Source organism: Pleurodeles waltl, chromosome 9 (assembly GCF_031143425.1).
Source record: "Pleurodeles waltl isolate 20211129_DDA chromosome 9, aPleWal1.hap1.20221129, whole genome shotgun sequence".
Taxonomy (NCBI): Eukaryota; Metazoa; Chordata; class Amphibia; order Caudata; family Salamandridae; genus Pleurodeles; species Pleurodeles waltl.
In genome coordinates this window covers 970962169-971023133 of record NC_090448.1, presented here as the reverse complement: position 1 = coordinate 971023133, position 60965 = coordinate 970962169, and the positions used below count along the sequence as shown (strand labels likewise).

General features: G+C 44.6%; 1 long non-coding RNA gene across 1 annotated transcript; it reads left to right on the top strand.

Annotated features, from left to right (window-relative positions):
* Positions 1-1333: 1333 nt before the first annotated feature.
* Positions 1334-42452, top strand: LOC138258749 (uncharacterized). The gene is made up of 3 exons (XR_011198547.1): positions 1334-1501; positions 3728-3831; positions 41611-42452. It is a non-coding gene; the product is annotated as an uncharacterized lncRNA (long non-coding RNA).
* Positions 42453-60965: the final 18513 nt, after the last annotated feature.

The window sequence follows — 60965 nt, the reverse complement described above, 5'->3', positions numbered from 1 at the left end:
TCATTTAACGAACCACACCGGGGGAGCTACTTGTGTCAGGATTCTATATGTATTTGTGTGTGGGGTGGGGACTGGGGTGCATGTGCGATGTATCAAAACCCGTGGACTAACTTAGATGGAGAGGGTGTGAGATCCATGGAATTGGTCGAATTGGCATGCGGACCACAGTATATTAAATTGGGGCACGTCCCTAATATGATACCAGAGAACAATGCTGGGTCTTATCTGTTATAATACAGCATCTGGGGGTTTGTCTCGAGCTCTAAGTCCCTCCAACAAAGCATCTCGTTGCATAGATATAGGTTTTGTACGTAGGCCGCTATATTCTTCTTGCCATAAAGCCTTGCTTTCTGCTTGCCCCCAATGCAGGACTTCCTCCCACCATCTGCCCACTCTAGGAGGCAACAGGGATTTCCAGTGTCAAGTTATTAAGAGCACCAGCCACGTGAAGTATGCCACTACATGTGGGCCTGTGGTACAGTCCTAATATACAATGGTCAGTGGTAGTCCAGAGATCTAAACCTGTTACATCACCATAGTTATCCCATTCCATTATGCAGCCAATAAAGAACAGGACCATAACATATGTAAGAGATTAGCGTCCATAGCATGACATCATGGACATGTTGATGAGGTTGTTGGGAACATTTTACTGATTTTATATAGAGGCAGGTAGGCCCTATGTAGAATATTGAATTGAATGAACATAGAGGTAGAGTCCTGCAGCAATTTCCTGGGGTATTCTAAAAGTCTGGCCCACTCCTTATCTGTCAGCTCCTTGCCTAGATCGGTCTCCCACTGGACTCTGAGCTGATCAAGTGGTGTGTCAAGTTGTCCATGGAGTCTTTTTTAAAGCCATCTAACTAGATGACTACTGTGCCCCAATGTATGTAATGCCTCGAGCAGACCGTGTGTGTGCAGCTCACATCGGTCTGGCGCCACGTGTTGCCAGACATAGCGAAGTATGCTAACATGTGTGAGAAAAAGAACTTCAGGCAGTGCCTGAGTATGTGCAAAGTCAGCATGGGTCATTAGTGCGCCGAAAGTAAACAATGCTCCCACAGATGACACACCTGCCTGTTCCCATGGGTTCATCCTATGTGCTGTCAGTGTACTGGAGGGTGTTGGCAAACCACAGAGTGAGATGTTTGGTGCATACGGCCTACGTATCGATGTGTATCGTAGTGCCATGTAACAGGGTTGCCTGGTTTCCAGACACCACGCCCCGAGCGGGGCCGACAACAGAGTGCCCCTGGGGCACTCTAGAGAGAGGCAACCACGGAAGCACGTACGCGAACCGGATTTGAAGGGTTTGCAAGCGGCGCGCGGGGAATCAAGCTGGAAGGAGGACGCCGACGAGCAAGAGACGGACATGGAGAGATGTGAAACGGGAGAAGAAGGCAAGGAGGAGCGCGACACGGACGGGAACGACGCCGAGGAACAGCGCCCCGAGGGAAACGAAACAGCCACCCTCGTCCCAAGGGGGACATGGCTAATGCAGGTACGTGCTTGCCTACTGAATCCCTCTAAATATTTTGGAAGGGGGAGGGTGAAGCAGGGGAGGGAGGAGTGAAGTGGAAGGGGATAGGAAGGAGTACTGGTCAGAGACAGTAAAAACTAAACAGAGGCAGACTAATTGTGAGACGAATATCAAGACAGAAAAATCATTTTTACCAAAATTCAAAACGCACTACTATTTATCTTTTTTCACTGCTGGGTGGCACACCGTTGCTAGCACCCTCTGCCACTATATTGAGCCCTAATCAGGACAATAGGTATACCCAACTAGGCACTCTCCTTCTCTGATCCCGGGTATTTACTACTTTTCTTTTTCCCTACTCTCATTATTTTTTCTCCCCTCCCCTCCTACCAGGATTATAAAAGAAAGTACTCAAAACCAAAACAAAAACACTTGCCTCTTGTCCCTCTGTTCCTTCTTTCCACTCCGCACATTCTCTTCGGGGGAACGCTGATACCGAGTCCGGAGAGTCACCTAAGAAGAAAGAGAAAGCAAGATCATTAAGAAAGAGTCCAAAGAAGAAATGGGCTAGAGAGAGAGAGACAGATGGAGAACAGAAGAAAGAGAAAGAGAGTTAAATGTAATTGAAAACAAGAACCACATAAGAAGGAGAAGAAAATTTTAATAAAGGATACCACAATACCATCTATTTTAAACATTGTTGTTCCATTATTTCCTAGCACAAACACTAACAGGACGACCATTGACATACCCACGACATATTGGTTTCAGAAGTGGGATAATATTCCCTATATATAAAACGGGAAAATGGAGGTCAAACCCTCCTTAGAAGACATGATAAACCAACTTGCCGAAGGACAACAGCATTTACAAATGGTATGGGACGAACAACTACGAGAGGCCCGAAATGACAGAGAGACTTTACAGAATGCTTAAAGAGTCAAGCTACTATAATTGCAAATAACCAGTTGGTTCACGAAACAGCCCTTCAGAAATTAACTGACACTATAGCTACCATTAGGGTTCATCCTAATGTACCCAGTTCCGTTCTACAAAAGTTTCAAGGACAGGATCCTGATGGCTCTTTCACAAACTTTGAAAGGGTCACAACATCTGCAAACTGGCCCCAGGATAGATAGGGGCAATATGTAGCACCCATGTTGACAGTAATGTTACAGGCTGCCTACCAGGCAGTGATTACAGGTGGAACAACACCATATACAGATATAAAGAAGGCCATTTTAGAGACGGTGGGTTTTGATTTGGAGTATTACCAAATAAAATTTAGGAAGACGAAATGGATCCCTGTGAAAAAAAACAGAGCTCTATACTATAGGATACAAGACTTAGGATTAAAATGGTTGAGTCCAATTTGTACAGATAGAGATGAAGTAATACGTATCATGCTATTAGAGCAGTTTTTAGAAGCCCTACCCCTACAAACTCGCAAGTGGATTAAACAACACCCTAATGTTGATACGACCACCGCCATAGATCTGGCATGTGAGTTTCACAGGGCTCCTGAGTTTAGAATAGGAACCCCAAGGGGGCAGACTGTGGAAGGAAAACCGACTATTCCCTCATCCAGGCCCGACCAATGAGAAGTCCTGAGGATCCTCCAGTTTCTCGAGCACCAGACAGAGAACCGAATCAAACGCCCCAGTGTTATAATTGTGCAGAGTGGGGACATATTGCTCGTAACTGTCCCCACAGACTACCTAAACCAGAGCCAATGGAGATAGGGGTCACCAGAGGCAGGGTATTATGTACTGCCCAAGGAGGGTCACAATATACGAAGGGAATGTTGGTAAACTATAAATCCACTAGAGTATTGGTGGACTCCAGGTGCAGCCAATCAGTGATTAAAGCAGAACTAGTATCAAAGGAGCAAACAAAAACAGATGAATTGGTCTCCATTTTTTGTATCCATGGGGACATGAGACAATACCCAATAGCCGAGGTACAGATAGAATGGAGAGGACAGAAAGAGTCCCTCATAGTGGGGATGATATCACATCTGTTTGAAGATATCATTATAGAAACCGATTACATTGATTTTCCCGAGCTACTAGATAATGTACGCACAAGTCAGAAGACAGACTCAGGGTTAATGGAAGCCCCATTTGCCCAGACCCCCATGACGTCGGGTAAGGAAAAAGTAAAATTAAGTAGGAGTGAGAAAAGAGAAAAAAAAAAGATTTTTCCGCATGACCAATCCTTCTGATTCTTTTCATGTAACCCCGACAGAGAAACCTATCCTGGCGACCCTACCTCCTTTCCGGGTTAGTCAAAAAGAAGATTCAACATTACAACATGCTTGGGCATCTGCTGTTACGGAGAAATCAAGAGAGGTGGGTCCATATTTCCTTATGCAGAATGGTTTACTATATAGGGTTGTGCAACATAATAATCAGGAAAGGATCCAATTGCTGGTACCCAACAACTATAGCACCCAAGTATTACATTTAACACATGGTCAAGTAGGGGGAGGACACTATGGGAGAGAAAAGACGGAGGAATATTTACTCAGATGGTTTTATTGGCCGGGGGTATTTTCAGACATTTGTAGGTTTTGCGTGCAATGTCCAAAGTGTCAAGTCGTCAACCCTGCGGTAGTTAGAAGAGCCCCTTATATTCATTACCGGTTATAGATATCGCTTTTTCAAGGGTCGCTATGGATTTAGTAGGCCCTTTAACCCCTTCCTCTAGAGGTTATATGTACATTGTTGTCCTTGTGGATTATGCAACCCGATATCCGGAAGCTATCCCTCTTACTAATATGACCACCAAAAGCATAGCACATGCCATGATCGTTTTTTTCTCTCAGGGGGGTTTTCAGAGGAAATTGTTAACCGATCAAGGAACTCAGTTTATGTCCCGCCTAATGACTCAAATATGTTAGATATTAGGCGTAAAACACATTCGTACCTCTGTCTATCACCCCCAGACAGATGGATTGGTAGAGAGATGTAATCATACCATTAAAACTCTACAAAAAAAAAAAACAATATCTGACTCAGGCAGAGACTGGGACCAAAAGGTACCGTTGGTATTATACGCTATACCAACTCACGTTCAGGCCTCAATGGGTCATAGTCTATTTGAATTAGTGTTTGGAAGTCAGCCAAGAACTCTATTACAAATGGCCGCAGAGAGGTGGGAGGAGAAAGAGACAGATTATAAAAATATCCTTGAATATACTCAAGAGTTAAAAGATCAGATCCAAACTGTCTGGGATGATATCCGAGTACATTTAGAGGAAGCTCAAGGGAAACAAAAGAAATATTACAACCGAGGCACTGTATTAGGAAACTTACAGCTTACAGATAGGAGATAAAGTACTAGTACTATTGCCCAGTTCTGAAAATAAATTATTAACTAAATGGCAAGGACCATACAAAATTCTACAAAGAGTGAACCCGGTTACTTACCGGCTACAAATATCAGAAACACCAAAGAAAACTCAGATCTACCATATAAATTCCCACAAAAAATGGGAAGAGACTGATAACCAATCATCCAATGTAGACACCGTATTTTTTGTAAATAAGATCAAACCCCTGGAGCTCAATCTATGGCCCTCATTACAACCTTGGCGGGCGCCGCAGGCCCCCCGCCAAGGTTGGATCGCCGAGTGGCCACCTATGTGGCCGCAAACCCACCGGCCCCATTACAACATCCCCGCTGGGCTGGAGGGCGGAAACAGAGTTTCCGCCCGCTGGCCCAGCGGGGATGTTGGGCGCAACATTGCAGCCGGCTCCTAATGGAGCCGGCGGTGTTGCGGCCGTGCGACAGGTGCAGCTGCACCCGTCACGCTTTTCACTGTCTGCTGTGCAGACAGTGAAAAGCAGGGTGGGGCTGTGCCTAGGGGCCCCTGCACTGCCCATGCCATTTGCATGGGCAGTGCAGGGGCCCCCAGGGGCCCGCGACTCCTCTTCCTGCCAGCCTTTCCATGGCGGTCTCTACTGGCATGGACAGGCTGGCGGGAAGGGGAGTCATAATCCCCAGGGCAGCGCTGCAAGCAGCGCTGCCCTGGTGGATTATAACCGACGGGACAGCGATGGCGGGAAACCGCCGGTCCCGGCGGTGCGACCGCGGCGCTACCGCCACGGTCATAATATGGCGATTTGTACCGCCAGCCTGTTGGCGGTACAATTGCCAAAACAACCCTGGCAGTCTTTGATATAATGAGGGCCTATGTCCCCAACCAGATAATTTGATTGCCTGTCTTCCCCATGTCAATCCTGACATACCAAAAGAGCACGAGCAGAACTATTGGCGGTGTTATACCAAAACCAGAGACTTTTTTCTTTGACTCCTGGGAAGACCGCCTTGATACATCATAAGATAAATACTAAAGTCACCCGTCTTCGACCCTATCGTATCCCTGAAGCCAGTAGAAAAGTAGTTGAACAAGAGGTACAGAACATGTTAAAATGGGTATAATTGAACCTTCTATAAGTCCATGGGGCTCCCCAGTGGTCCTGGCCCCAAAACCAAATGGAACAGTTTGTTTTTGTATTGACTTTCAACAATTAAATAACTTGTCTGATTTTGATACACACCCAATACCGAGAGTGGACGAATTGCTTGAACAACTGGGTAAAGCCCGATATCTGTCCACCTTGGACCTCATGAAGGGGTACTGGCAGATACCCTTAAATCCCCAAGACAAGGAGAAAATGGCTTTTTCTACCCCCGCAGGGTTGTATCAATTTACCATACTACTGTTCGGTCTACATGGGGCCCCTGCCACTTTCCAACGACTAATGGATAGATTACTGCAAACCCATGTGGGATATGCTGCCGCCTATTTAGATGACATTGTTATTTATAGTGAAACATGGGAAGAAAATCTATTTCATCTCTCTAAGGTGTTTCACACCCCAATAGAAGCAGGTTTAATGGTGAATCCTGATAAATGTAATCTAGCAAGAAATTCCATTACCTGTCTCGGGTATCACATAGAAAAAGGACAAATGCAACCTCAACTTGACAAAGTCGAAGCAATCCTTAAGATACTTTCACCACAAACAAAGAAGGAGGTGCAATCGTTTTTAGGGATGGTGGGTTGTTACCGTCGATTCAGTCCTAATTATCCCAACATTGCAGCTCCCCAACCAACATTCTAAAAAAGGAACAACCCACAAAATTCAATGGACTCACTACAACTCAAATCAGTAGTTATGAGACACTAAAACATTATTTGACCACTAAGCCAGTCTTACGCTGTCCTGACTTTACAAAACCATTTTATTTTCAAACAGATGCATCTGAGGTGGGCATAGGAGCAGTCTTATCACAGAAAAACGACAATGAGATAAACCACCCCATTGTTTATATAAGTAGAAAGCTACTTCCAAGAGAAAAACATTATCCTGTGATTAAGAGGGAATGCTTGGCGATCAAGTGGGCTGTTGAAAGTTTACAATATTACTTGCTGGGACATCAGTTTGTATTAATCACTGATCATGCGCCTCTCACTTGGTTGGCCCGAAATAAGGATACTAACTCCAGAATATTGCGGTGGTTCATGGAACTACAACCTTTTATGTTTCAGATCCAAAATCTTCCAGGGAGTCAATTGGTCACTGCAGATTATTTATCTAGAAATCCTATAGAGATGGGACTCGACCAGCCCTTCACGGGGGGGAGCGGATGTAACAGGGTTGCGTGGTTGCCGGACACCACGTCACGAGCGAGCCGACAACAGAGTGCCCCGGGGGTACTCTAGAGAGACGCGACCGCAGAAGCACGTACGCAAACCTGGATATGAAGGGTTTGCAAGCAGCGCGCGGGGAGTCAAGCAGGAAGGAGGACGCCGCCGAGCAAGAGACGGACGCGGAGAGACACGAGACAGGAGAAGAAGGCAAGGAGGAGCGCGAGACGGACAGGAAGGACGCTAAGGAACAAAGCCCCGAGGGAAATGAAACAGCCAGCCACGTCCCAGGAAGGACGTGGCTAATGCAGGTACGTGCCTGCCTGCAGAATCCCTCTAACTATTTTGGAAGGGAACGGGTGAAGGAGGGAAGGGAGGAGTGAAGAGGAAGGGAAGGGGATAGGAAGGTGTACTGGTCAGAGACAGTAAAAACTAAACAGAGGCAGACTAATTGTGAGCCGAATATTGAGACAGAAAAATTATTTTTACCAAAACTCAAAACGCAATACTTTTTTTTTTTTTAACTGCTGGGTGGCACACCGTCGCTAGCACCTTATGCCACTATATTGAGCCCTAATCAGGACAATAGGTATACCCAACTAGGCACTCTCCATCACTGATCCCTTTTCTTTTTCCATTTTTTCCTACTCTCATTATTTTTTCTCCCCTCCTACCAGGATTATAAAAGAAAGTACTCAAAACCAAAACCAAAACCAAGACACTTACCTCATGTCCCTCTGTTCCATCTTTCCACTCCGCGCATTCTCTTGGTGGGAAGGCTGGTACCGAGTCCGGAGAGTCACCTGAGCAGAAAGAGAAAGCAAGATCATTAAGAAACAGCCCAAAGAAGAAATTGAGTAGAGAGAGCGACAGAGGGAGAACAGAAGAAAGAGAACGAGAGTTAAATTTAATTGAAAACAAGAACCACATAAGAAGGAGAAGAAAATGTAATAAAGGCTACCACAATACCCATCTATTTTAAACATTGTCGTTCCGTTTATTTCCTAGCACAAACACTTACAGGACGTACATTGACATACCCACGACATGCCATCTTCCAGTAATGTACGGCAAATCATAGAAGGGAACCCGTGTGTGAAAAGGCTGCAATTGGACAAATCAGTTTGTGTAGCAGTCCCCTCCAAAATTGCGTCATTGTGCAGCCTGTTTCTGCCAGGTGCTGGCCGGCCAGTCAGTACACCAGCCATTGTAGCTGACCAACTATGCAATAGGCCTTAAAGTCTGGGGCTCACATACTCCCTTTAGTGGCCAGTAACCATAGCATTTTTAGGCAAATCCAGTGTCGGCCGCTTCCCCAAGTGAGCTCAATCAGTGTGGTGTTTAATAAACAGAACACCCAAACCAGTATGACAATCGGCAGGTTTGCAAAGTGGTATAGTAGCCGAGGCAACATTCCCCCCTTTAGTGCAGTACCGAGACCTACAAATTACCAGACCTCTGTAAAGTCTGGAGTTGTATTTGCCAGTCTCCTATAGGCTGACATGGACCCTGTGGGTTGCCTGCTGCTGCCCTTTACTAATACTGCGTGAGGAAACATCTGAAAGAGTTCTTCAATTCAAGTCAGCAGAGAAAAGAGCAAGGCATCCAGATGTACCAGTAGCCCTCCAGCAAGCATCTCAGTGCAGCTAGTGGAGACCAGGTCACAATGATGAAGTGCAAGTGAGCAGAAACTGGGAGTGTTTTCTCTCCTTATCAGGCATGCTCCAATGCATGTTCATTGCACTGTGTTGGTCAGAACTGGGTCACACTTTATTTTACCTCCATCAAAACTTAGACTCTGTTAAATGTGGCCCTGACTACTGGCCATCGCCATCAGACTCTGGGCTGAGCTCTGTTGAGGTTCATTAAATGACCACCCGATACCTGATTTTCATCAACCTTGTAATTACTGGTTTGAATATATTAGAAAAGCATTATTCAGACAATCATGGTAGCACAAAGCGCAAAAGAAATTGTGCAAAGATAATGCAGTGTGCTCGCGCCACACAAATGTGCCCATCATGCTTGAGCACACTTCTCCGCACCAAGAAAACACACGTGTGGTAAATATGCACTATCATTCTGCCACGTTAAGAATACCATGCTTTAAATGCTCATTCATTGCATAACAAGGCTTGTTGTGGAAAAAAGAAGTAATTATGCAGAATGAAACATAGGTGTCTGTCATTTTTTGGACCTACTTTAATCGCACTTATTCAGGGTGACATGGATAATCCGAGGATGGCGGGCCTGTAGTCACTCCCTGCGGGGCTAATTAGTAAATGTCACAAATTGCCCTCAAAAATATAGCGTCTACTTAGCACCGTTGATTGCAAAACGTGCATGCACCATTGATTGAACAGACAGTTAAGAATCCGGATACAATATATAATGTACACACAGGTGCAGTCAGCAGCATGTGTGTGAACTGCACCTGCTGTGATGTAATGACAAGATGTTGCACCCTAAGTTGGTTGTGCGTCCATCCCTGCGTGGCCGTGATGTTGGGGCAGTGGGCGGTAGTAGTAGCGGACGAAAGCGCTACCAATTAACGGCCCTGCCAAAAATTATTGGCCTTCCCGCTGTGCTTTTTAAAAGCTGCGATGGTGTGTATGCAGGCCTTCTTGCTCGGGACGGCGTGGTGGTGGACGTGGACTTGTGGTGACCTGACTGAGAGTGGGGCCAGGGGTCGAGTTGTCGAACCTATTTTCAGCGCGGCACTGTCTGTGCTGAGGTGTGTGAGTAGTGAGTACCTCTCCTCACTCACAACTCACTCATCTCACTCACTACTAGCCAACTCCCCTTCCACTTGTGTGGGAGCTGCGGCCCCAGCCCAGACCCCAGGCCCCTGCGCCCCGCTAAAGGCAAAGTCCAATAACCTGCTACATTGTTTGTATTTAAATGGAGGGAATGATCGTCGTCCCTGGGCAGCCCTGTCAAGTGCCACACACATGACGTCGGTTAGATTAATGCATCTTTGCCCCGCCCCCCACATCACCGTTCACCCGAAGTATATTATTGCCACGCAAAGAGCTGAGCCCATAACTAAGTTGAATCTTTGCCTTGCCTGCGTCACTCATGGCTGTGCTCGCACTCACAGTTGTCGAAGTGGCCGGCATTGGAGGGGCACGATGTGCCCCAACGTTTTTAATTTATAAAAAACTATTCCCCTACTTCTTATTAAAAGACAACCGTCCTGGGACGGTAAACTCCAATCTTGCAAATACTTCAGCTGAAGTTTCATTCAGGGAGTCTCCTGTGCTGTGAGACCGAAGGAGGGGCGCCAGCTTACCAATAAATAGGCCTTCTTGCTAGGGTGCCTCCTCGTCTAAAAAAATGCAAATGCACACAACTGTTTAATCTGCAAATGTAAAGGGGGCTTGGCAGCAGGTACTGGTTTAATTGATCGAATCACATGAAGCTTTGTGATGACAAAGATTTATTCTTTTCGACTCGTAATGCAAGGGGGTTTCCAGCTGAGCTGTGCTGTGTGTGCTTTTCAGGGCAGTTAACTAAAAACAAATCATTACCTACAGTCTGGGTATTACTAAATATCAAAAATTAGTAATACACTGTTCCAACCATGTAAACCAGAAAATAGTGACCGGGGTCCTAACTTCTAGGAGCAAGCGGCCTCACACACCCATAGGGTGTCATGCTTCATCATAGGCACTGCTCCTCGTCAGACCGGCGCTGCAATGTCTGACGGGCACCACCCCTGATGGGGGGGCTCTTTGCCGGAGATCTTTTTATGTGGTGGTGCCGTGACCCCAAGGGTGATTAAAGTGTGGATGGAGATCAGAAAAAGATGTGGTTTTAAAATTGACTCTCACAACCGCCACTGAGACAGTAGAATTTATTGGACCAGATGGACAGTCAGGGCCAAGGTTAAAAAACAAAGTCAAAAGAGTGAATAAAGAAATTAAGAACAATCACTCTTATTGTGGAAAGAATTCGGGAACCACGGACCGGGGTAGGTTACATCCTGGCCCAAGCAGCTACATACACCGTCATTTAGCGCTGGACCATTGGTCTGTGTATTCCTAGGATGCTCGTCTTCCAGTTTAGGATGGGCACGAGGTAGGAACTAGTGGTTCCATATTCATGTAAGTGAATGTTACTTCCCCCAGCAAATTGCTGGCCTATAGTAACTTATATACCTTGTTTGGAAATATATGTGGCCCTTATCATTTAGGAGATACATATAGCTACTTAAGGTCCTGATGCAGCATCACTGGATCCGTTTGGACCACCAGGATGCGAAACATGTTGACCCATGAGAGGTTAGATTCTGGAGATTTTCCAGACTCCTCTCTTTGAGATATATAATAAAATTCTTTCCACAATAAGAGTGATTGATCTTAATTTCTTTATTCACTCTTTTGACTTTGTTTTTTAACCTTGGCCCTGACCGTCCATCTGGTCCAATAAATTCTACTGTCTCAGTGGCGGTTGTGAGAGTCAATTTTAAAACCACATCTTTTTCTGATCTCCATCTACACTTTAATCACCCTTGGGGTCACGGCACCACCACATAAAAAGATCTCCGGCAAAGAGCCCCCCCATCAGGGGTGGTGCCCGTCAGACATTGCAGCGCCGGTCTGACGAGGAGCAGTGCCTATGATGAAGCATGACACCCTATGGGTGTGTGAGGCCGCTTGCTCCTAGAAGTTAGGACTCCGGTCACTATTTTCTGGTTTACATGGTTGGAACACTGTATTACTAATTTTTGATAATTCCATTTGGAGGATATACACTGGACCACAATTCCTCCTGGTCCCTCCCTTATTTTGGGAATTACTAAAACCTATATTGGGGAAGCACCATTTTATCTGAAACCTTTTTGCACATTTAGTAGTAGTCTGTCTTATACTGCCTGTAATGCAAGTATAACCTAATGACTTATTGTAGGAGGCTGGCCTGGCTTATAGTGGGTACCTTGTGGTACTTACACCTTGTGCCAGGTCCAGTTATCCCTTATTAGTAGATTAGAAGTGTTCTAGCAGCTTAGGCTGATAGAGGTAGCTATAGCAGAGCAGCTTAGGCTGAACTAGGAGACATGCAGAGCTCCTACTATACCACTTATATCACTTAGCACTATATCATAAGAAAACACAATACTCAGAGTTACCAAAAATAAAGGTACTTTATTTTAGTGACAATATGCCAAAAGTATCTCAGAGGATATACTCCCTTAGGAGGTAAGTAATATACACAAAATATACACACACAAACCAAAATCGGGTAAGTAAACAGTTAGAAAAGTAGTGCAAATACTGTAGAACACAATAGAATGCAATAGGAGAAAATAGGTCTAGGGGCAACACATACCATATACTCCAAAAGTGGAATGCGAACCACGAATGGACCCCAGGCCTAGTGTAGTGTGTAGAGGGTCGCCGGGAGTGTAAGAAAGCACTAAGGGTGTCCAAGATACCCCACCCCAAGACCCTGAAAAGTAGGAGTAAAGTTACCCTACTACCCCAGAAAGACAGTAAAGTCGAGATAGGGGATTCTGCAAGGACAACAACTGACTGCAAAGCACTGAAGACGGATTCCTGGACCTGAGGACCTGTAAAGGAAGGGGACCAAGTCCAAGAGTCACGCTAGGGTCCAGGGGGGGCAGGAGCCCACTAAACCCCGGATGAAGGTGCAAAAGGGCTGCCTCTGGGTGGAAGAAGCCAAAGATTCTGCAATGACAGAAGGTGCCAGGAACTTCTCCTTTGGTCAGAAGATGTCCCACGGCGTGCTGGAGGACGCAGAATTGTTTCCACGCAGAAAGACCGCAAACAAGCCTTGCTTGCTGCAAGAGTCGTGGTTGAAGGTTTTGGGTGCTGCCAGTGCCCAGGAAGGACCAGGAGGACGTCCCTTGGAGGAGGAGACAGAGGGGGCGCTCAGCAACAAGGAGAGCCCACGCAGAATCAGGCAGCACCCGCAGAAGCACCTGAACAGGCGTTCAGAAGATCTGAGCACAACGGTCGATTCAGCACAACAAAAGGGAGTCCCACAAAGTTGGCGAGTTGGGCAATGCAGGACGGAGTGCTGAGGACCTGGGCTAGGCTGTGCACGAAGGAAGTCTTGCATAAGTGCACAGAAGCCCTAGCAGCTGCAGTTCACACAGTACACAGGATTACTGTCTGGCGTGGGGAGGAAAGGACTTACCTCCACCAAATTTGGACAGAAGGGCCACTGGACTGTCGGGGACACTTGGACCCAGCTCCTGTGTTCCAGGGACCACGCTTGTCAGGATGAGAGGGGACCCAGAGGACCGGTGATGCAGAAGTTTGGTGCCTGCATTGGCAGGGGGAAGGTTCGGTCGACCCACTGGAGATTTCTTCTTGGCTTCCAGTGCAGGGTGAAGGCAGACAGCCCTCAGAGCATGCACCACCAGGAAACAGTCGAGAAAGCCGGCAGGATTAGGCGCTACAATGTTGCTGGTAGTCTTCTTGCTACTTTGTTGCAGTTTTGCAGGCATCCTGGAGCAGTCAGCGGTCGATCCTTGGCAGAAGTCGAAGAGGGAAATGCAGAGGAACTCTGGTGAGCTCTTGCATTCGTTATCTGATGAGATACCCATAGGTGAGACCCTAAATAGCCCACAGAGGAAGGATTGGCTACAGAGAAAGGTAAGCACCTATCAGGAGGGGTCTCTGACTTCACCTGCTGGCACTGGCCACTCAGAGGTGTCCATTGTGCCCTCACACCTCTGCATCCAAGATGGCAGAGGTCTGGGACACACTGGAGGAGCTCTGGGCACCTCCCTTGGGAGGTGCTGGTCAGGGGAGTGGTCACTCCCCTTTCCTTTGTCCAGTTTCGCACCAGAGCGGGGCTGGGGGGATCCCTGAACCGGTGTAGTCTGGCTTATGCAAGGAGGGCACCATCTTTGCCCTTCATAGCATTTTCAGAGGCCAGGAGAGGCTACTCCTCCCAGGCCCTTCACACCTATTTCCAAAGGGAGAGGGTGTAACACCCTCTCTCAGAGGAAATCCTTTGTTCTGCCTTCCTGGGACTGGGCTGCCCAGGCCCCAGGGGGGCAGAAACCTGTCTGAAGGTTGGCAGCAGCGGTAGCTGCAGAGAAAACCCCGTAAAGTTAGATTGGCAGTACCCGGGCTCTATGCTGGAGACCCGGGGATGCATGGAATTGTCCCCCCAATACCAGAATGGTATTGGGGTGACAATTCCCTGATCCTAGACATGTTACATGGCCATTTTCGGAGTTACCATTGTGACACTACATATAGGTGTTGACCTATATGTAGTCTACGTGTGTAATGGTGTCCCCGCACTCACAAAGTCTGGGGAATTTGCCCTGAACAATGTGGGGGCACCTTGGGTAGTACCAGGGTGCCCACACACTAAGTAACTTTGCACCTAACCTTCACTATGTGAGAGTTAGACATTTAGGTGACTTATAAGTTACTTAAGTGCAGTGTAAAATGGCTGTGAAATAACATGGACGTTATTTCACTCAGGCTGCAGTGGCAGTCCTGTGTAAGAATTGTCTGAGCTCCCTATGGGTGGCAAAAGAAATGTTGCAGCCCATAGGAATCTCCTGGAACCCCACTACCCTGGGTACCTAGGTACCATATACTAGAGAATTATAAGGGTGTTCCAGTGTGCCAATCAGAATTGGTAAAATTAGTCACTAGCCTGCAGTGACAATTTTAAAAGCAGAGAGAGCATAAACACTGAGGTTCTGATTAGCAGAGCCTCAGTGATACAGTTAGGCACCACACAGGGAACACATACAGGGCATACTTTGTGAGCAATGGGGTCCTGGCTAGCAGGATCCCAGTGACACAGGCAAAAACAAACATACATACAGTAAGAATGGGGGTAACATGCCAGGCAAGATGGTACTTTCCTACACGTACATTTTCTCAGTGCTTCCTGTCACAAGCTGGGTCCTCCTAGCAGTAACAACTCACAAGCCACCATTCTCCATTGAACCAACTACGATTTCATTCTGTGACTTTCTGGTTACACACAGACCTCTCAGTGCATTAACTAATAGAGGTTTCATAATAAACAATAGTGCACTTACCAATGAAGAACTTTCACTTTTTTTTTATTTAAGCCATGAGTTATTAAGTATGTAACTACCTGAAGGAGAATATTTTGATTTTCTTAGCCACATGCTTAACCCAATCCACACACTCTTTGACCCCGCCCCATTGCATGCAGCATCACAGTTCCCATCGTTTTTTTAATGCACTTTGACTGCTGTGTGCTCTGTCTCCAAACAAAAGAAAATAAATAGCTGTTACAGGCTCTAACGTGAAATGTGTCACAAAAGGACTGCAGTGCACATGATCAAAGACTTACGTGTCTCACCAAGCCCAGATTCACTACTTGTTCTAATTTGCTGCTCATCATAAGAAGTGACTGGCCATTTTCCCATGTTTATTTCCATTTTTAGTGTGAAATGAAATGAATAATTCAGGCACTGTGAGTTCCACATATTTGCTTAAAATAAAATTTCGAATAATGCTTTAAAATGTTCGCTTCAGCCTACGATTGCATTATTTCAGTGTTAAAAGTTTGGGCTACTTTTTGAGCTAGGACCGGTTCATTTTGGGCATACTTTGGGCAGGTACTTCAACAGCTCTGGACTTTAGAATGCTTTTAAAATCTGGCAATACTGGTCGTAGGAGTGACCCATTCGCCCTGCATGTAATCTAGAGTGCCGGTAAGCATTTGACAACGTGCATATTGTTGACTTATATACACCTGCCTCACTAGTGTGTTGTGTAATTGAAGGGGGAGAAAAAGAGGCCCTATATTAGGGATCACACTCATATGAGCAAAACATTTCAGTGTCTTTTCTACTAAGCCTCCTGTTTTCTCCCCCACAATTACACTAGGAGAAAGTTGGCCTCTCTAGCTATGATTTAGGGACTGCATATTACCCATTATGAAGGGGCGGGAAACCAGACGGATCCTGGCACTCATGAGTGGTCAAATATTATCGTGAGTGGTCACTTGACGAGCAGACTAACGGAATTTTGGTTATAAAGTCCTTGTCTTGTTTAATAAGTTTGTGAATATCGCTGACCATTAGCTTTTATTCCTACTCATTTTAGCCAACATTCCACATCTACTGGGGGCCTGGAGTTGGGTTCATAGTGCTGCACCTTAACATGGTGCTGAATTTTATCTAGACACACTAGTGAGGCAGGCCTATATGAGTCAACAATATGTGCATTGTCAAATGCCTACCGGCACTCTAATTCTATACTCCGATGCTCGGTTACCAGCCTGGTAACTGAAGGGTTAGCCACAGACACATCCCAGAGGGGTGTAGATGACATGCAGGAGGAATGGGTCACTTCTACGAGCCTGTGCCCGGCGTGTGACGTGCAATCTATGTCTACGTGCAGACATGGAAACGCTGAGATCCGATACACTGGTAGGACTAGTTAGTTCACGCTGGTAAGGGTGCGCGTAACATCCGGATCTCCAGAGGATGGCAAAAGGTACAGCGATTCGGGGTTTGCCTTGACAAAGTAAGTTCGGGGAAGAGAGCTGCATTTTTTAAACTGTCTTGATTTTGCCAGAGATTAAAGCTTCGGGATTACGGCACTACGTAGACGCTATCTTTTTGTGGGCAATCTGTGACATTTACTAATTATCCCCACAGTGTGTGACTACAGGCTCTGACCCCCTCGGATAAGCCACGTTGCCTTGAATAAGTTTGATTAAAGTAGGTCAAAAAATTGACAGGTACCTATGTTTAATTCTGCACAATTGTGTTTATTTTCCACAACAAGCCTTGTTATGCAATGCATGAGTGTTTGAAAATGCACACCGTTTAATGGTATTCTTCGTGGGGTAGGATAATAGTGTGTATTTACCACAGATGTGTTTACTTGGTGCGGAGAAGTGTACTCAAGTATGATGGGCACATTGCATTGGCACGAGTGTGCTGCGCTGGCTTTGCACAATTTCTTACGTGCTATATGCTACCATTATTGTCTGAATAATGCTTTTCTGTTATATTCACTCTAGAAATTACAAGAAGGTTGGTGAAAATAGTAAGTTACGAACTTCTAAGCACTGCTTTTGTATGCCTTAGTGTGCATGCATTCACTGATTAGGGATTTCTTACCAACCAGGTCCTGAAGAAAGCCACTGTGACTCAGTAGGCATGCATATTTGGCGGAAGCATGTCGGCCTGATACTAGGATGCGAGAGACCATTATTATCTCACTTCATGTCCACCATCACAGTTTTTAATCCTAGAGAAACAATCCATGATTACCACATCCTTAAGGGACAGATCACCTTGAGGTAGTTTTAACTCACCCACAAACTCACAATTTCACAAAAAAACAGCTCCACTGTAATCAGGTGTCGCAGCACACCAGAGATGCACTAGGTGTCTTGGGTGGGAACCCAGTGATGAAGCATGCCACCAACTAGGTCGGTGGGTGTGAGTTCTTTTTGAAAAACCCAATGGTTTTTCTCTTGACACATGAGTGAAAGGCATTTGTGATGCTATATTTGAATGGTAGCTAGCTCGTTTTCATTTGATTGATATATTGATTATGGGAAGTATTTCAAACACTCAACAACATCACCAAAAAGGATAAGGGAACATGAGAGGCTTTGGTGGATACTGCATTGAAATTACTGAGTTGCTGGATTAAATATCTTTAAGTAGAAGTATATTATAGTCTACATATCTGTATGCTCCTAAACAGTGGTGTTGTTGAAGCTGACACACAGTACAACCTTAATTAAGACACCGGACATCTATGTCTGCATTAAGGTGCCGAACAAAACCCCAAACAAGCCAGCAAAAGGCTGTATGCGTAGCATGGTTGGTCTTCCGATCTACGCCTTTCTACCACATCACACCTGTATTAATCTCAATAAATTAGCTCCCAATTGAAGCCTGATGCCTCTTTTAACTTGCCTGTATTGTGCACAATGTCTTTCACTATGGAAAACCGAAATACCTGGGACAAAAATGAGTCCTATTCAGAGGTACCCATTCCCTCAGAAGCACATACACTCTCTGCCCTTAAACCTTTAAGATTTAAAAAGGACAGAACCTATCTTGAGAAATTCCCACAGTCTGGAGCTCGATCCCACTGGACAAATGCAAAAACCCTTCTTTTAAAATCATCAAGAAGACCATACAACATTTTCTTTTTTGTAGATGGTCTTTGGTATTCCCTGATGTGCTACTCAAACGTGTGACTCTAACTTTGTATGAACACTAATACTTGATAGGCCTATCCCCTGATCTCACGGTAAAGTGCCTCTCCATCCAACAGCTTCTCACTTAACACCTAAACCTTCTCTTGGCTAATATAAATCTCACTTACGTTTTTACTATGCTATATGCATGTTTCATTATAAAACAGTTCTAAAAACATTGAAGAGGCATCGCAGTACATGCTTGCTGGAACTATATGACACCAGTCTGAAAGTGTGGCCAATGAATGTCCTCTGGCCCAAGGAAGTACTTCTGCTCTGAGCCTGTGTGCTGACAATTGTAGCTCATGAAATACGGGACAAGAGTCTCAAGCAAAAATATTTTCCCAAAGTATCTACCTATTACGTGCCATTAACTGCTTTTCGTGATATGGAGGCGGGTCAGAACTTGGTAGAGGAAAATGAAGACCCTGAGGAGTATATTGAGGATTCATTGTTCTCATCTGAGGTGGATTCCAAAGATGAGACACAAGTACAACTTGGCAGTGAGCACCCGAGAGAGGACCAAAGTGGAGAGGAAAACTACAGAGTTTGGCCTTCATATAAACCGCATCCCAAGGAATTACTTGGTTTATCCTGAGGGGGTGTTGTAGTGCCTGGTCCCCAATTCCTACTCATGCTAAGTATAAAATTATAGAGCCCAGTGCGTGGGTATTGATGCACCTGTTCGTGAAGTAGGCTTGAAGGCAGAGTGAGTTTATCCTTAATATGTAGGCTTAGAATCAAGGTATAGTACTAATATTGCTTCGGTCGTAATATGATGATTTTGACTTGATTTCTGAGTTTCTAATAAATCAGGTTTCCTAAAGCAATGGTGCTGTTGCCCTAGCTGTAACACATGTGGTCACCTGCAAGCAGGATGAGGCGTTTCTGAAGATGAAACTGCAGTTACTGTGCCATAAAGAAGTCTCCCTTCGTCTTCTTTGGAGAAAGGTAGGGGTATCTGTTAGTCTTTGACATGCCAATATAATGGAGAAAGGGAGAGATGTCTGTTAGTCTTCGACATGCCAATATAATGCCTCCCTTTAAGTCAGGCCCACTGTCTTTTGTGTCACTTATTTACTGGTGTTTTATTTTCTTAGTTTTAAGTTTTCATGCACCAAGGTAGTTATTTTGCTGTGTTTTAAATGGTCGGTGACAGACAGATGCACATCCTCTGATATATGTCGCAAGTACTTGCCATGACCTCAAGCTCACCCATCCTTTCCATGGAAACCCTCTTCCGAAGATACCTCCGTAAGATCTGTATCTGCTTTGACAAGGTACTGCATTTCACTGTGAAGTCAAGGGTGAATGCTAATTACATAGGATCCACATATATTTCTTGTGTCAATGCCTACCTGCCGCCTGACACTGACGCTTTACTTTGCTGAGGCATCGACATGCACATGTAGCTTCTACAAAACATAGCAGCTGCTACTTGCTTTCTTTACCTGATCGACTGCACCCATCCCATCACAACTCTACATGTCTGCACTCTTAAAGGAGCCATCCGGTAATGATGTCACAATAGATTTCAAAACACCGGCTGACATCAAACAAACTAACATTCTAGAAGGCCTATTGTTGCTGATTGTTAAAGATGGAGAACTGCACAAAGACAGCAGTTTTTTTAAATCTGCACTAGATGGTCCCTTTATTGTGACCCTCTTTGCGAATGTGTACATCACTAATGCTGTTCGTAATCGCATACCAAATTAATGGCTTCTTGAGTTGTTCTCAGTTTAAAGGACACTTGTTTGCAGCTACCCACTGTCTTAGCATCTTGTTATCTCGTGGTTCAATTTTGTACTTTGATGGCCTCTTTTTTTCCACTCCGTTCTGCAATTCTATGGTCATCATCTTGCTTCTTTTCTGGTGCAGTATTGGTTTGTGTGCAGGCAGCGTTGGAGCATGTTTTAAATGTGGGCATTATTCAATGTGGGTTGTGGAAAGTGATCTGTGACACCATGGGTAATGTAGTTAATAGTTTTCCACTCTCCTTGACAGCTCAGATTCCTTTTCCAGGGCATTACCATGGGTAGGGTTTCCCAATGCATTAGTATTTAGCAAGGAGCTCAGGTGTCATGTCTGATATGCGTATTCATGGGGAGAAGTTGTAGCCCTGCGGTTAGAGATATTGACTTTGGATCTGGAGAACCAGGCTTGTATCCCAACCTAAGCTCAACATCCTGTGATTCTGGGCAAATCACTCAATCTCCCCGTGCCTAAAAAATATTTAGAATAGTCTGGTTCTCTTGTAAAGTGCTCTAATGCCATCACGGCCAAGTACATGCTATGTAAAACTGCAAAAAACAAAGCTCATCTCCCAGCACATTGATGGCGCCCTGATCTGTCCCTGATAACAATGACCAGAAACACGAGGTAGGGAGGCATATGTCTTGCGCAGTTAAAACACAAATTATAAGCTATCTATCAAGGAAGCTCTGTTCTGATGGATAGACTATAACGTGCAATTATGACCAGACAATTCTCCGAACCCTGCTCACTGTAGGTCTTAATCAACCTCTCACCTCAAACAGTGTGGGAGCTGAATCTCAGAGTGCAGTTCTGCATGGAATGTGGCCTATGCGCTCCCTCTGCAGAAAGTTTCCACGGGGACCCACATAAACTATTACCTCAGGACACCTGTGTCTGATACACTTCTGCTGAATCCTGAACATGTACTGAATGATCAGGCAAAATCACTTCATGACCAGATTTGAATGTCCAAGCATTAGCCTTGGCTGTCCCAAAGCTGAATAAAGACACCCAATTTTGTTTGCTTTTTCCAGATTCAGTCATGAATTCCAAATGCTGTTTGAAGCATAGAAGACCACTCAACCCAAGGGAGTAGAAATGCTAATTGAGGAAAATACATTTGGAGCTTGCCATCCATATTGTACATTTCAAACAATTAATTGGCATGGCCATTCTAGTGCAATTGACCCTTAGTCTATGTTAGTAATTATTTCTCCATAGCTCGCCTGAGGAACACAGAAATGTTGCTTTGATTTGATTTTCTTTTAAACATTCTGACACCACCCCACTAATTGTAGTTGCTGCGAGAAATATATAAGCGTCTTCATGTGCAATGCCTCAAATGTGATCATAGGTTCTTTGCTACCTGGGAAAAGATTCACTGGGTAAACATTGAGAGACCAGAGGGCATATATGATGTGATCAAAATTCCCGGTGCAAGAGACAAGACGGGCAAGAGTGAAGAACTGGTTTAAATTAGAATAGGCTTATTTTAAGGAGGTTAGGGAGCAGTGCCTTATGAAATATCACACAATATACCCAAAGCGTGTACACAGTGTTGAGGTTAGATTTTGGTGGGAAGGTTCTGATGTTATGTAGTAGTTTTAAGTGTTGTCTGCCACTGTCTTGACTTGGGAGTCAAGATATGACAGTTTAGTATGAATTCTAGTGACTTCACGGTGATGACCACATTTGGGGAGAGTCCTGTGTCTTTCATTTGGGTCACGATTTAGAGGGGATCTCCTGATTATGGTTGTGGGAGGGGAGAAGGGATACATTCCCATGGGGTTGTTTTTAGTTTCAACTTCATTTGTGTCATTTTCAATAAAGTAGCTAGCACGAGTGTGTAAGTGTTTGGACGGTCACCAGAAGCACACGTTAAGGAAGCAGCTTCCAAGAGTACCAATTACAGTTGTAAAATAAAGGACGGATGCAGTTACTGCAAATGAAAAGCACCCTTCCTTGACAGACAGTGTGGTGAGCTGCTACAGGGCCACCTGTCTAAGAATAAAGTGCCCCTTTCTGCGTGAGCTCAGTTCAACTTGCGGAAGGGCAGGCCATTCCCTCACACTGGAAACCTAGAGTGGGCACATAGAAAAGTGAACCAGGCAGCCTCGTAGCCTGGAAACAAGTTGGTGCATTTATAAATAGGGACTAGCAAAGCACAGCACAGCACACAGTACTTAATGATGTACATTCATTCCCTTCTCACACAGAAAAGTAAAGGGGACACTTGGAAATAGAACAGGCATCACTCTTTCTCACAGATAGGAAAATGAAGAGGTGGGCTTAAAGAGGGTGCATGCACACACCCCACACTCAGGAAACCGAAAAGGCGAACTTAGAGATGGGGTATTTTATATCCCCATTCCAAATATTGGAAAGAGAAAAAAGACTCTGGAAGATGGAGTGGTATCTCTCCTTTTCACACACACACACGAAAGAGACAGTACCACTCAGAAATGTGGCAGCCAATCCCATTCTTACACACAAGAAAGTGAAGATCAACACTTAGAAATGTGCAAATCATCATCCATTTTCTCACATGGAAACCTGAACATTTGAACTGGGTGATGGCGAAAGTAACTCTCCTTCTTAAAGACTGGAATTCAAAGAGATGCATTTAGAGACCCACAACTCCCCACTGAAGAAGTGCACTTACTAGGGGCATGGCAGCTGTCCCCCTCACACACACATGAAACAAAGTCTAAGGCCCTGTTTTCAAGTTCAGAATTCTGGTACTTTTTGTACCAGGTAAATAGTGATAACTTGGGGTATGATTTTCTGTGGAATAACATGCAGGTTTTGTTGCTTACCCCACTACAATTCACATGGTAGGGTAAAAACGAAATACTTTTCCCCAGTTAAATATTTTTAGATTCGACCTTCCTAAATATAGTTACGTGTGAAGCATTTAATGCACCTGGTAATCACCCGATGAAGTAAATATTACCCAAGTCACAATTCCAACCCCTGTGCAAATAAGGGTTTACGCAGGAGTCGGAAAACACACACCGACTCAAAATCATGGCCATAATGGTGCATTTACAGATGGAGCAGTCATACCCCTTCTCAATCAAAGGAAACATTAAAAGGTATATTTAGAGACGGAGCACCCATTTCGCTTGTCACAGACCAGAAACTTCAAGGCCCTCGTTACAAATGCAGGCCTATGTCCCAATCCTGGGGCAAATGCTTGTCTGTGTTAATTATCACTCTCTTGCAATATTCCCCTGACCAATGCAAAACATGTAGAATTTTATATGTTAAATACCAATTCACATATTATGCCTCATTTACAAATTACAGCTCAGAATAGAAGTTATTTACTGCATGGGGTAAATGCCTTATCCCTGGGTAATGATATTTACCACTTGCGGTAAATACCTCACCCTATTCTAACTAACTTGTATTGTGGACCTTAGAGGTGCATTTAGAGATGGAGTAGGTATTCCCAGTTTCAGTCAGAGGAAACTAAAAAGCAGGGGTGTAGCTTCGGAGGGTGTGTGTGGGGTGGTACACTTCCTAATAAATGAATTTTCTGATAAACAGTTGGGTACAGATTCTTTCAGTCGGGAATGGTGAGATTTCACCAGGAACTTTTACATTAATTCACACAAAAATGCACACACACTCTCCCCCTCAGTTTTTAAAGTCATTGAAAATATTGGTCATTTTACAAAATATTGTTTTTCCCTCTCTTAGTACCCTTACCAATCCGCATTCCTATCCATTTCCACTGCCCCTTAGGCCCCCTCCAATGCACCCTGCTTGTATATCATGTATTTTTACATTTTATGTCAGTCTGATCGTCGGAAAATCCGAAGTTCACCCCCCATACCCCCAATCTTACTGACCAAGCTACGCCCCAGCTAAAGAGGTACATTTAGAGATGTGACACCAATTTTCACTCCTCACTCTCAGGAAACTGACGAGGTGCAGTCAGAGATGGGGTGATATCTGATCCACCCCCTCAGGGGGGTAGTGGAGTGAGTTTTGAGATGGGATAGGACCTCTCACCAAAGGAAGTTAATAGTGTGGTAAAAGAGTTCCATTAGAAATGGGCTCTAAAATCCTGCTCTGTGTTCTGCAGGACAGGGGGTGGGTTACAGACATGTAGGTAATTCACTTTTAAAGGACACTAAATACAGAAGCAGGCCTGTTGGTTTCCACAAACGAAAGAGGGTGGGATTGTTAAAATGGTGGAGTAGATTCATCCTTTTTACAGCCACTAAGTGGCACTATTACAGATGTAGATCAGGTTTTCTCTCTTCAAGGAAGTCTGGACTGGCATATCATGCTGGACTCCTCCCTTTTGGAGCAGGACCAAAGCTAATTTGTTTATTATGGCTTGTTCCTGTCTGAAGTGACATGCTGGGTCAGAAGCCAGTGTATGGGGATATGGCCCGGAGTAGCCGTTGAGAGCAATTTAGGCATTCCACCCACCACTTTTCTGTTTTCCTCAGTGCAACACCATAAGTGCAATGGATATCCCAGATGTGGGTCCATTGCTTACTGTGCCACAGGACTCAAGCTGTACATCACTGACATGCCTAACTATGCAGAAACTGGGCTAGGGTTCCTTGTGTTTGGGCTGGACTCCTCCTATTGAAAACAGACTAAGGCTGATTGGCATATGGGTTACTCCTGTCTGAAGTGGCGTGCAATTTCACCCCAAGTAATTACCATTGGTTTTGGTTATCACAAGCCTTTCTCCTAGGACTTTTTTGTTCCACTCTAAGGCCCTCATTTCGACCTTGACGGTCTTGCTGAAGACCGCCAGTGCAGACGGTTTTCCGTGTGCAGTATTATGACTGCTGGCAGCCCTCCATCCTTTTTCGGACAGAGAGCCGCCAGCAGCCATACTGGCGGTCGGCTGGAAAGTGGAGGTTGCTCCACCTCCACCGCCCATCATCAGAACACCGCCCACCGAATCACGTCCCATGAATGGTGGTGTTCTGGTGATGGGGAGCTGGCGGTGGAGCAGCCCCCATGGATCCCGTCAACCTCCCAGAGGATCAACAGACAAGGTAAGTTGATCGTCCGTTAGGGGAGGGGGTGGGGGGTGTTGTGTGTTGTGTGTGTGCATGGGGGTGTGCGTGTCTGTATGTAGAGGGGTTGTGTGAGTGCGTGTATGCATGCGGGGGTGTGTTGTGTCTATGGGAAATGTGTGCAGGTCGGTCTGTGTGCATGTCTGTTTGTATGTGTGCGGGTATGTGTTGTTGCAGTGTATGTGTGCGTGTAGGGGTGTGTGTCTGTGCATGTTGGGGGTGGGGGTGGGGAGGGGCTGTGTGTCTGTGCATGTTGGTGGTAGGGGTGAGGAGGGGGGTCCTGCCACCTTTGGGGTGTGGCGGGGGGAGGACTTGGGGTGGGGAGACCCCTATTAGTGCCAGGGAAGGAATTCCCTGGCACTGATAGTGCCTACCGTCATGGATTTTGTGGCGGTTCCAAACCACCCGAAATCCATGGCGGTATGCAGGGTCGTGATACCGCCGGCGGTCTGGTGACGGCCGCCGGGCTGGAGACCGAATTCTCCAGCCCAACGGTCGTCACCGCCTGTCGGTCGGAGTGGAGAAGTGGCGGATGGCCATGGCGGTAACCCATTTTTTTTCCCACCGGCCTGTTGGCGGTATTACCGCCACTTCTTCCCCGTCTGCCAGGGTTCTCATGAGGGCCTATGTCTTTTATGGCCACTAAATGCCACATTTAATCATATATATTAAGTATCTCCACTCCCCTAAACTGAGAGAATGGTACACATGGACATTGGGCAGAGACGCTGGAAGTAGGAGTGCAGGGGTGCTGTAGCACCCCAAAAAGGAACATGCTGGATTTCAGAAGGTGACAGGTAATTGAAATGCCTTTAAATTTTGGTCTTATCTTGTTCCATTTGCTATGGGTTGAAAGAACGAGGTCAAATGTCAAGCTGCCTTCTGACAAATGTCTGCTTATTCTTTTAACATGTAGATTGGTGTTTTTTTGTCTCTGACTGCAAAGTCAGAGGCTTTTCTAAAAGGAACTATCAAATAATCTCCGAGGGGTACAGGACTGTAAAAGGAAAGAATTTGTTTTCGAACATACAACAGCATTTAAATACTTGTAAGTGAACTGTACAAATATTTCAAACCATATCAGCAGTTATGAAAGCACAAATGAAGCAATTTTTGTTGTAATTCTGAGGTGTGATGGAAACCAAGATTTTAATAGGACGAAAATAACTTAAAATACACTTTAGTTGGTGATGCGCGAATGGTATATATTTGCTGCAACCCTATTTCCACGTTACCGTTTGTGCCCCATATGGTATTATCAGAAAACTGTGTCAATGCTAATTTTGTTGCCATTTCAATGGAAAATGTGCTGTGTGTAAATGACAGAGCGCTACCACACTAGGGGCCAGATGTATCAAGCTCCCGGTTTGCATTTCTTAAATAGCGAATTTTAAGAAATCGCTATTTAAGAAATGCAAAATGGGATGTATGAAATTTGCAATTCGGTAATAGCGATTTCTTAAAATTCGCAATCGCTATTACCGAATCGCAATTAGAGAATGGGACTCATTCATCCCTATGGGCCTGTAGGCTTATAGGTGCGAATGGTTTTGCATTTCCCAATTTGCGAATTCCCAAATTAGGTAATGCAAACCCCAGGGTGCTGGGGGCCTAAGGCCCCCTCTGATGCGCCCCCCAAAAATATATGCGGACATGTGAGACACACACGGGCATGTGTGCGCTACATGCCATTTAAAAAATGCATTTATAATGCATTTTTTTAAATTGCACATGCTTACCACCAAATTGGATTTGGTGATAATTGCATTTCCTAAATGCCCAATTTGCATTTAGGAAATGCTTGATACATGTGCTTTTGAAATCGCAAATAGGAATTCCCTATTTGTGATTTCCTATTTAGAGAACCGCAATTTGCGATTCTCTAAATGGGGTCGCAATTTTAAGGAATCGCTATTTTAGTGATTCCTTAAAATTGCACAGCGAATGCCTTTCATACATCTTGAAAGGCATTTTTGCATTCCCAAACGGACCAATTTTGCGATTCGCACTGTTTGCGAATGCAAAATTGCTTGATACATCTGGCCCTAGGTCTTGAAACCGTGAGCTTCAAAATGCACCACTGCCAACATATGACGTCCTTAACACTTTCTTGCCAAATTGGCGAGGCTCATTTGCTTATACCTGTTCTTTGTGTGACTCGTGGAATTTTCATAATCTCTATGACTTCTGTGATGTAACATTACTCGCACTACCCCCACTGCCGAAAATTGTTCCAGCGCCACTGTATTGGGGAACAATAGCCCTCCCCACGGCAGCAAAGCAGAATGGGGCCTATACTTATAGGCTGGAGACCCTGATAAGCTGTTTACAAGACACCCTTGAACCGTGTCCCTCACTTATAGATGACAAAACGCACTATTAACGCACGGTCCCTGTAGCCTAGGGCTTATACATTATTGAAACGGCTCTTAAAATGATTTATTATTGGGATAAAATATCTATCATACGGAACAAAATTGTGTTTTTTAATGGACCGGCCGTAAATTAAGAGGTTTTTAACGTCGTTTTGATGTATGTCTGCGTCGCGCCAGACCCTTCTATTGATGTGGAGCGAGAGCCGCCGGGCCAAAGCGAGAGCCGAAAGTGGTAAGCGATATCTTAAAACGCAGGATGCCTTTAAAGACTCAATCCTCTAAAAACATTATCTGCCACTGTTGGGGACAAGGCGCCCTTACCCTGAAGAATGTTACTGTAAGATGCGCCGCTCTGACCGGAAGTCTTTTCCATTTATTGTCGCACGTCCATCACGCGCGGTTTGGGATCCACATGGGCACAGTACAAAGTCCATAGACCTGTACGCCTGGTGAAAAACCAGTGGGTGGATTCCGCGCTGATTTTGTCAGCAATCAGTTCTTTCTTCTCTAGCCAGTGGCCTGTCGGGACAGCTACATAGGTTCCGTGTTGGTCTATATACGGCGTCCGAGAATACCACATATTTAAATGTAGCTTAATCTAATTGTTAGAACTTTTAAGGTGGGGTTCGATTTACCAGACAACGGAAAGCAAGAGTTAACCAATTTCCTCAGCCAGGGACAGGGTGCTAGAGTAATGGTCAGACGGAGGAGGGGTTAGTTGCAAAGTATGGGAGACCATGAATTTGAGTGGGCCGCATGCAATATTAGTTTCAATATTAGGAAAATCAGCAGCAGACTATAAAAGAGGCCCACAAACAGCCCAAAAGATGGCCCATACGCTGACCTGTCAGACCAGCCCCTTGAGCAGTGCCTGATAAACCTAATAAGCCAGGCGGACCCGGAATACTGCCCTCTCCTGGACACATCTTTTCATACGCAGGGAGAATTAAGGGTGCCTAGTTGTGATGCCCTGTGCTGAATCGCCAAGCAGAGCCAGAAGGCAACCTCCTCAATTTATGGAACACGTGAACAGGCCATGGACCACTCAGAGATCACAGGGCTGGCTTGCCCCTTCCGACCCCTGGCACTGTCTTTGAGACCCCTTCGCCCCAGAGGTATCAAAAACAGTGCCAGGAACACAGGAGTAACCCATCCTTATGGATTTTGGTTGGGGCTCCACTTTCTTTGTTTTCTGTCATTTTTTATTACATTAACAGTCGATAATATTATAGTATTCACTGTTAGGGTAATAAAAAACTGAGTGCATTTAGCTGGACTATCACCCTTCATAACAACTGAGGTAAGTAAAAAATGCTTTTAAATGTATGCTATGGTCGTGCTTGTGGATGAGAGTGTGTTTATGTGAGAGACAGTGTGTGTATGAATGAATGAGTGTGTTTGTGTAAGTGTGAGTGAAAGTAAAGGTCAATGACGTGATGTCATTTGTGATGTCACTTCCGCTAACCCTAGCATTTTGGTGAAATGACATCCATGGAAAAGGTTTGCTTCGCATGACTATTAGCTGCCACCAAACACACCAAACACTAGTGGTGGTATCAGCTGTATATGGGGACGCTAGTCACAAATGCTGAGAGATTTTCATTCTGGACTGACTTCCTCACTTCAGCTGAGGTCAGTCTAGTAGAGTAAGGCGCTCTGAGGAAGTATCAGCAAAAATAAATAGAATACTTACTATGGGACTCGCAGTACAGTCACTTGTGCAGGAAAACATATCTGGCCCATCGATACTGGTACATCGATACTGTGCTAGGGACTTTTGACCATACACAATATCATTTTTAGTATAAAGGTATTGTGTGTGTGATTGCTTTTAAAGATTTAAAGAAGATATTTTGGGAGCTTAAGGAGTGCTAAGCAGACTCCGCCACACTGTCCTGGCAGAAAATTGCTCAATTTTGTGAAATATCAGAGTATATGCTTTGAGGTGCTGTAAGACAAAATGGCAACACTTTAAACAAGCATTGGTAACACCAGTATGGATAGCTTATGAATACACTGTCAAGCCAGACCTAAAAATCCATATGCGTTAATGACTGGCCAACTCCCATCTGTGCTGCTGCCAGAGAAAAACTCCATGAATTATCTAGTTATCAAAGACACTTTAATAGCAATGCAGTGGAGTGTGTGTGTCCCTGAAAGTTCAAGCTAAGGCAGCTGGATAATTAAACCAAATGATCACAGCTGTGTGGAGGGCAAACAATTTTTTCTGGAAGCACACAACTTCTGCCCAAGGGTGCAACAGAAAGGAGGAGTGGAAAGCAGGAAGAAAAGAAAGAGCAAACAGCAGAGAGAGAATGTGGAAAGGGAGCTACATAATGTTGAAACATGAGAGAGAAGGGGATAGTGCGCAAGATGGAACAGGAGAGAAAAACAGTGGACAGGAGAGTGTGAAAGAGGTAACTGAAGAGAGGGATGAAGAGCACATGAAAGTTGAAATTATCAGTTGGGAAATAAAGAATTGGGAATAGGAGAGGCGGAAAGGAACAGGAGAGAACAAAAAATAAAAGAGAAAGTGAAGGGGAAGGAAAGGGTGAGCAACAGGCCTAAGGACAAAGAGAGTTAGGGAACTTAAGAGTCAAAGGGCGACCAAGAGCAGTGGAAGGAAACTGGAGAGTCTGAATGGTGGTAAAGATATATTGAGAATGAGAGAAGCAGGAAACATGAGAGTGGGAATGAGATAATACAAGAGAGAGAACATGGAAAAGGCAAGAAAGGAGAGGAGACTGAAAAGAGAGGAGGAGGAAGCAGGAGAAGGAAAGCAGCAGAACAAGAGAGTGGTTGTAGGAAAAACAGTGAAAAGGGGACAGATGATGGATGGTGAGGGAAAAGGACAGAGAAGAATGGAAGAGGAGGGGGATGTCACAGGTAAATAAAAGCAGATTGAGTAAGAGGAGCGGACTAAGTGGGAAAGGAAGTAGAGGATGAGGGAACAGGAGAAAGGGCATGACGATTAAAGAGAGAGAGAAGGTGAACAGATTAAAAGAAGAGGGTAACAAGAGAGAGGGGAGAAAGGACCAGGTAACGGGTGAGGTAATGATAAACTAGGAAAGAGGGAAGATGGAACAGGTTGACATGGAGGGGACAGGGCACCAGGACCATGGAAATCTTGAAATGAGGATGGATACCACTTCTGGGCAGCTTGTAGAAGGAGTGTGAAGGGATGGGGACAATAATAGACGAGTCCCAGAGTTCTAGCAACCTCCAAGCTGGGGACTAGGAAGAAGGAAGGGAACATTACTAATGCTGTTCTTGTATTGCAATATATTGAAATAAATAACTCTGACACACCAACTGGGATCCTGAATGCTCCTTGCTCTCATACAAGACACAACATCTGGCAGACAAAGGTGAGTGAATATGATTCTTTTCTCATGCTTTTTGAGGGAGGTAAGCACCTCATCAGCCCCTGTTGCTACAAGTTTCATCATGAGTTCCACTGCAGCCACAATCTGCATCACTAGTGCTGCTGCAGCCTTGGAAATTATACAGAGTAAAGCAGCTTGGACGCTCCCAAGTCTATCTGCCATTGTGCACCACTGCGGGACTGCCAGTCAAACAAGAAGAGCCATAGAAACCATAGTGACTACTATTAAGCATGACTGCTAAAATCAAAAGAAAAGCACCCCCAAGCCAAGCATCAAAACAAATGAAGGAAAGACGTGAGATCTTATAAGAATTTGGCACCATTTTGAAGCCAGGCAGGCTTCATAAAAATCAATGGGAGCAGCCATCTTGAAGTCAGGCACTCTGGATGCTCCATAGAAGCTTATGGTGATGGTTATTTTAAAGTCATGCAAGTCACAAGTCCTTTAGAAATCAATTGTAGTGACCATTCTAGTAAGACAACAAACAAGGAAGGAGAGGACATAGATGCTGTAACCAAGTGTTTTAGGTGGGGAGGGTGGAGTATATGGGTGCTAAAGACCAACAGGACTTTGAGTCCCATAACCCCCTGGTTCTTGTCGTGCCAGGAGGCACCCTGCTATATAGCCCGCAAGGGGCTCCAACTGCGCCGGAAGGAGAAGTGAGGACAGAGCTGCTTTAACTGAGTGGGAGCCTCTAAAGACCAACAGGACTTCAAGTCCCATAGCTCCCTGGTTTTTGTTGCACCACGAGGCACCCTGCTATATAGCCCGTGACATGCTCCCGCTGCCTTGGACATGCTTGGGCAGAGACCAGGCAAAAACCGGGCCAAGAGCAGGCCCGTCTGCGCCCGTCAGAGCCCGGAGGAGGCTGGGCTGGACCACCCCTCTAACATCTGCCTTAAGCTAAGGTGGTATTTGTTAGTGGCCCTTGTGGGGATCAGGCATGTTTACGTGAAGCATTGAATACAATGGGTGTTTGATAATCCTATTGCGGTTGGGAAGCTGTGGTCCATCTACTTTAGCATATCTGGGACAGTTTTCGTATTTTGGGCTACCTCCCTTTTTCCCACTTTCATTGAGTCAGATTGTTCTGCTTGGGAGATGGGCAAATGGAAAATATTGGACAAAAAAGACTGCCTCGCTGGACCTTCAAGTAGTACGTCTAATGGCTCCACCACCTTAGATATTTTTTAATCACAAGCATTGGGGGGAATAATAGGGAAATTGATCTAGCTGAGCGGAGGCTTTCTGTAGGAGGAGGGGCCGAGTTCCTTGTTAAATTCCTTGTCGTCCCAGCTGTGCCTATCCAATCTCAAGTACAAATGGTAGGGACATTATCAGTACTGGTAATATAGTTTATTTGGGGCAACAGGATTGTTTGGAGGGGGATGGGTCTCATGATTCTCCCGACATTAGTATTTTTCCTCCAATGGCTAAGAGGAAGCATCAAACCAAGCTGGGCCTGCTGTTTCAAGGCATAAAATCTGTTCCCCGAAGAGTCAGGTTTTACCTGATTCTTTTGAGGCAAGGCCTGGGGGTAATACAGTTTGGGACTATGTGTTTATTAGGCTTAGATACACCATTATGCAGTGTGTAACATTTCTTTTCTGTGGAAGTAGTTATATCTCACCTGAAGAAGGTTATATGGCCCATTACTGCTGATTGCAATTTGGGAATTGGTGATGACCACAGACGTAGAAGGAAGGTAATAACAGCGATTCCTTGCTTCAGCCTTCAGTTCTTGATTGCTCAAATGAAAGATTGCCCTTAGGTTCCACTGCAGCTGCTCAGCTCCATGGTTACCCCAAGAAGAATGCTTCAACAGATACTCTGGTTACTGAGAGGCTAGTAAGTAGTGTGTAAATGCTCCATGTGATTCTAGCAGACTGGCAAGGAGGGGGGATTTAGAAGGAGTAAGGGAACAGTCTAATTTTAGTTTGAATCTTCCCCCTGCCGGAGCTGGTATGTCGCTATTTTGGGGAGGGTACTGCAGTTAAGTACAGGAGAGAAGGAATCAACCATACAATTAAAGAATAGAGTATGTCATTGGCTATGTAATAACACACATTTTAAGATAGCAGATTACAATGACATCCTGTTCGTCAGGCAGTGGGTTGGGTAGGCCCCATGAAAAAGAATCTCCCCCAGGATTGAGTAGTGATAAATTGCAGGTTGCCTAATATGGCAAAGCGGATGTTATGTGATCTTAATATAAAACCTTCATGTAGTGGGGGAATCAGAATCCTCCCGCTTGGGTACATTTATCGGCATCTGCAGTGTTTTAGAGATTGGGAAATCTATTGTGCCATTTCAATTCACAGGAAGAACTACCAATAGTTTTCCCCACTGAAGGGTTTAGACCAAAATGATTGACTTCAATTTTCTGTCTGTGGTGGGAGTTGCAGTAGTGTTGGACCCTGTGTGCCAAATTCTGGCCAGGATAAACAACTTCTGGTTCTCGAGAAATACTCAGGGTGCTCAGTTGGAATGTGGCTTGGATTAGGGATAAGATCCAGGACCATGAGTGGCTTAACTTTGCTACCCAGTTTGATATTCTTATGCTGCAGGGGACTTGGGTGCAGGAGACTGTAGTCTGGGATGGGTATTAAAGCTATAGTGTTTCTGCTACCCGATCGCCTGGGCATAGAGCTCAGGAAGGGCTCACTATTTTGATTCGCATTACAAAACAACTGAAGGACTGTTCCGTCCCTGTTGACCACTCAGGAATTCAATTGCTATGGGTGGTTGTATCTTGTGACACACATTTCTTTTTTGTATATTTTTATAATGGTGTTTGGGAATTGGGCTGTCAGATTGTGACTCTGTTCCAAGCTATTTTAACTTTAGAAACAAGGTTACAAGCACATTAAGACTTTTAATATAGTATTGGCTGACACCTTTAAGTGGATCATAAGGGGCATGAGTTGGCTAGAGCTCTGGGAGGTATGGATTTATAAATTGTGTGAGGGGGAATGTCCTTCTAGGATTTTGCCTACATGTGTTGGGAGAGGAAAGGGGACGACAATTGACTTGTGTTTATCTCTAGAACTATTTTGAATCTTGTGAGCCCAGGGGTTGTACATGATGTTGTTTTTAGTGATCAAAACCCTATAGAAAGAAGCATTGCCATTCCACCTGTAACTAGTAAGAACGCTGTTACGGGTTCTATTGACCTTAAGATTAAATATAAGGGGAAGAGGGTGCAATGGCAGAAACTTCCAACTGCTGCCTTATTTGAGACTGTTGTTAAAACAAATTTTCAACTCAATAAGATAAGGATACTCTTTAGTGGAAAATGCACTTCCAGATGTGACTTTTGGGCCTATACCCATTTGGTTGGTTCGATTACTGGTATCATGAGGGATCTGTCAAATTGAGACCTGCTATTCAGCATGACTGGTTTGACACAGCCTGTAGGACTGCTAATAGGCACCTAAGATTAGGCTGTGTAATCAAGTGCTTGTTTATGAGGCAAGAAAAGCCTATAAACTAGTGGTTAAAAAACATAAGTCAGACCTCAAGGAGGCTTCCTGGGAATAATTGCTATCCTCTTGTGCTCCCCAGGATTCTAGTGGCGTCTGGTCATTTCTGAATGGTGGGCAGCCTAATTTGGCTGCACCAGACGGTATAGGTTCTTCTATCAGGCCGGAGCATTGGATATCTCATTTGAAAATAGTTTATGAGTTAGGAGCTGATGTTATGAGGGCCGATGAGGAGGTAGAACAGTTGTATCTTCTAGAAATTAGGTTCAATTTGGAAGAGGTAAATAGGGCAATTTGGTCTAGTCCATCCCATAAGGCCCCAGGCCTGGACTGGATTCCAATGGATCTGTATAAGGCAGAAATGCATTTTTGGGCACCCGTTTTAAGGAACGTACTGAATGCTGTGGTGCAGGTAGGACTTCCTTTTACTTGGAAAGCAGCAGTAATTATCCCTGTGTTTTAAAAAAGGAACAAGCCATATCCTGTATGTTATAGACCTGTCTCCCTGCTTAATTCAGTCATGAAGGAAGCGGACGAATTGTCCTGGAGCCTGTGGAAACTTAGGCCCATTCGCATAATATTTTATGTTCTGTCCAATATGGGTTTAGGGAAGGCATAAGCACAATGGAGCAGTGACTAAAACTAAACCTTTTGATTGGGAAATATGTGTACCCCAAGGAGGGGTCCTTGTTTTTGGCATTCATGGACCTGAGCAGTGCCTTTGATCGGGTGAATAGGTCGAAATTATGGAATCGTCTGTGGGGGCTTGGTTTACCTTACCCTTTCGTTTGTTTTTTGTAAGGGCCCTGCACTCGGATGTGACTGCGTCAGTAAGATATGGCTCAGGAGGGGAGTGTATAGATTCGTTCACCCTGCCTCAAGGAGTTAGACAGGGGTGTGTGTTGGCCCAGCTCCTTTTTTTATTGTATATTAATGTGCTGAATAGTCATTTGGTTACTTACGGGAAAGATTTGCCCACTGTAAAATCAACCCCAATGCCTTCCTTACTCTATGCAGATGATGCCGTATTGTTGGCACATATGGCTAATGGGCTTAAGCTATTAGTTGCCCTTTTTGTGGATTTTATGGATGATTTGGATTTAGAGGTAAACAGCAGCAAAACACATTATATGGTCGGTGGGAGAAAATCCTCCCAAAACAGAGTACCTACTATAAAAGGAAGAAGGGTTTCTAGGGTGCCTGAGTTTCCTTACTTGGGGCTTATGTTCGATTATCCGAATAACTGTTTGGCTTGTATATCTAAGCGATGCTCCCGTTCTTCCTTGGCTTGTAATGCTCTGTTTAGATTTTCTAAGACAAACGGTAATGCCTCTCTATTGCAAGTATACAAGATGAAATGTCTCCCAGTGCTTTTATACAGTTCTACCATCTAGGGTCTTCGGAAGAGCAAGCCGATTCAGCAAGACAAGGATCATTTTTGTAGACGGTTGATGGGCCTTCCCCCTAACACCTCATTGTTATTTATCCAGGAGGAGCTGAGACTTGATTCTGTAGAGGATTATGCAAGGATGGCACCAGTGCTGTTATGGATTTCAGTATGGACAGGGAAATATACGGGGATTAACGGGGCGGTGCTGGAGTACTGTTTAGGATGTATGCACAGCCGTAAAATACCAGTGGCTGAACTACATTAAGATAGTGGTGAGGTCCCTTGATTGGTCTGATTTATTTTTTAAACCATATCTCCTTACCAAAGGGGAAAGAAAATTAGTAAAGGAGCAATTATTTATGTACCTAAAGTAAATATGGGATGCAGAGGTAATCTTAAGACCATCCACTGGACTTGTTTTATTCATGCAAGCGGATGTGGGTCCTGAGCCTTACCTTCTTTCTGTAAGAAACCAATGGGAAAGGTCTCTATTAATTCAATTCAGGCTGGGTTCTATTTGGTCCCTTTTTTGTTTTCCGCCTGGCCAATTTGATCCCCATGAGGTGGAGGTTTCTCCCGTTGATGGTTGCTCCTTGCAGACATTGGAACATTTGGTGTTGTTCTGCAAATGTTATGAATTTTTACGACGTAAATATTTAATATAATTCTTAAGATTTAGGGGCTTTTACCAGTTTCATCCAGCATTTTTTTTATCTGAAGCTATTGCTGGCTGATGTAACAATATTGGCTGTTTCTCCTTATTTGAAAGAAGCTCTATACTGGAATAAGATTCTGAATGCCTAGAGGATTGCATCTGAAAGTATATTGGTTAAAGGCCAATTGATTTATATATATGATTTTGTATTTGTGAGAGTAAGATTATTTTTATGCAATTAGTAAATTGTTAATGGGTGGCACTTGGAATGATGATGGATGGTGTGCCCTTTTAGATTTATTGAATGTATTGTAAATATGATTTTGTTTAGGTAAAGTTTATGTGTATTTATGCTTTTATCTTTTATGATTATGATAAATAATCGGATAAAGATTCATTCGTTAATTCACAACAAACAATAGTGGGCAATTTGATCATTGAAATAGATGACTTAATCTATTCTAATCTAATCTTGGATTTAGGATAATTCTGATTTCTGACTACGTTTCCTGCATTGAAGCCTTCATGGCAATTCTGACTTTTATTTTGTGCTAATTGTGCTATAGCTGAGATTTGGTAATAAAACTGTTCTACTTTTTCCTGATCTAGAACTCATTTTTTGAGTGGTCAAAATTAATTGTTTGCAACTCTGCAAATGTTAGGGCTAAAGCTGAGGAAGTTACTTTTTAATGCAAGATAAACTCCAGAACGGAACTGCCAGAGGTACATTTTAGGTGATCAGAGTCACACTACTAAGAACTCCGAATCTGAGTAATTCAACAATGAAGAAGAAGCAATGCAACTGGAAATATTTGAAGGGTAGTATTCAAGGACCTTTTTGCACCAAGATCATAATAGAATTGTACACATTGGGCAAAATACTAGCTATGGCAAGGGCCGATGGCAGAGCCATAACATATACCATGAACATTGAAAATGGTCAGCCAAAGATGCTAGAACAGTAACACTGAATGATGGGAGAAAGCAAACAGCTGTACAAACATTGCCCAATGTCAACCAAGAGTGAAAAAACATGCTATGTATGTATGTACCTACATGGTATTTGTTGGTGTACACCTAGCCAAAAGGGAGTGGAGCGCTGTACATGATCAAAGACAAGAATAAAGTCAATGGGTAAGAGGAGGTAGATCTGGGTTGAGGATGGTGAGTGCATTACGATGTAGTGTTCTTTAAGGAGGTGAGTCTTTAACTCTTTTGTAAACTGGAGCAGCATTGGGGCAGTGTTGATGGACATGGGGATGTTGTTCCAGATCTAGGGTGCATAGATGGAAAAGGCCTGCTGTTTACTTTTTCTTTTTTACACAACTTAGTCTGCAGTCTCATGGTGTCCTGGCTGCAGGTATGTTGAGATCCATCAGAGATGGTAAGCGTTTCTGCAAGTAAGTGGGGTCTTGTGGTCATAATAGCCTTGTAAGTGATGCTGCTAGTTTTAAAGGTGGTACTGGCCCACAAGGGGAGCCATTGGGGTTCCATAAAAATGGGGTGATCATAATTCTTTAGGAATTGGATAAAACGTGCTGCAGGATGTAATAGGCCCCTGAGGGATACCTGTGTGGTTGGGAGGCCGAGGATTTGGGCATTACCGCAGTCCAGATGCTGGAGTATAAGGCTTTTGCAGCATTAATGAATTTACTTCTTGAGGAAATAATTTGGCATTTTTTAGAAGCGGGAGCTTGTAACAGGCAGTCTTCTTTTTATGGCCATGCGTACCTTGAAGGTGATGTTGGTGTCCAGGGTGAATTCAATGGACTTGACATCTGTCGAAAGTTGGAATTCAAAGTCATCAAGGTTCATGTCATTGAGCCAGGTTTATACTGTATTACAGGAATTCTGTCTTCCCTGGGTTGAGCTTCAGGTAGGCACAGGACATCCTGTTAGGATGATGCGCAAGCAGTGTTTGAGGCATTGGATATCTGAACATGAGGGGAAATTTAAGTAGAGTTGTGTATCATTGGTGTATTGGTGAATCTTGATGCTGTTATCTGTGAGTGGTGTACCAAGTAGCTCCATGTATTATTTGAACATGACAGAAGACAGTATGGAGCCCTTGAGGTCTCCACAGGTGAGGTGATCTTTTGTAACCTGGACAGGTGCATGTGAACAAACTGGCTTTGGTTGGAAAGGTAGGAGGTTGAACCAGTGAAGGACATTGCTGCTGAATCCCATTCGTATGTGGACTAGCATACCCACGTGGTGGCGTCTCCCCCAGCCATAGGAAAAGCATGAGAACTTCAGAAACGAGAATAGCTTCACAAACATCTGCAAGGCATGACACCTGAAATCAGAAGGATGACACAAAAAGCCAAGAATTAAGTTAAGTAGCAATGTAAGATGACTGGAGGCGCAACTGAAGTTCCCCAGCAGACTCATCCCCAGTACAAGATATAGGTGAGCATCTACACCTCATGACAGAAGCTGTAGCACTAGAAAGACATGTAGAACAATTTGCGATGCTGGAGAAAAAGGAGAGCAAGAAAATGATGACTGCAGTTACTAGTGGGAAAGCATGAAACTGCATTTGTGTTAAACGGTGAAGCCACATGAAACACAGTGTGGGCATCTAAATATGACAAGATGGAACACAAACCCAGGCTGTCAACACCCAATGATGATGTCATTTAGTACGGCAAATCGCTCAGTGAGATCCCTCAGCACATTCACTGAAACACAAATATTTTAAATAACCTCACTGCAAGATGAGGTAAGTCTTGAGAGGTGAAGAGACCGTCTCATGCCTTCTCAGCAGTATGACTGTACAAGTTATGATATTCTTTGCCATGACATAGAACATGTGAACTCACCACCACAAACTGTAGAGCGCTCCCATTGCTGTTCTGAGGACTCCGAAAACTGAAAGGCACACACATCTTACTCCACATTAACGAAATAAATCAAGCCAGTACCTCAAAGCCACCAACGCATATCTAGTGCATCTATAACACCAGGTAGAGAAGCAAATCCAAACCTGAAACAAGATGTTATTGAACCAGTTAACAGACACACTCTGTGGGTGTTCCCTACTGTAGCGTACCAAAATGAAACACACGGAAAATATACATCTCAGTAGCAATAGAAGTGAAAAGACACGGAGGCGTGAACCTAAATGACACGATTAGCTGCGTAACGGGAGCCTGCAAAATCTCCAGGTTAGACCTATTCAGAGAATACTACCAATTAGAATTAGATCCTTAGTCATGAAACATCATGACATTGTCCATACACCGAGATGAGTCGGATCCAAACGTCTCAACTTCGGAGTGCAATCTGCTCCCGAGAGATTTCAAGAAATGGCGAAGAGAGTCATAATGCCAAAACAAACCTGTCTAAACTGCAGTGGTGATATTTGTCTCCATGAAACATCAACAGAGCACTTGAAAAAAGTTTTCAGTTGTCTGGAAGAAGTTGGAGTGACGGTGAATGAAGGAAAATGTAAGCTGTAAAAAGAGCTCATTTTCTTTGTGCACATATTCTCTCACAAAGAAATGCAACCAGAGCCAACCAAGGTCGAAACATTCAATGAAACACAAATGCAAGCTGATGGCGCAGGTGGAAGATCATTTCGGGGCATAGTGAGCTACTGTTCCTGCTGCATCAATGACTTTGCCACAGTGAGGGCTCCATTTAGAGAGCTCGCCAAACAAGGACAAGAATTCATATGAACCACTGAATGTAAAGAAGCCTTCAAACATATCAGAGGTGGTAGCATAAATAGATCACTTGGTCTACTTTGATGTCTCCATGTGCACAGAACTGACTATGAATGCCAGCCCAGTAAGTTTAGGGGCTATGCTAATCCAGTACAACCCTCACTGAGACACTGCTAGGTGAACTATTGCATACACAAATTAGCAGTCTAACTGAGGTGAAAAAACTGTACTCTCAAACAGAGAAACAGAGTGTGGCCATTGTCACATGCTCCTATACAGAAAGCCATTTACGATAATAATAGATCATCAAGTACTGGTAACTATCTATAGCAACCCGAAGGTAAAGATTCCTGCACTAATAGAAAGGAGGGGAATACGCCTAAAGGATCACGATTTCAATACTGTACACAAACCAGGAAGAGAGCACAAGTACACAGTTCATGTTTCTTGGCACCCTCTCCTGAACCTTTGCAGCACACCCTTACTAGTAGAACAATACATCAGCTTTGTACTGCGGCAGAACATGCCAGCTCAAGAGCAACTCATTGCAAGCGCAACTTGTGCAGGAATTGTGCAATTACATCACCCTAGAGGAAGTGACAAATATGATGAAAGAAATGATGGAGAAATGCTAAAAATAAAACTCAGTACAGTAGACGTGCTAGCATGGATAATAGCAGGAGGAACTGTCTATAGAAGAACAAGGAATTCTCCTTTGTGGCACCCAGATAGTCATACTAAAGACACTACATCGGCAAACCATCAGCCTCGCACATGAGAGCTGCCAAGGAATAATAGCAACCAAAAAGAAACTCAGACAAAAAGAGTGATTCTTAGAACTAGATATTCTGGTAGAAGAAATGACTCAAACATGCCACTTATGTCAAAGCACAGAAAGACCCTCAACCCCAAACAGCTATGAATGTCTGACCTTCCAGCTACAGTGAGGCTAATGCCGCCAGCTGACTTCTATGAAGCTCTGGACACCAAGGCATACATATTGGTTATCACTGAGAAGTTCCTGTTTTCCTCTGCTACTCCATGTGCCGTCAATGTTAGCGGCAGCCACAATACCCATCCTAGAAAACATTTTTGCAGCTTGGTGTGCCTCACCAATTCTCAAGACTGACAATGGACCCCTTTTTTTAGGAGACGTACTTAGAAAGTTCATCATATATCTGGGGATACAACATCATAAAATGACATCTTTTTAGTTGCAAGCCAACTGCATGGATGAAAGATTTTTGACTATGCTGAAACAGATATGTTAATGAAAATTATTAATGAGTGTTTATGCATTTTGAATAATAAGAAAATTGTAGAAATAAATAACAGAAAATTAATGTGCACGTTTGAAAATGTGCCCATGGAGAGTGGTCACCAAGATTCACAAATTATATTAAAAAGTTACTAAAAATATGTGAAATGTTGAAAATGCGTAATAATAATGTAGTAATATGCCATATTGATATATATATAACATATGTTTTGCATTATATTGTAGAGCTAACTTCGCCGAAAGTTGTGGCCTAGTTTTGCCAGGCCTCATGCAGAAACTGAATATTCATGCAATGTAGAGAAGCTAATGTGCTGAACTGACCCTGAACTGCTCTTTGTTCAATAAAGTCTGCTTAGCTGGAATTTTCTGTGGTGAACCGACGAACAGGACATGAGGGAATCAAAATTGTATCAAGGACTGTGTAAAGCAGATGAGATGTACTTTCCCAGGACTCGAACAATAGAGACACTGACTGGAGAAGAAGATGCAACATTTTTGATACCCGATGAGACGGATGATGAGGACATCGTACAGTGAACCAATCGACACCTTGAGAACTGTGTAATACTAGAATTCATAGATTTGAAAAACTAAAAAGATTGGGTAGGGTAATAACTGGTGATTAACTGACCAATTAGGAATTGGGGGATAGTCTGGGTGACTTTGATATAATGTTGTGACAAAGGGGGAAAACTTTAGAACTGATGGAGATGGAGAGATGCTAGGGGCAGATGTCGGTGGAGAGACTTTTCCGAAATTGATGCGATTCGAGATCCTGTCATTGGGCTCAGGCTCTTGAGAGCCTGATGCGATGCTGATCGATTGATGACCTGAATATGAAGACTGACTCTGTTGCTGATCCATACCGTGGATAGGTAGCTATGACAATGTGAATGAATTACCTTTTGAGCCTTTCCTTTCTAGGTACCAACTGCTCTGTTTTTAAATAGTTTTCTCTCTTAGTTAGATGTTTTCCAAATTCATGTTCTAAACTGTTTTCGCATAAAGTCCCACATGCTAATATTAATCTGGGTTAGGTAGGGCTCCTATTCTGAGATGCTCACATATACGGTGACAATTCATTGACGGACTGATTTGCTGAACTACTCATGTTAACATATTCATTGTTACAGGCTTATGTGGAGGCATTAGAATGCATGTTTTCTCAAGTTCTGATTAGATTATGTTATTGGTGGTCACTAATGAATTAATCTTGAGTGGATTTGAATAAAGTGTGAAATTAACCTCATGACTTAGTATTGTAACCAATAGGGAAATAAAAATTGCTAAAACATATAACGAGTTGTGGTATTCGTGAGTCTTGACGTTAATAACTACTGATTAAATGGTTATTGGGTGGTGTATTGATTATTGATGGTCATCGATTACTACATGGCTAGGATACTCCATGCAAATCAAAAGGTTTATCGACCTATACGCGTCCCCTTGTAAGTTTACTTACTAAGGACTGGGCGCGCTAGCAGTTTTTGGTAGCAGAGGATGGTTAGTTTCCTTGGAGAACTAGTTATGTGGTGATTGATGGTTATGGTGGTAGTTTGAGTTAGGGTTAGTTGTTCATTATTATTGTGATTTGGATTTTGTTTTTCGTAATGGCAATTGTAGTAAGAATGATGTCGGGGTAGTGCAGAGTACTCCTAATGCAGTGGCCACGTTGGTAGTCCAGGCACAGATGCACCCATCACCGGTACAGAGAATTTATCCAGAGATACCGGTTCTTGAGGCAACCTCGAACTTAGTGGTACCTACGAGGCAAGTGGTTCTGAGGTCAATGCTATGCACCATCACCCGAAGTTATAAAACATTATTATAAGGTGATTGAATTCCTGAAGACGAGAATCTCACCTAAAAATATTGATTGGCAAAGAATTGACAGAACAGTGCAGGAAGTAAGGGAGTCGATACATGCCTACTATGAGAGATTGTTGAAGGCAATCAAAGAGTACAGTGGAAAGGAAGCAATTGAGCTGAAAGACATGTTGCACTTTATGTTCAGGTTTGTGGGAGGATTGAGACCTGAAGTAGGGAGGATGATTAAGAGTCATTTGATGTGCTGGCAAGTGAAGCAGATTGATGAGGTGTTGCAGTATGTGAAATGCTGTAGTGATGAGATTGAGTTGAAGCAGAAGTTGAAAGAGAAGGCAATGGTGATGCAAATAAAGGCAGCTCAAACAGGAGTGCAGGGAGCTCTAGAACAGCAGATGATGACTTACTGATTGCATCCAAAACAAGGGACGAGTGTAAGTATGACTCGATTGCCGTGTTGAATCATTTGGGAAAATTTGGACATAAAGTGTCACCTTTGAAATTGCTGTGTTGTCAGAAGTCAGTGAATATTTGGATCACCAAATTGAGAAAGGGTCAGGGAGGATTTGTAGAGAAAGGATTACAATGATATTGCAGAGAAGTCCCCCGACTTCTCAAAGAGATGTCCGAATGTTCCTGGGAATGGTAGGGTATTGTTGTCAGTGGATTCCAAATTTTGCTGAGATTGCCAAACCATTGCAGTAGCTGACACATAAGGAGGTTACAGATCCCATTATACCAGACCAGGATCATATGAAAGCGTTTACTGAGTTGAGAGAGAGTTTGTTCAGAGCTCCAGCGTTGGGAATGCCTGATTACACAAAGCCATTCACATTGTTTTATCATGAACGTGATGCTTGTTCTTTGTCTGTCTTGACACAGGTCCATGGAGGTGCTTATCGCCCAGTAGCCTATTTTTCAGCTACCTTGGACCCAGTTGCAGCAGCCTTACCGGGTTGTTTGCTTGCAGTTGCCGCAGTTGGTCAAAGCCTTTCACAGTGTGAGGGAGTAGTGATGGGATACCCTCTGATGGTAAAGGTACCTCACTCTGTTGAGATTTTACTGACAAGGATGAAAACACAGTATTTGACTGGTGCCAGACTGACAAGGTATGAGACGAGCATTCTAGGTGCTCCAAATGTAACATTGAAAAGGTGTACAGTGCTGAACCCCAGCAACATGACTTCCAAGTGATACTGTTGAAATTGAAAAAGAGGAAGACATTGAGCATGATTGTCTTGAAGTAACTGAGTTATGCACAAAACCAAGACTTGATATCAGAGATACACGATTGGAAGAAAATGACCAAGATGTCTTTGTTGATGGCTCATGTCTCAGAGATGGTACAGGAACATTGAGAGCAGGATATGCTGTGTTCACAGTTACAGGTACATTAGAAGCGTCTTGGCTTTGAGGTGTATATTCTGCACAGGTAGCAGAACTGGTAGCTCTTACTAGAGTGTGCTATGTATCTGCTAGACTGAGAGCCACTGTCTATACAGATAGCCAATATGGATTTGGAATTGTTCATGATTTTGGTCAGTTGTGGTCGCAAAGGGTTTTCTTAACCTCTACTGGTACACCAATACGAAATGGTGACAGAATAAAGGAGCTGCTGTATGCATAACAGTTACCTGAAGAAATTGCTGTGGTGAAATGCAGTGCACACCTAAAGTCACAGGACTACATCTCTCTAGGAAATGAATATGCGGATCAAGTCGCAAGGTTTTGCACATTGAACTGTATATCATTCAAAGACAAGTGGGAACTGATGTCAGAAGAAGATAATACATGTACAAGCTTTGCATTGAAGGTCATCAATACTTTAGAAGAGCTGAAAACACTGCAGAGTAATGTTGACAAGGAAGAGAAACGACTTTGGTCCAAATTAAAATGTGTTCAAAGACCCAATGAAATATGGGTTTCCGAGGAAGGTCAGGTGGTCCTGTCAAGTAGCTTATTGTCACAAATGGCCAGGTATTATCATGGCCAGGCACACATTGGGAGAGATGCCATGGTTCGGTTGTTCAAGATTCACTGGTTCAATCCCAAGTTTCGGCAGGCAGCAGAGGCAGTATGTCATCGTTGTATAATCTGTCAGCAGTTAAATGTGGGAAAAGGGACAGTGGTGAATTTGAGCCACATTGGAAGAGCAGGAGGTCCATTCAGAAGAATGCAATTGGATTTCATTGAGATGCCTGCGTGTGAAGGTTTGAAGTAGGTGTTGGTGATTGTGTGCATTTTTTGTCTGTGGACTGAAGCATACCCAACAAGAAGGAATGACAGTCTCACAGTAGCAAAGTTGTTGCTTAGGGAGTTGATACCATGTTTCAGGTTTCCGATCGCTTTAGAATCAGATAGGGGAACTCACTTCAACAACAAGATGATTAAACTCTTGTGTGCAGCACCAAACATTGAGCAGAAGTTGCATTGTAGCTATCGCCCTGAAGCATCAGGACTAGTGGAACAGATGAATGGTACCTTGAAATCAAGAATTGCTAAGATGTGTGCAGCTACAAATCTGAAATGGCAGATGCATTGCCTTTGGTGTTGATGTCGATGAGAAATACACCTGACAGGAAGACAGTACTGTCGCCCCATGAGATCCTCATGGGGAGAGCAATGAGATTACCAGCAGTTCCAGCCAATGCACTTGTGAATATTACAGATGATGTGGTGTTGGACTACTGCAAAGGTCTGGCTGATGTGGTTCGCTCTTTCTCTCAGCAGGTGCAGGCCTCTACCCTGCCACCCATCCACGATCCAGGGCACAACCTGAGAGCTGGCGACTGGGTCGTTGTCCAAAAATATGTTCACAAGACGTGTTTAGAGCCGCTTTGGAGAGGGCCTTACCAGGTGGTCTTCACGACTACGACAACTGTGAAGTGTGCAGGACTTTCGAACTGGATTCACGCGAGTCATACAAAGAAAGTGGCATGTCCACCGGATCATGAAGAAGCGTTGTTGAGAGCACCAATAACAGTGAAACAGGTTGCCGCACCTGAACCCGAAAAATAACCAAGAGAGCCTGAAATTGAACAAGAGCTTGTGGAAGATGGATCTATTACCCTGTAAGAGACGAAGGTGAGGAATTACTGGAGGGTGCGGAAGAATCAATCTCAACAGAGACAGCAGGAGAGCCTAGCTCAGTAGGGGTTCTCCCAGAAGAAGACGGTGCCAAGAAGCAAACAGAAAAAGTGCCAGACCAAGAAGGGGAAAGAATTGAGACTGATCAAAGTCAAAGTGATCCGACTCCTCTTGAGCCCATTGCAGGGCCATCAAGAGAAAATACCATAGAGAAAGGGAAGGAGAAGAGTCCAATTCTGAGAAGAATATTGACAGAAGGATCAAGAAAAGGAGATAATTGGCCTGAATCCAAGGTAGGGAAAAGAAAGGAAGTGGTCATAAATGAAACAATAGAGGAAGAAGTAGATACTACGAGAAAAGAAGAATTGAGTGAAGGAGAACTAAGTGGTGATCGAAGGTTGAAAAGAAAGAGAATAGCAAGTTGTCGTATACAGGTCCTGAATGGGCATATGCAACTACTAATGAATGGCAACACAAGTTTATGCCCTTTTGTTTTGACACAGAGGTTCCGAGGCAGTACTTTGATGTAACCTGAAGGTGAACAGGAAGCCGAATTGTTGACCCAATCTGAAAAAAAACCTTAAAGAGACTGTCAAAAATAAACCGGAAGAGACATTGATAACCTGATTTGACATTAACCGGATGTGACAAGCTACTAATCGATTGTGACAAAAGAAAAGGGTTCCTTATTGTGAGACTGAACTGTGAGAGAAGAATTTTTCTTTATTTTTGATTTTTACTGCACTTTATATAAGAGTTACTTTTGCTTTCTGATTCTTTACAGATCATGGCTGAGTTGAATAATCAAGTTAGGAATGCTAGGCGCTGTAAATATATGAGTGTTGGATTGGCAATTATGTGTGGGATCTTGCTTATAGTGGTGATTGTGGGAATGTCTGTTCTCGATGTGAAAGGAGCCAATCGTACTTCTGCTTCTGAAACTACTGCACTAACGGCTTTAGAGAAGTTTAAGTTAGTTGAGAAATATTTGCATGATTATACTAATGCTCAAGGAGAGCTTTCTTCTAATGTCTTCGTTTGTTGAGTGAATATGTTGAGACGATGGATGCAAGAGATTGTCTTGTGTGTATGCAAATTCCTTTGTCAGTAGAGGAAGGGGTTACGTACCACAGTCTTCTGCTAACCTACGGAATAAGCTGTAGTTTGCTACTAACAAGGTTCTATAATCAAGAGTATATACAGTATATTTATTTTAACCATGATTTGGTGTTTTTCGTTTGTTCCTATTATTAGATATTTGAGTAGAGTAGCTAAGGATCATTATATAGTACTAGTTAGAGTATTCTTTGAGCCTACACTAACATTTGGAACTGCATATGCGCATAAGAACAACCTCACATGCTTGATTACACCTTTAGAAAAGAGCTTCATTGGGCATACTGATGATAGGAGAAAGGCATTAAAAGAAAAATTAGAAAAAGGCTTAGAGAAAAGGACTTATAAGAATGATTATGCTTACACCGCAATTAAAACGCAAGGGAAATTAGCGCTAGATGCATTACACATAGGGAAGCTTTGTATATATAGGCCAAAATCACGCACTGACACTTTATTTGTGGGTACGAGTGAATGTAGGCATATGTTTTTGTTTCAGAGTAAATGGACCTTTATGCCGAATGGTCAGGACCCTGCAATTCCTGGTATCTATTATATTTGTGGACTCAATGCTTATTACCATCTTCCAAGAGGATGGTATGGGACATGTTATTTGGGGATAGTTTTCCAAAAGATTTATCAGATAGATGACTTAAAGAAGGTTCTGAAATGGATTGAATTACATCATAAGCGACAGAGGAGGAAATCCTTTTCTGCAGTTGTGGGAGATATCTTTGGTGCAGTGATTCCTTCACTGGGAGTCATCCTGAATTTGATCAAGACACGAAAGTTGTCTACTATTGTGGATAACATGCTGACAAATTTTACAGGGGCAATACTCCTGATAGATACTGAATTAGCTGCGGATAGAGCTATGATGCTTCAAAATCACCTTGCTTTAGACATCCTTTTAGCGAAGGACGACAGAGTCTGTAAAATGATTAACTCTAGGCATTGCTGCTTGTATATTCCTAACAATAGTAAGGAGATAAGAGACTTACTTACTAACCTGACTAACTCAAGTAAGGATTTAAAGGAATTGAAGGAACCAGATGTTTGGGAAAAGGTTGGAAAGGGATTTGCTTCAGTGGGGAATTGGCTTAGTAACATTTGGAATGGGGTATTAATAAAAAATCATACAGGGAATATTAATTGTGATTGCTTGTATATTAGGATTATGGGGTACATGTAAATTGTGCCAAAAGAATAAATTGAAAAGGTCTAAAAATAACCAGAGGAGGGAAGAATGAACCAGGGAAAGAACGTATAGAGAAGATTTGAGAAGGAGACAAAATACTGAAGAAATATTGTTGGTAAAGGTAGTGTGATGACATATTTAGTCATCAGAGGAGGGATTGTTGAAGCAGATATGTTAATTAAAATTATGAATGAGTGTTTATGCATTTTGAATAATTTGAAAATTGTAGAAATAAATAACACAGAAAATTAATGTGCATGTTTGAAAATGTGCTCACGGAGGGTGGTCAGCAAGATTCACAAATTATATTAAAAAGTGACAAAAAATATGTGAGATGTTGAAAATGCGTAATAATAATGTAGTAATATGCCATATTGAGATATATAATATATGTTTTGCATTATATTGTAGAGCTAACTTAGCCGAAAGTTGTTGCCTAGTTTTTCCAGGCCTCATGCAGAAGCTGAATAATCATGCAATGTAGAGAAGCTAATGTGCTGAACTGACCCTGAACTGCTCGTTGTTTAATAAAGTCTGCTTAGATGGAATTTTCTGCGATGATCCGACGAACAGGAGATGAATGAATCAAAATTGTATCAAGGACTGTGTAAAGCAGACAGGATGTACTTTCCCAGGACTCGAACAATAGAGACACTTACTGGAGAAGAAGATGCAACATTTTCGATACCCGATGAGGCGGATGATGAGGACATCGTACAGTGAACCAATCGACACCTTGAGAACTGTGTAATACTAGAATTCATAGATTTGAAAAACTAAAATCATTGGGTAGGGTAATAACTGGTGATTTGCTGACCAATTAGGAATTGGAGGATAGTCTGGGTGACTTTGATATAATGTCGTGACAAAGGGGGAAAACTTCAGAACTGATGGAGATGGAGAGATGCTAGGGGCAGATGTCGGTGGAGAGACTTTTCTGAAATTGATGCGATTCGAGATCCTGTCACTAGGCTCAAGTTCTTGAGAGCCTGATGCGATGCTGATCGATTGATGACCTGAAGACGAAGACTGACTCTGTTGATGATCAATACCGTGGATAGGTAGCTATGACAATGTGACTGAATTACCTTTTGTGGCTTTCCTTTCTAGGTACCAACTGCGCTGTTTTAAAATAGTTTTCTCTCTTAGTTAGATGTTTTCCAAATTCATGTTCTAAACTGTTTTCGCATGAAGTCCCACATGCTAATGTTAATCTGGGTTAGGTAGGGTCACTAATCTGAGACGCTGACATATACGGTGACAATTGATTGACGGTCTGATTTGCTGAACTACTCATGTTAACATATTCATCGTTATTGGCTTATGTGGAGACATTAGAATGCATGTTTTCTCAAGTTCTGATTAGATTATGTTATTGGTGTTCTCTAATAAATTAACCCTGAGTGGATTTGAATAAAGTTTGAAATGAACCTAAAACTTATATTGAGTTGTGGTATTCGTGAATCTTGACGTTAATAACTACTGATTAATAGTTTGCTTAATGGTTATTGGGTGGTGTATTGATTATTGATGGTCATTGATTACTACATGGCTAGGATACTCCATGCGAATCAAAAGGTTCATCGATCTATTCGCGTCTCCTTGTAAGTTTACTCACTAAAGACTGGGCGCACTAACAACTATCATAAAGAAGACGGGGCAAAGAAAGATGGTGCAAAGGTCAGTAAGCCAAGCCCTATGTCAAGTCCTTCATGACTATCATAACAAACTCCACAGTTCCCCAGGCAAGAGCCCCACAGAACTTGTACTGGAGAGAAAGAACCAGACCCAGCTCCCACCACCATATTATGATGTCATAGTGGCTCGTGATCAGCAGGTTAAGGCGAAGATGATAAAGTAAGCAGATAAATAATGCCAAGCAACCACTTCCGCACCCAAACCGGGTGAGTTAGTGTTGGTACGACAGTGGCAAACTCCTTTTCTGACCAAGCCATTAACCATCCCCAAAGTCAAAGTAATCATGATACCAACGACGACCAGGCCCTCGTCCATAATCTAGAACCGCTCACAATAAAAGAAATTCCACATAGCAATCAATCAATCATTTGTAAAGCACGCTACTCACCGCTAGGGTCTCAAGGCGCTGATGGGGGGGGGGAGGAAAGAATTGCTACTTCTTGAATAACCAGGTCTTGAGGTGTTTACTGAAGGCCAGGAGGTCCTGGGTCTGTCGTAGGTGGACGGGAGGGAGTTCCAGGTCTTGGCAGCGAGGTGGGAAAAGGATCTGCCGCCGGCTGTCGTTCGGTGGTGGCGAGGGTGAGGTTGGTGGAGTGGAGTTGGCAGATGGGAGTGTGGAAGGTGAGTCGCTCGTTGAGGTAGGCAGGGACAGCGTTGTGGAGAGCTTTGCGGCGTGGATAAGGAGTTTGAAGGTGATCCTCTTGTTGACGGGGAGCCAGTGTAGGGCTCTGAGATGGGCTGAAATGGGGTTGCGGTGTGGGATGTCGAGGATGAGGCGTGCAGAGGCGTTCTGTATACGTTGCAGTTTCTTCTGGAGCTTGGCCATGGTTCCCGCGTAGAGAGAGTTGCCGTGGTCCAATCTGCTGCTGACAAGGGCATGGGTGACCGTCCTTCTGGTTTCGGTGGGGATCCATCTGAAGATCTTGCTGAGCATGCGGAGGGTGTTGAAGCAGGAAGATAAGATGGCGTTGACTTGCTGGTTCATGGTGAGCATGAGTCTAGGATGAAACCTAGATTGCGCGCGTGGTTGGTTGGCGTTGGTGCGGTTCCTAGGGTGGCTGCCACCAGGAGTCTTCCCATGCGGAGAGGTTGGAGCCGAGGATGAGGATCTCTGTCTTGTCCGAGAGACAAAGACCGAATAACAGACAAAGAATAGTGTCAATAAAGAAGAAACCAAAGTGAGCGAAGGACTCAATGTTATCCAAAGTGAAAGTTACCTGCATAGCGTTGCAGGGTCTCCCTCGAATGAGGAACTGGAATGGGACATCCAAAGATAGTGTGCATTCAACGCATGGTGGCCTACGCCATCACTACTAACCCAAAAAAAAAACAGGCAGCTGATGGAAGCAATATCAAACAATGCAGAAATGGAATCACAGCATCTTTCGTCATTCACTAGTCTACATGTTCCTATCTCTCTTTTCCCCCTCCTCATAATTTCAGTTTTTTTATTCTACTGGGCTCCAGTGTGCTCCTTGCCCCAGGACAGGGAAGCTGTGACATTTGATAGGTAAGGGCAAACAAACGGGCAGAGGTAGGAATCTGACAGAAACAAGAGCATGAGAAAAATATTGAATGGAGAGGAGCAGTGCTTTAAAAGGGCCGGTACTGTCTGGTACTGAGTACCAGCACTTTTTTATTTTGAGATGGAGAGTACCGGCACATCTCAGGAAAAACATGGTACTTTTAATTGGAGAGAACCAGCACTTCTCGGAAACAAGCAGGTAATTTGGCACAGAGTACTTGCACTTTAATTTTTCCATTTCAAGCACTGGAGAGGAGTAATTGATAAATTGATTAAATCGTTTTTTGTATTGCACAAGCAGCTACTCCAAAGGGCATCCACGTGCTAGAGTAGTCAAACAAACAAGCATTGAAAAAGCCAGTGGTGTAACAAAAATTGAGAGTCCCCCCTGCAAAGTACATAGAAGGGCCCCCCTCCGAACTCAGTTAGGAGCTCCCAGGCCATGCGACTGTGCTGAGGAGGCCCCCTGGAGCTCGGAGGCGCACACACGCTCGTACGTGCCCCCACAATCACGCATACACACACGCGCACACACACATACACACACACTGTCCTCCCCACAAAAAAAGAAAACATTCCAAATGTCTTCACTATTTGAATTTATAATGTTTTAAGCCATGTTGTACAGCTGTGTGCCTACTGTGCAGTATGGTTGAAAGTTAAAAAAAATTAGCATTGCAAGTCTCTTTTATTTGCAATTTTCTTTTTTAAAGGCCAAAGATAAAGGCTGAAGGTAAGGGGCCATCAGGCCTCCTTTTGTCCCAACCTGATCCTGGCTGGGTGCAGAATGGAGGCTCACACTTAGATGCAAATGGAAAAGAGGGGAAGGAAAGGTTCACAGCTTGTTATCACTTCACAGATGCTTAAGAGAGGCATGTGCTTGCTTTGTTTAGTCCCTGTTTATAAGAAAAATACATGCAGTGTAAGAAAGTTAGATGTGTTGGTTTGTTCCACTGTTTGCACAAATAACAATGTAAATACCACTATTTTATTTGTTTTATAGTGCTACTCATCGCAATGCAGGGAGTCAGAGTGCTTTACATAACATACATATTATACATTGGCAATAGATCTTGTAAGTATGTAAATCAATGTACAAGATGTTTGTTGCTTAAAACAGCGAGAGCTACAAGGTGTAGGAGTCACATGTCCTTCATAGCTCACAGTGCTATATTAAAAGGATTACAATGTAATGACTGAAACTAACAAAAGGATCTCTGTGTTAAAGCAGTAATCCACGTACCTATCTATCTAAAATAAAAATCTGTCACCCGTATGTTATATGACGTGCTATTTAAGGGTTATGTTACAGCCTTGAAGGGATGAACAGTCTCCGTGGAGAGAGTAATCAGCACTCCTCCTTCATATAAATGCCCTCATTTTGAAGTCAGGGAAAGCAAAGAAAATGCCAAGTTCCCTCGGAAAACAGAGCTTGAAATTTGCCCTCTGTCTTTGAATGCCCAGCAAATGTGACAAGATAAGAACAAGATGTAAAGATACCTTTACAGAAAGCAAGCTTGTGAATTTACAGAAAGCGAATTTGTGGAAGAATGCAATAAACAAGGTGTAGGCAATGGGAGGGACAAACTCAAGCTGGACAGCATAGAGCAAATAAAGCCAGCGAATAGAAAGCCAGAAAATGTGAGTTACAAACCACTAAGCCAACAGTAGGAAAAGGCAGACTGCATTCCTAGGTCAACTTCGTGAATGTCCCCAAAATGTCTTTAGAAAACCAGACAGCTGCTCTGTCTTGTAGTCTGTGACCTAAAAAAGGTAGAACAAAACTCAGGATCTGGGACAAGAGAGAGGGAATGGAAATGATTAGGCAGAGAAGGGGCAAGGAGATTGAATGAGGGAAAGGATGGGGAGGAGAAAAAACAAGATGAATTTATGAAGAAGAAAAAGTAAGTGGACGCCATTGAAGAACGAAAAAAATTAAAAGGAGATAATGAAGGATGGAACACGGTGAGGGAAACTAGAGACGGGTGCAATATGGGAGCTAGAATAAGGGGGAAAGGATGGAAGGAGAGGATATGCGAGGTAAAAGTGGCAGAGGATAGAAAAAGCAAACGGGAATATGAGAACAGGAATGGTGAAAATAGAATAGGAGATGGTGAAAGGAATCAGGGAATGGAAAAAAGTTAAGAGATAGGAAAGAACAAAGAAGCAGTGGGGATAGGGTAGGGTATAATGGGATTATAATTGGGAACTGGAGAGTAATAAAGGAGGAACAGAAGAAGGGTGGGAAAAAGAGAGGGAACAAAAAGAAGGAAGGTCAAAACAGGAGAAAGGGAAGGAAGGTTCACAAAGAGCGATAAAACAATATGAGTACGAGAGAAGGAAGGAACCGGTAATATCATGAGGCAACAAAAGAGAGGAACCAACGGAACAAAACACACGGGAAGATGGAACAGGTAAGAGGGAGAGATCTGAGAAGAGAGAGGAGATAAGGTGCGAGGGGTTGAGGAAATAGGGCATGCATGCAAGTTAGTGTTATGATGGCTGCTTGTGAAGCACACTCTATCAATGGGTTGTCTCTTTGATGGGCTGAGAGAGCAAAGGGCGCCAAAAAGAAATGAGAGTCTGGCACTGAGAACAATCAGAACTTAAAAGAGAGTTATGCATCGAGGGTGGCAGTGAGAATAATCAGGGCACGACATTGAGCTCGGAATCAGAAGAGGGTGAGATTAGAGAAGAAATACTGGGATATGAACTGTCACTTATAGATGTTACTTGTTTCCTCCCAAGGATGCTCAATGCAGTACATTCGGAAGGATAAACAACAGTCAGACCTCCATACATTAGAACCTGACACCTTAGGGCTAGTTGGAGGAGTCTAAAGCAAGTGCATTAACCCCTTGCTTTACCTTTCTTAAAGGCACACACGCTATCTGGAAGGCTACTTACTCTCACGTTCTTTCATACATCCTTTTCCTCTGTAAACCCTGTTACCTTTCAAAGTGTGACACACGTGAGCAACAATACAAAAAAACATAGGCCCTCATTATGACATTGGCGATAAATCCCCCTTACTGCCGCAGTGATGGCTGCCAACATACCGTTGCGGAGGCGAACATCCATTCGCCATATTATGACACACACACACTAAACCGACAGAATACTGCCACAAACACATATCCGCCAGACCAAAGGTTAGTGGTAAAGTGTCAGCACGAACACCATACCATTACGCCAACAAACCGACGCCTACCACATTATGTCCCACAAATCACCACAGCGGGCATTCAACAGCGGTAAACCATTGGCAGTACACACCGGTGCGGTCAGAATGGCCACCCAAATACAAAACAACACAATACTAGCCAAAACTAAAATCACTCACCTGACACCGATACACACACCACACCCACCTACCCACAGCATTCTAAAACACACACCCACATTACCCACAACCCTTTACAAACATGAAAAATAGCCAAGAGATAGCCACGCAAATCACAGCAACAACTACACACACAACAAACACCCATCCATCCGTCACGTACCCCACACCCCACCACATTATTCAACACCTACTGCACAACACTCAACACCCAGGTCCCCACAAAGGCACCCCCGTTTCACAGTTAAAGAGTTGCGGGTCATGGTGGGGGAAATTGTCAGGGTAGAGCCACAGCTGTTTGGAGCACAGGAACAGCAAATCTCCATTGCCAGGAAGATGGAGCTATGGCGGAGAATCGTGGACAGGGTGGACGGCGTAGGACAGCATCCGAGAATAAGGGGCGACATCAGGAAGAGGTGGAACGACCTATGTGGGAAAGTACATTCCATGGCAGAAGGGCACCAGCTCGCCATCCAGAGGACTGGCGGTGGACCCCCACCTCCTCCCTCACATCTGACAGCATGGGAGGAGCAAGTCTTGGCAATACTGCATCCTGAGGTACTCACTGGAATAGCCGGAGGACTTGACACTGGTGAGCTAATATTTACCACCTATCCCCCCACCACCACCCCTCACCCTGACACCCATCACCCCACTCCATCCCACACAGTGCACCACTACAATTGACTAACCTCAATGCCAAGCCCTGCATGCCATACCCACTGCATGAACATCCCTCCCAGCTATGCATGTACACCCACCACCAATGCATGCACAGCATGGAGAACTAACAATCCCACAATACATCACCATACACAAACAAAGGTGGCAGGGCAACAGCAACGACATAAGAGAAGCTAGGGATGTAGAAAATGTTACAGACATGTAGCATAATACACCACTTACATCCCCACAGGTGCACCAGCCAATCTCAGTGGCGAGGAGGTGCCATGGCTACCCAGACCACCAACTGAAGATGCCCCCAGTGATGAGAGTAACTCTGGACTTCTGGATCTGGATGAACTTCCTGGCTCATCAGGGACCACTGGTCAGTCAACTACCCCAGCCCACACCCACTCCACCACAGAGCCTCCCCCCTCAGTACCCAACACCACCCAGCAGCCACCCAACGTCCCCACACCTCTGTCCCCAGGACACATCAATCAGCAGTGACCCACCGGTACAGGGACCCCAGTCCACACCTCACAGCCAAGATGACCAGGGTCCTGGGGTCAGTGGCAGTGGGCACACCATTCAGGGGACACAGGCACTGAGGGACAGGGACGCACGGAGGACAGCTGTGCGCCAGGGGGAGGAAAGGCCCAGGGAACCAACTGCCCAGGAGGCACTCACCAATGTCCTGGGGGCTTACCAACAATCCCAGGACAAGATGGGTGAGGTGTTAAAAATCATGCAGGAAAACCAGCGGCTGCAGGAGGTACACAGCCAGGAGATCAGGAAAGATTTGCAGGCCCTCAACACCACCATGGTCTCCATAGCAGGGGTGCTGGCTGATATGGCCAACATTATGAGGGACAACACAGCACACCAGTGGGCCCCTTCCACTAGCCAGTCAACTGAACAGCCCTCCACATCTGCTGCAGCTAGTGGACAGGAGGTCATGCCACAGGAGCCTCAGGCCACCAGCACCGCTTCCCCTGCAGAAGGTGAACCACCCCGCAAACGTTCCCTGTGACCCAGACAGAGCCAGAGACACTTGCCAATACCAAGACCACTGCCACAAAATGAGACCCTCCGGAATGTCCCCCGTGCGTTCCACTCTGTCACCTTGTTCACTTTGAACTGCCATTGCTCCCCTTCCTATGGCCCCTTGGACACTGGACCTGTGATGCAAACAAACTGGACCAATACCCTGGACTTACCTCTACCATCACCTCATTCCATTGCACCATTCCTTCTATATATTTCACTACAATAAACACCCTTGAACACAAATTGAGTGATAGTGCATTATGTGATGAACATTTGCAGTATTATTAACAATTTCATCTTGTGCAATTATACTGAACTTTGTGATTGCATACAAATAATGGCATGTAGCTGTCTGTAGTCATCACATCAGTACACAGTTGTAACCATACCAACATCTGCAAAATGAGAAGGCATAGGTGACAGTCACTTGAGATGCAAAGGAAGTGACTGCCATAATGCTACAGCCACACTGAAAAGAATAAATAATCAGAGGAATGGTTAGTTCCACTGTCTTACCTGTGTGTCATTGGAAGTACTGCCGTATGACTGATGTCCTGTTGTCCACATCCTCATCCTATGCCTCCTCATCCTCACTTTCCGGAGGGTCCACTCCTGCCACAGGAGCATTTTCACCCTCCTCCTCCTGTAGATAGGGCACATGCCATCTGATGGCCAGACTGTGCAACATGCAGCATACAACAACTATCTGGCAGACCTTCTCAGGGGAGTAGCAGAGGGATTCCCCCTTAAGATGGAGGCATCTGAACCTGGCCTTCAGAAGGCCGAAGGTTCACTCAATCTTCCTCCTGGTTCACCCATGAGCATTATTATATCTATTCTCAGCCCCTGTCCTGGCATTCCTCACAGGGCTCAAGCGCCACAACAGGTTTGGGTAGCCAGAGTCACCTGCAAGAATTGAGGTACAAACATTAGCCTTGCACAGTGGTATGGGGAATGACTCCTGAAGGCATACACTGACATGCATTGGGTGGGGACTCAGGCTCACCTATTAGCCACACCCTTTGTGCCTCTGTAGTTGTGCCATCACAATTGGGATGCTGCTATTCCTCAAATGAAGGCATTATGCACTGACCCAGGATACTTGGCAGTGACGTGGGAGATGTACTGGTCAGCCAGGCACACCATTTGCACATTGAGTGAGTGGAAACTCTTCTGATTTTTTGAACACCTGTTCATTGTGCCGGGGGGTACAAATGCAATATGTGTTCCATCAGTGGCCCCAATCATATTTAGAATAAGTCCCATTGCATAGAATCTAGCCTTCACAGTAGCCAAATCTTCCACTTGGGGGAAAGCGATGTAGCTGCACATGTGTTTGAGCAAGGCAGACAAAACCCTTGCCAGCCCTATTGAGAACATTGGCTGTGACATTCCTGCTGCCAAGCCCACTGTTACTTAGAAAGGACCAGTTGCCATGAAATGGAGCACAGATAGAACTTGCACAAGACAGGGGATCCCAGTGGGATGACGGATTGCTGATATAAGCTCAGGCTCCAATTGAGCACACAGGTCTGTGATTGTGGCCTGTACAGTCTATAGGTGAGTATTAAGTGCCTGCCCTCCAGTGTAGCCAAGTCCACAAGGGGTCTGTACATGGGGTCTTGCCTCCTCCTTCTGTTCCTTCACAGTAGTAGTTACCTAAGGGACACCAGAGTGATAAGGGAGTGACAAACTAAACAATGGAACCACCACCTCAGTGTAACTGAGCTTGTATGTAGTTTTACAATGTAAATGGCAATGTATGTACAATTTGCAGCAATGACGCAGTTTTCAATTTCAGAATGTTCACCACCACCAGAAAATGGAGACCTCCTGTCCTACATGCAGAGACAGGTGGAAGTGATGTAACTCCGCTGGCATTGGGAGTCATGGAGGAAGGTGGTCTTGCACCGCCGTGCTATTCCTCATTGGCTTACATTGGGCTCTATGAAGTACAGTGTCCAATGAGGATCACTGGCGGTGGTGACGGTGTGCACTGGCGGACGGGACTGCCATTTTCTGTCTATAACCTCACTTGATTCCTGACTTTTCACAGGGCAATACCTCCACTGCCTGTGCTGCTGTGACCTGAGTCTGGAACCTCCCATGGTCCGTGTGACAGGGAAAAGGGCCCCTGCCTTCACTTCAGAGGTGTTGAAGCGCCTGATGGATGGGGTCCTACCTCTGTATGGACAGCTGTATGGGCCTCCAGACCAACAGGTGAGTACACCATGGGGTTGATGCATGCGACAAAGTTGCATGGAGATGTGTGTGCTGGCAGTGTGTATTTTGGGTTGGGGGTATGTCTGGTGGTAGTCTACATGCAGGCCTCTGGGTGATGTGTATGTCATTTGAGGGGAAATTGTATTTTTGGGCCATATGTGTGACAGGCTGGATTGTATGGTTAATGGTGTTCTCCTGTCTGTATTTCCTCTGCAGGTCAGCGCCCATCAGAAGAAGGGATTGTGGCATGCAAGCCAAGGATGTGTGGACCGTGGGGGTCTATAGCAGGCCGGGCACCTACTGCAGGAAAAGGTGGGAGGACCTGAGATGCTGGGCCCGGAAGACCGCGGAGCCTCAGCTGGGATGGCCTCCCAACGAGGGAGCGGTGCCCATCGGAACTGACCCCCCTATTGGCCGCATCCTGGTGGTGGCCTACACAGAGATGGATGGGTGCTTGAGGGCAGCACAGCAGCCACAAGGGGGTGAGTACAGTGTGTGTAACAACCATCTTTGTTGCCTGGCATGGGATTCTGGTGGTGGGTTTCAGTTAGTGGATGCCCCTTAATGCCAGCTCAGACATTGCTGCGTTGTCCAGCTCAGGGTAATTGGGTGTATGGCAAAATCTTGTTAACTAGCTAGGTGGCATTCCATGTCAGACAGGGCTTAGTAGGTCCAAGGAGGGGTGCAGATGGCAGTGGTTGGCTCTCATCTTGCTGTGATACCTAGCCAATGGAATGCTAGTGTGCTGCATAGTGTTCAATACTGATCCCTGTGTCTGATGGTAATGTGTATGCCATCTGTGGTGTTGGTGCTGTAATTGACCCAGTGCTCCCTTTCTCCCCCCACATTTTCTTCTGTCATCCTGTCTATGTGTGCATTAGCATCATCTGGCGGTGGAGCAGGGGCACCGGCGACTGAGGGAGCTGCATCCCACAGGACCCAGGAGGCAGAGTCCACCGACGCCGAGGGGACCAGTGGGACGGAGGGCGAGGGGAGCACCATGGCGGGGACAGGAGATGACAACACTGACTGTGATTCCTCCTCCAATGAAGCTCCCTGGTGGTGGCGGACACCTCTGAAACCACCCCAGCTACAGGTACAGCTGACACCCCCGTACCAACACCGCCCTCCCAGTAGCCCCCCACTGAGTTGCCCTTGCCTGCTTACACAGGAGGGTGGGCATCTCCTTCGCCCCAGGCACCTCAGGCCCTGCCCCAGTGAGCCCTACTGCCCTCAGTGAGGAGGCTATTGACCTCCTGAGATACATCTCTGTAGGACAGTCAACCATTGTGAATGCCATCCAGGGGCTGGCATCCCAGATGCAGCAATGCAATGTCTACCTGGAGGGCATCCACGGTGGGTTGGCAGCCCTACAGAGATCGTTTCAGGCTCTGGCCTCCTCTCTGATGGCAGCCAGTGTCCCTGTTCCTACCGTCCACCCTCCAACTACCACTTCCCAGTCCCAGTCTCCTCAACCCCAACCCATCCCATGCACATATATAGATAAGCATGCACACAAAACATCACACAAGAGTGACAAAGACCATCAGAGGCAGCACACTTTAGGCCATAAGCACTCACACAAACAACAGACAGTTGCACACACAACAACATCCACTGTCTCCCTCTCCTCCTCCTTCCTCACAGTCACATCTGCACTCACACCTGCATGCACTGCATCAACAGCCACCACCACCATCACTACATCGTGCAGCACACACACCTCATTTGCAGACACCTCCACAACATCCATCCACGCTTCCTCTTTGTCCTCTCCCACCCTGTCTTCCCCCCTCCTATGAGACACAAACGCTTCCACTCAGACACCCAACAGCCATCCACCTCACACAAAC